Below are 72089 nucleotides of genomic sequence, written 5' to 3' on the forward strand. Positions count from 1 at the left end.
GAGCCCCCCCGCCACCCCTGCTCTGAATAGTCCAGAATGGAATATAAGTCTCAGTTCCCCTATTTGTCCTCAGGTCCCGTATTCTTAGGAAATCCCTGTATGTACACACATAATAAATTTGGTTATTTTCTCCTGTTAATCTGTCTCATGTCAATTTGATCATTAGACCAGCCAAAAGAGCTTAGAAAGGTAGAAGAAAAAAAATTTTTTTCCTCAGCTACTGGTGGCAAATTATGGGCAGGCAAATAATGGTAGAGAAGGGCTAGTTAGGTTTGTTACATAGATTCATTTGATGCCCGATAAAAGTCTAGATTTGTCTCCAGTGATTAATTTCTGTTCTTCTCTTAAGAGAGGGAAGAGGGGACACCTTTATAAATTTATGTCCTGCTTTTAGGCAAATCGGGAGAGCTCAGAGAGTTTTATGGTATCTGCTTCTTTTCAGTTGCCTTCAGCTCAAAATAATCTTTATGCTAAAGTCAAATATTTTGGGGGGACATATTCTGTTACCCTCCAACAGCAACAGATCTAAGCTAATATAGTCTGTAATATGATAGGGGTTAGTAATATTTCCAGTTTACAACCACATGAGTGTGACTCAGAGAAATTAGCTAACATTCAGTAGTACAAAGTGGCCAAGCAAGGATGATTGTGATTCTCAGCCAGGAGATGTCATTTTTTCCTCACAGGATGCTCTTCCACATGAGTGAGACACATATGGACTGTCTCACAATGTCAATCTTTCCTGTCACTTCTCTTTCCTCTTGATTTATTAGTGCTCAGCCTGAGCCAATTTTCACTGAGAATATCTTCCTCTGTCTCACATTATAATCTGTAATTGTGAGGAGTATTAGAAGATTCTGGGATGCTGTATTTAGATCGAGCTCACCTCACTTGGGTTGGTGGTAGCTAAGCATCATACATTTGTGCTGTCAAAAGAGAGTGGGAGGTGGGGGTGGCATCAGGCACCCCAGGCTCAAATCTTAGCTGTGCCATTTAATGATTATTTGAAATATTAACAAATGCCTCTGTACGTCAATTTCCACATCTGAAAAATAGAGATAATGAAAAGTTCTAAGTGCTATAAAGATTAAGTCAGGTAACACATAAAGCTGTAATACACAAATGCTTAAATGTTAGTTAGTCTCCCCCTGCTCCTATTTGTCCTTAATGTAGCCAAAGGTGCCCATATATCTAGTTCTCTGAGATACATGCATATTGCCCAAGTTTGGCATTTTAAAAGTCATATGTTTTTTTAAAAATTTAACTTACATCCATTCTGAGTTCATCTTTTTTCCCCAAATAATAATTTCTCAAAGCCGTTGAAACTAGATAAATAACTAATGGACCAAAATCTCTAATACTCCAGAGTGGTGCAATGGTAAATCCTATGGAAAGTTAAGATCTTGCTTCAAATAAGAGTATAGAACACACTGATTAAGCATGTGGACTCTGAAGTCAGGTTCCTGAAATGAATTCTCTCAGCCAAATTCTAGGTTTGTGACCTTGAGTTTTATCATTTGAAAAATGAATTGAATAAATGTACTTAGTCATAGTGGGGGTGTGGTGAGGATGAAATAAATTCAACCTTGTTATGTGTCGTTAAAAAGCAAAATTCAACTGAGTACATTTTAAAGATCTTATTGGCTTTATTTAATAATTCATGAATCAGGCAGTATCCAATCCCAATGGAGAGAAAACAGCTCTGAGAAGCTGTACAAACTGGAAGACTTCTGTAGGTAGACGGAAGCAGAAACGAGGAAGTTATATTGAGCAAATAAAAAAGCAAGTTATTTATTGCAAGGTTACTTTCCTTTAGGGCATGTACCTAACTAGAGCTCATCCTGATTGATTAGTCTAAGATCCATTTGGGGGACAGCCGAAACTATAATTAAGTTAAATCTCAGTCTGGTGATGTGGGCCTTAGCATAAGCGATTCCATCTTGGGCTGGTTGTCTTGTTTTTAACAGTATTCAGTACAGGATCTTGAGCATAGGAAGCATTTTATAAATATTAGATCTTATCAGTTTCACTAAGGATTTTGAAGGAGGAGATAGACGAGTAATTTCTGACATCATCTAAGGTGGGAGCCCACAAAAACATACATGTGAAGAGTGTAGTTTTCTTTTTAAATGTTTTTTCAACTATAATTGACATGCAATATTATATTAATTTCAGATGTACGACATAGTGATTAGACATTGATATGTATTACCAAGCCATCACCCAGATAAATCCAGTACTGAGAAGTTTCATGTTTACGTGGTGTATTAAGCGTACATTTTGCCATTTTGCATGGAGGTAAATTAATTAATCTAGACAGACTTCAATGGGTCTTGCTCAAAGCTACAGAAGTACAGATGTGACTGAAACAATTACCCTTTAAGTCCTTGATGAGATCATACCTTATTTTGAATAGATTAAGAATTGCAGGTATGCAAAGCCCTGCCAGTGAGCTTCTAATTCCTAGGTAACTAACCCATCTTACCAAAAACAAGTGTTTAAGGTCCAGTTTGCAAAAGATAGCTCTTTTTCAGTTTTCCTTGCTTTCTGAGCGACATGGGAGAGAAGTTCTGATAAAGGCATTTCTTTTATCATGGAAAGGAAATATCGAGTTATTCCTCTCAACCCCCCTGACTATGAGTTCTGTAGCTCTCTCAGGAAGGAATCCTGTAGCTTTCCCTGAGATGCAGGGCCTCTGCGGAAGGGAGAGTAAAATAGGTAAGTCTGTAGTTGTCTCCTTTGTCAATAACCAGCCCCTGGCCTTGGGAACTTTTCTGGCGGCAGTTTGCAAATGTATGTGCTTGGCGGAAGCCTGCTGTTCCTTTTGTCCTTAAACCACAGGGGACCTGCTAGGGAAGCTGGAGTGTGTCATCCCTTACTACTCTCATTTCCATGCAGGGATATGGTGGGTCATTTTTCAGACACTATCCCATGTGAACATTCAGAGTTTAACCTGTTCTTCTACAAATAATAACTAGTTCTACATGCTTTCCTATGAATGTACTGATCCAACAGCCAAGTGCAAACACAGATGTTTGACCAGGTTTGAAGTATGAATTTCTGCAGGGCATGAATAAGAGTTTGTAATCCTCTTTCGTGTCACCTTCCACTTCCCTTATTCTACCGTTCAACTTTTATTCATCCTTACTGGTTTTCTACAAAACCGATGGAAAGGGATCAAATCAAAACTATTATTTTTATTATTATCCTAAATGACTAGAAATTATAGACTTTTCCAGCCAAATTATTTCATATGTGTGTTTCCCTGTGCCCAGGAGCTTAGGAAGTTCACCTACAGAAAAAGTGAAATCTGTCTCCCCTCAGTGGATTCAGTTTAATGCTATAGGATACCATCTTTTACAACATAGATGACCCCTAGCAGAGTCATTTTTGGGGGGTTCACTGAATTATTCCTGTCATTTTGGAGGGCTGATTGGTCTCTGGGTTGAGTAGCATTGGTAGCTTTTCCAGGCTTCTATGGTTTAGAGGATCAAAGTTAGACCTTAATTGTTGGGTGGGACTCAGAGTTTCTGCAAATTGACCCTGGTCCCTGATTCAGTAGAGCTACCTGGCTATGCCAGTGTGTTACAGGCTAATGGCTATAGTCAGCTGGCTCTGGCTGTAAAAGCACATTGGAAGATAGTTCTCTGTGGATCTTTCATATTCCTTGTGACTTGCCAGCTGAGGCACTGACAGCTCTGTGTGTGTGTGTGTGTGTGTGTGTGTGTGTGTGTGTTATTGGGGAACAGTGTACAGTGTGTCTCTCCAGGGTCCATCAGCTCCAAGTAGTTGTCTTTCAATCTAGTTGTGGAGGGCACAGCTCAGCTCCAAGTCCAGTTGTCATTTTCAATCTTTAGTTGCAGGGGGCACAGCCCACCATCCCATGTGGGAATTGAACCAGCAACCCTGCTACTGAGAGCCTGCACTTCAACCAACTGAGCCATTCGGCCGCCCCTCTAGAACCTCAGTGGCAGCTCGTTGTCTTCAATCTAGTTGTGGAGGGCGCAGTGCACTGACTCATGTGGGAATCAAACCAGCAACCCTGTTGTTCAGAGCTTGCGCTCTAACCAACTGAGCCACCCAGCAGCTCTTGTTCTTGATCTGGACTATCTTTTCAAAGATGTTTTTATAGCAAACAGCCATGGAAGATGGCAATAGCGACTGTTTACAGAACAGAGAACAGAATTGTTTGCTGTCCAAATTTGTTTGCTGGGTTTCTTAAGCTCAGGATTTTTCAGCTGTGATGCCAACCCATTCCATGTGCAGCATACAGCAGGCCCACCTTTATCATCTCAGTGATGCTTAGGGGAATAGGGGAATTGATGTGAACATGACAATTCATGCTGCCTGTTGTGTTGGGAAGAATAGTCCTTTGTCTCTAACCCAAAGTCTCATGTCTTTTGCCATCGTCCATGAAACTGTGGCAGGCTAAATTGTTAGCCTGCGTGTAGGGTAAAAATCTCAGACTTTTCATAGTTCTTGACGGGCAGGATATTGGGACAGGGCCCAACCTGCAGCAGGATCATCATAAAGGTGCCTTGACTAACACACCTGGAGTTGGGCATTGTCCGGGCAGAAGGGACTTCATGATTTCCCCACTGCTGGATATATATTGACAAGAAACCTGACAAGTTTATATCACTCAAATCACTCAAGAACTCATTGTCCATGGAAATGCTTACACAGGGGGATTATAATTTTATTTAGAGTATATGAAAGTTGAAAAACAGGAACATCAACTAAAGCTCTAATTATATTCTGTTTGCATTCCTTTGGGACTCTATTTTTCACTCACTTTCATTGAAAGTTTAGATAATCAGATAAAAAATATGGTGATCGTTAAAATATATGTAAATTTGCCATTTTGTTTTTCAGATTATCAGGTGAAAGCACAGATTGAATTGAGTTTGGGCTGCAGATGTGTTAAAAAGCAAATTTCCCTTTAACATTAGTAGTCATTTTAAGTATACCAAGGAGTATATGCCACACTAGAGACTTGGCTTGAGTAGCTACAATTTTCCTTGGGAGAAATTCCAGTCTTATGAGAGAGACTGGAATGAAATAAACATTAGTTAGTTTATTAGAGGGGCAACATCATATTTTGGGTAAGAGAGAGGATAATGGAGATAAGTTGTTTGCTTTTGAATTCTGGCTTTACCACTTACTAGCTGTGTGCTCTTAAGCAAATTACTTAACCTTTCTATGCCTCGGTTTCCTTATTTGTAAAATGGGGATAATAGTGCCTACCACATAGGGTTTTTGTGAGAATTAACTGAGAATACACACACACACACACACACACACACACACACACACAATTGTGCCTAGAACAGTGCCTGGCACATGTACACTGCATAAGTGTTTGGTAGTATTATACATTTATATTATTGGTGCACAACCTAAGACCAGTGATTCCTATCCTAGTACCCGAGACTAAGACCTGAAATAACTATTACTTGATTTACTCCCCCCCTCACTAAAAAATTCTTAACTTGCTTACGCATAAATATCAGTGTGGAATCTCTGGCATATACAGTAGTCATCATTACTCTAATTGTTCCATGTTGGATAAGGTTAGGCCAGGTAGATAAAAATAATAGTTTTCGTTTGCAGAGTTGAGGGTTTTTAACCCTAGTAATCTATCGTTCCATACATTTATTGAGTACCTATGTGAAAAATTACATACTGGACATTTTTAATTCAAAAAGACTATTTCCTATTAATTCTGAATCTAGCAAAAATCTGTAAAACTTTTAGTTAGTCATGAAGGCATAAAGAATGTTGGGTTGATAGTTAAGTAATTATTTCAGGATTCATGGTTACAGGGTTTTTTTTGGTCCAGTTCCCTGTATTTTAAGACTACCTATTGCTTTATCTTTAGCTGGCAGATTAAGAGTCAGCATGTTCTTATTTATTTTTAGGGCTTGAGGAACACTGATTAGAAACCCTGTTTTTTTTTGTTTCATTTTGCAACCTTACTTCCTCTCTGGGTCTTGTGTGTCATAGTGTATTTTCTAACACCGATTTCCTCCTTTTTTGCATTATGCAGTGTCTGACTTTGCAGCACCCTCTTCCATAAACGCTGTTAACTGATTAGTAAGCTATGATTTCAGTTATTTTGCGTCAAACTTAAAACTACCTGCATCTACAGAGCCTCCATGACAGGCCTGACATGAAAGTGTTAATGGCTCTTTTAAAAAAGATACATATTTATTAAGTGCCAGACATTTTGTAAGAAAAATCTCAATTAATAAAGTTAAATTGTACTTAAAGCACCCAATTATTAGGAACTATAGCTGTTAAAGCAGCTCAATTGTTAAACCCAAGAATTAGGAGTATTACATATATGTGTTATGCTGGGCTCGGTCTAAAGTCCTGTGCATATTGCTTACCCTAATATTTCCCCCCAAGGCAAAGTGTAGCAACTCAGGCCAAACTATAAAGTTTATTTCTATTGGCACATGGAGCTAGGATTAAGTCATTAAATATTTGAAATTTATATTCGTAGGGAAAAAAAGCCACAGGAAATCACATTTCTTAACCGTTTTTTGCACACTTTAATGATGTCAAAAATAATTTTAACTAGTTTTTTTTCCTTATAAGAAAGGGAGTATATCTGTGGTTGCAAAATGAAAAAATAAACAAACAAACAAAAAAAACCAACAGGGTTTCTAATCAGTGTTCCTCAAACCCTAAAAATAAATAAGCACATGCTGATTCTTAATCTGCCAGCTAAAGCAATAGGTAGTCTTAAAATACAGGGAACAGGACAAAAACAACCCCTTATAAGAAAGGGAATATATCTGTGGCTCTTTATGTCAATGTCATTATATAAAAGGACATGATATATAGGCACTTTCCCATAATTCCCATAGCACCTTTTATAACCCAGGCTGTGGGTTTATCCTCTTATGTCCTGTAGGACTGGTGTGGTCTAGTTCACTATTTCCAAGCTTTGAGATGTTTTGAAAATCATCTAGCATTTCCTTGTTTTACAGATGGTAAAAGGAAGTCCCAGAGAGATGAAATTATCCCAATCAAAGTCATTGAAAATTAGGAAAAAATAGTGTAAAATCACACTGCTAGAAAAGATCTTCCTTCATAATTAATTTGAAAATTCCATGTCTAATCTGGAACTAAATATATTCTGTTAAAGAAAATTCCTTGAATAGCATGGATAATGCATTCTAATATCTAACAACGTTTCTAGTCAGAAGTGTCATTCTTGAGTGTAATAACCTCTTTTCATGCAAATTAAGCTTATTTCCACTTGTTAGATGCTTAATAGAGATGGATGATAGTCACTTTAATAATTACAATCATGCACATATATTAAAATATTTTTCAATATTAAGTTATTCTTCATTATTCTCTTTGCACACGTTAAAGAATCCAATGTCTTTCATATTTGAACATTTGCTTCTCTTCCCCTGTTTCTAAGCCAGAAATCTGGGTATCATGATTCACTCCTGTATTTTGTTTTCGCTTTCACCTCCATTACTAAGGTCTTTTTAATTTTACTTCCTAAATAGCTATTGACTCTTCCAATCTCAATATCACTATTATAATTTATGCCGTAATTATTCCTTATCTGGATTATCACAACATTTTAACTGACAGTTAGTCAACAATTATTGTAACAATAAGCAATCCCAAAATTTTAGTTATGTAACAAAACATTCATCTCTTGCTCACATGTCATGAGGACTATAGTTTGACCTTGATATTGGCTGGGCTTGGCTGAGCTTTATTGGGCTCCACGTGTCTTCCCGTTCTGGGACCCACATGTAGGAGCTGCCTCTATCTGGGGTTTACTAGTCTCATGGACAATAGCAGCTCAAGGCGGATAGAGCCTTACCACGCCCACTTAAACCTTCCGTTTGGAAGTGGCATATATCATGTCCTCTAAGATTCTGTTGTCCAAAGTGAGTCTCTTGGCCAAGCTCAAAGTCGTTGGGGTAGGAAAATATACATACTATGTCCATAGGTGAATATGGCAAGTTTTAAAGAGGGTGCAAACAACTATGAACACTCAGTAACCTGACTCCAGGTATGTTCCTCTCTAATTCATCCTCCATACTATCTACCGCACAGTCAGGATCACGTAGCCTCAGTAGCCTCAGGATTATTAAGAGCTGGGGTGAGAGAAGCATCAGTAACCTCTTTCCAGAGAAATGAGGTTTGAGAGATAAATGGAATTTTCTAGAAGAGGTGAGGAAATAAATGGTATGAGCATTCCAGAGAACAATAATGAGATCATTCTTCTGAATGACTGGTTTCTTAATTTTTCTAAATCATAGAACTATGCAGATAGCTCTTCATGAGAATCTCTCAATCACAGTCAGTGACTTGTTTTCTTGTCACCTCTACCATGTCTCTGTACAACTGTGAACTTCTTAATGGCAGCAATCATCTCTTTCATCAGCACCTAGCGCAGTGCCTTGAACATAGTAGGCACTCAAAATGCTTGAAGGGCACATGCCTAGGTTCAAAAAAGTCTGATTTAGATAACTGGGTCCTCTCAATCATTCTGCTCATCTGAGACTGATGGGCAGGGAAGGGCAAACAGACGTCATTATCTAAATCCCTTGGTATGCATGGTCTGAGACATTGTTTCTGCTAGCTCTTCTTTAAGTGTCCTTACTTATTTCCTCTCCTCACTTGTCTTTTCTCACTTCTTTTGAAACAATGTTTCTCCAGTCCATCAATGTATACACAATCTTAGCCTGCTTTCCAGACCTGGCAGCATCTGTGAACCTAATGAACTCCTTCTTGAGTCCTTCATATGATACTTAATAACACATCAGAGGTTGGCCTTTAACTTGCACACTAGATATACACGTTCACCCAGCTTTAGAACTTAATCCACACTTTCTGCATTTCTTACAAGATAAAGATTACTAAGATTTTCATTCCAGGTCCCCTTATGCTTGCGGTTCCCTCTCCCTACACCTCCCTTCACAGACCACAAGGCTCAGCCAGTTATGGCTTTTTGCCATTCTCCAAACACATTCTAATCATCTACACCTTTTGTTGATCCCTTTGCTAGGAAGCTCTCCCCCTTTACCTCTTTGAGGAAAACCCTACTCATATTTCAAGGCTCTACTCTGTGAAGAGGTTACTGATTCTGTCTCTACCTCTCCATAATTATCAAATGAGTGAATGAATGGTTTCCTTTGACAGTTCAGATTTATTTCCTATTCATTTTCAACTTCTCTCTTCCATAAGAGTTGTAATTTTATTTTTAAAAATTGTTTTGTTTTGATTTGATTTGGTATGGTAATTTGGATTAATCAATTCTGTTTGTCCTTTTCACAGTCTAACTTGGGAGCAGTAATTCATTAGTCACTTTTTCCAATATCATGGTGAAAATTTAATAATATATTCCTTTGTACATATTCTTCGTCTTCTCCCATATGTGGGCTGTTGATTCAACGGATTTATAAGACCAGTGGTGGCTGAGGCGCTAGTGTTTATTTTTTGTGCACATTTAGGTTTCTGTGCACAAAAAATGGACAGAAACCTGAAATGGATATGATTCTCTCTGACAAATCTTAATATGATAGATATGCCTGTTATAGTGTGGATTAAAAAAAATACAGGATGAATTTTTTTAAAGTACAGATGGATTATTGTTACGGAAAATAAGAGAAAAAATGGAATTATATCTTTGAAGAACAGGAGTTGAGGAAGAAATTGCCATCTGACTTTCAGTTTATCATAGAAGCCTAATGACTCAGTGGAAGAGAGTGTATTGAGAAGTCTGGGTTCTAGGAGAGACATCTTATGTCTGCACTCTGGAACCAAGTGCTTTGGACTGAATCTCAGCTCTATCACTTGGCCAGAACAGGTCACTGAAGCTCCCTGTGCCTCAGTTTCCTCATCTGTAAGATTGGGGTTAATAACAGTGCGCACATCACAGGGTTGTTATGAGGACTAAATGAGTTAATATATGCAAAGCACTTAAAATGGGGCTGGGCACATGATTAAGTGCTGTCAAGTGTTATTTCTGCTTTGGAATTTCTTCAACATTTTTTTAAGTTGGAGAACAAAAATCCTTGCTTTCATACTTTTGGATTTCAGTTGGGAAAATTAGAAAATAGTATGAGGATTTGAAGTTCTAAATAGATGCAGCTAAACACCACAGATTCCATCCTATGCTCCTCTGCCCCCTGCCCCTTGAACTATTTGAGGATGCTGCCCTCTGGTGGTTACTCAGAATTGCTGTGCAGATCAGTCACTCGGAATCTGGCCAGGATTTTCTTTGTCTCTACCTTCCTGTAACCTAAATGTTAATTTATCAGAACTTATGTAAAAGTATTTCCCTCTGGGCATTACTTAAAATATAGCTGGTAAATCACAAAAACATATGCACTCAAAAATCGGAATGTTAACTAAATATCATAATTTTTATTTTGAGGCTTAGAAACTATTAGAAGAAAATGTATGCAATTACAAAATGTGTTGCCTAAATCTTTTCGTTGACATAGTTGAAAATCAGATAAATAATAGGCAAACACCTGACGATCAAGTAGATATCTCTTTGATATTGATTTAGGCATTCCTTTTAAGGAAAAAATTATGAATGCTAGTGTAGGTTTTACATTTCATATTAAACTTTTAATTCTTATATGAAAATTTATTATTTTGGCAAAATGTTTTCCAGAATTGAAGAGAAAAAAACAAAACTGTAGTCATTAAATTGAGAACTTGTGCATGAGTATGAAGTTTATTAATATTATAGGCTTTACGATTTTCATCATCAAATCATCTTTAGTCAATGCTCCAACTGCCTACACCCTTTTTCTTCAGGAATCTCATATACAGACGTTTACTTTCAAGTGAAACTATGAAAAACGATTCTTTGTTAATTCTTTTGAAAACTTGCATAACTCTGAAATGTAGTTGATGCAGTTAGCTTACCTCTGCTGGGCAAACTGTTATGTAATTCCCAGCACCAAAAAAGAAACATCAGAAGATCAGTGACTATTTACACATTTGTTATCGTTTCTTCTTGAGAATAAAGAATGAGTTTGAACTCTAAAAGCTGAGCCTGCAGGAAGCCCCATCAGTCTCTCCACACTTCTGCTGTCACTCCTATTGTAGGGGAAACATTATTCAAACCACAGGCTCCCAACTCCCAGGTAACTGAAGACAGCAGGAAGCTCTGTTTGATATCAAGTATGTTCTTTATCAACCTTTTTTTGTTGTGATGGGAAGAAATGAACTAACTTTACTTTTATCTTGCCCCGTTTTAACATAACCCAGTAGGTGAATGCTTTATTGGTGTGCCTTGGCCAAACACTTTGATTTATACTGACTTGGTGGTCATAAATTTTCCATATAAAAAATAGTGGTTTTTCATCTATTCATACCAACCAGAAAATATTACATGTTCATATGTTTTTCTTAAACGTGTATTTAAAGTGTTGCTTACTGGAGTTGCCACATGGAAAGCACAACTTAATTTTTCTTATTAGATTCTGGGCGATAGAAGCCCCTCTGCCATCAGACAGAGAATCAAACACAACAATGCAATCTTGAACTTTGGGGCCAACACTATAAACTCTACAGAACACTCAGTCTCAATGTTTTTGGTTTTTTTTTGTATTAGAAAGACTCATGTAAAATAAGAAAATAAAGTGTTTTTATTTCTTTCCTCTACAAGTAGTTGGTTTTCAATAAGCAGGCTAATGATGCTTGTATTGTGCAGTTCATTAAGAAATTAACTTCTAATGCTCAGATTGTTTTTGACACATCATTAAATCATACATTAAATCTGCTCTTTGCTCTTTATAGAATTTTGCTTGTGTAATCTTCTTGGATTCAGAATCTGTGTTTTACAGGGAAGGAACAAATTTGAACTAAATATCGAAGCTTTAAGCAGCACACAGATTTAAAATGATCTTAAACTCATATCTTTATCTTTCCTGCATCATTTTCTGTGATGCATGTTCTATTTTGGATGCTGAGATTGTTACCAATCCCTGGAATTGAAATAATCTAAGGCAAAGAATCGAGACTTCTAACAGAATGAAAAATAACATGAGAAAATGTTATGATTTTATTTTAGACTTCATATTACCTTTTGCAACTTAAAACTTATAAATGATTTAAATACCAATTATTTCAGACCTGCCGTCAGTCCGGTATTAGAGACATCACATATATTTAAACACTTAATTTTCTCACCCCAGAACCATTGTAATCTCGCAATTCAGAATTGGTGTACTGAGCAAACCTCCACTTGACGTGACTGCAGAATATTTAAAGACTATTACTGAAAAGGAATTATTACAAGGAAAGAACACTATTTTTCTTATTGGATTTTTAAATTTTAAACTAGAGGGTCTCAACCTCAGTGCTACTGGGGGCAGGATAATTCTTTGTTGTAGAGGAGTGCATATTGTAGAATGTTTAGTAGCATCCCTGGCTCCTGCCCTCAGAAGCCAGTAATGCCTCTTCCTCCAAAAATGTCTCTAGACATTGCCCAGTATCGCCTGAGGGACCATGGTTTTAAACCAATAATCTGTGCACCCTACTGGTTTTCCTCCTACATCTTCAGTCAGGACTTTGCCATTTTGCATGACTTCCAAGACCAGTGGTAAGATATATGGTCACAAGCTATATGTCTCCGTAGGTTTCTATTCTTCTCCATTCCTCACCTCTACCTGTAACATACTTTTCCATGAATTCACACATGTTGTAGCTAAATCTTCATCTTGTTATGGTGGTGCTCTGGGAAGGAACAAGGACTGAATGGGGCAACTTAAAGAGCGTGGCTGGGTAGCCCAACAGACCTACGTTTGATTTCTGGTTACTCTCCCTAAGCCTAAGTTATTTCACCCTTAAAAATATGATCACACCTACTTCACAGACTGTAGAATTGCAAAAGGTACTGAATTAAAAGAAAACTAATTTGTAGGTTACTTTCTTTGTGACAGGCCTCATCAGGTAGGTGCTGTATTTAGATTATCTCACTATACATTGAGATCCCCATTTTATATATAAAGAACATGGGGTTCTGAAAAACTAAATAACTTTTACAAGGGCACACAGTTCACAGGTGTTAAGTAGAGAAGCTGTCTGAGCTTTCAATGTACCTAAAACACTTCGTATAGTTCCTGAAACAAGACAAGTTCTCAAATATTACTTAGCCGCTTGTCATAAGGAGGGCCAACGTATAGTTTGTTGAAGTTTTACTCCATCAAAAGACAAATCTAACAAAGTATTAACCCTGTCCATAATAACCCAAAGTACTCTGATAAATTTAGAATTATTATCAGAGTCCCATTCCTTCCTGGCAAGGTTCAAAGTAACCTTAATTCCATTAGTTGGGGGGTTTATGCTTATGGGAGTTGGTTAAGCATATTTGCTAAAACATGTGAGTATTTCTGTGACTCCTGGCTACTCTTTCTCCCCTTGGTTACTTTTACATTTGCGTTCCGGTTTTAATCCCTAGTAGCATGTAACAAATAGATGCAAAAGTAAATCTGTGAGAGAATCTTTGAGCTGTTGGAAGTGGACTTTTGACATATCTGTTTTTGAAGGAAACAGGTATAAGTAGCTATAAGAGTTGAAAGCAATTTTTTTTTTCGGATTAAAAAATATGTATTTTTTCAGGTAGAAAGGAAGCCTGAGTCTTATTCTTATCTAGAAGAATAAGATAAAACAAACAAACAAACAAAATTTAAAGATGGCTATATTTTACTCAGGGAGATTTTTCATTTTGATCATTTCTGTTGGAATATGATATGGAAATTTCTTGATGTTGGAAGCCAAACCCAGAGCAGAGAGAAAAGCTCTGTGGCCTTTCTTAGAGCAAGATTCCATGTTGGAACAATTTCTTGCTGTGTACATCTTCACTTTCTCATTGGCATTCTTCCTGGGCTGGTACCCTTAGGAGACCTCAGCTTCATATGTCTCTGGCCAGAGGAAGAGGTAGAATGATTTCTTCAGCAGCAAATGACAGAACTCATGGAAGGATGGTAGAGTGGTCCAAAGGACAAGATGGAGGCCAAGTTTTCCACCTGAGGTTTTCCTTCTGCCTATTCCACTTTGTTTCTGCATTCTTTCAGCTTTAAGAATGACAATTTCATTCCTAGACTTATGTCATCCCAGAGCTGGAAGGCTTCTACATCCAGATAAAGGGAAAAAACAAAAACAAAAACAAAAAACTCTTGGAATCCTTTGTCCTGGAGAAAAATCTTATGCAGAAAAGAACAGGAAAAAAAAGTGGATCCACGTGGTAAAAGCTGGGTGTGCAGGGCTGCAACTTGCTGATGTGTCTGCCCCAACATACATCCACTCAGAGGCATACCCTCTTGAGCATCGCAGGGGCTCCTGAGAACACTGCGTCGAAACCTCAGAGGGAAGAAAGCCATCCCTGATGAGGAAGCTGCTGCTGGCACGTCTGAGTAGGATGCTTGGGGTCACACGGGTCTTCTGACCTGCACCCACTCTGCACCGAATCAGGTAGAAGGTCACTGGACACCAAACCACTTCTGCTGGGATTTCAGACCTCCTCATGCTGAGGGAATGAGGGGTCAGGGTTATGAGGTGTGCAGGACTACATTCTGGTGATTTCCATAGTTACAGGGGCTTCTGAAAATGCTTTCCAGAGATTTGGTTACAGTCATAGCAGTTCCCTCTAGGTAACTTTCAGAAGTTTTCCATTTTCCAAATGCTACCTGTAATTTACCCAATTCTTATGATATTGTTTCAGTGTGGCAATATTTGTAATCACATACCCATTACAGAGAAAGAAAGGCCACGATACACAAGGATAAAAGTCACCAGCACACATGGAGGGTGTGTCAGGTTGTGAATCCCTGAGTGGTTTTTCAATATTAGGTTCAAACAACATTTATGAACATTTTTAATTTATAAAAAACAATTATGCTGTCAGTTTACATCAGTAAATGTGGGGACCAAAATTTAATAAGATGAAGAACATACCAAACAAAGGGGAAAATGTATGAAAAATTAAAATAACAAACCGAGATTCGTAGGGTGTTGTAAAGACCGTTTACGTATACTCTGATGGAGCCAAATGAAATATGGGCTCAACTTGCCAGAAAAGAATTTCAGATATTTATAGAAAAACCACTTCATAAACATAAAATTACACTTTTATATTTATATGTGCTGTTTTTTTCTATAAAGTTGAATATTTATTGTCTGTGTTTTTCACTATTTGTTTTATTTGCATTTGATTTTCAGTGGCTATGAATGTGGAATAGTTGTCAGATTTCACAAGTTCTGAATGAGTTGTCTTAACTTCAAATTAAACGTATCACTATATATGGGACTTCTGGCAAGAAGTAAAAGACAGATATTGATTTGTTTTCCAATAAAATATTAATTCATCTAATTTGTTAGCAGAAGCTTAGAGAACAATCGCAATATGAAGCTGTTCAATGCTTATACTATTTATATCGTATCTGAAATCCCTCCTGCTCACACATAAAGTCAGAAGTATATTTCCAATAACAACAGTAACCCTATACTTATAAGGACATTGATGAAATTGAAATGCAGTGTGTGTGTGTGTGTGTGTGCGTGTGTGTGCGTGCGTGCGTGTGTGGGTGTGTGTGTTTTCTTAACTCTAATATCATCCCTAATCTATGATGGAATTTGGAAAGGCTGACAGAGCAAAGCGCCATGACTATCCTGGGGTGATGGTCAGCGTACACTCTGAGAAACTGATTAACAGCTTGACCGGACAGCCCTTTGGCACCCACAGTGAGCGGCTCCGGCCACAGAACTCAGGCATGAGAAGTGGGTTCTTCCAAAAGCAAACAACCTTCGACCCATGGTCTTCATTTGGGCCCATCAGGTCAACAGTTGTTTCACAGAACATCGGCAATTGTCTTTCTCCTAGTGTCAGGAGCCTCTTGAAACATTATACGAGGATAATTAAGTGGTGAATAAGGGTCAATGTGGACAAATAAATCAAACTGATAGTTTGAACACAGACTGATTGAGCAAAAACAAGGAATTCTGCCATGCCTGTTACTGCAGTGCTGGATGTTAACTGACTTTGTTAACATTACATCCAAAGGCAGCAAGTGGGAAAGCTTTGTTTGGAATCAAAAGCTGAGCAAAGAGACATGGGATTTAATTGTTCAGCTTTATTTTTGAAATAAAGACATGCAGCGCATCCATTTAGTTGACTTTAATGGAGCACAAAACCAAACCCATTCTTTAGCATGCTAATTGCGTTAGAAGATGCTTTCCTCTTGTATAACAGAGATGCGAGAAATGCCGGTGGAATCAACAGACTTTTAAAGCAAAAGTTCAGAGTTTAAAAATATGGTAAGTCCCTGTATATCTTGAGATAGAGTAAATATCCTAATAAATGTAAAAAAATCTTATAAATATTTTAAATCATGTGTTACAAATCTGTTAGTGGTAAATGTACAACAACAAACTTTTGAAATCAAATATATTAATGTATGGAAGAGAGTTTGTTAGCGGAAGGGCCGCCTAGAAATCAAGAAAATAAAAAAAGCGAGGAAGGAAAAAAACCGAATCCTTAAAAAGGCTGCTGTGTGTCCACAGGGTTGCTCTAAGGGGAAAAAATTACTAGAAAAAAAACGCAAAGAAATCTATCTATTAGTAAGAATAAAAAGGAGCTGCTTTCTACTACAAACATCAATCTAGACTATTTTATTGGGGATTCAACCTTTCTTAGTGGTCAAAACTTCACTTCACTTCTCTCTGTGATGTTGCAGAAGTAAATATGTAGTTTAAACTATTACTTTGTTATGTTAATTATCTCAGTTGTTCTCTAACACTCTTGTTCTAACTTACCATGTGGAGCTTGTGTCAGAAAGCCTAAGACACTTGGTTTAATAACGTATCAGATACATATTCACACGTGAATAACATTGACTTTATAAAAGGTGACAATTGATAGTCTCATCTATAAAAGGAAAGAAACTAAATTTGAAATATGAGCTTAGTAAAATATATATAATATTTTATTTATTATAATTATCATACACTTATCAAGTAATTAATGAGTTTTCATAAAGAAAACCATTATTTTACAACAGATAACAGAAAAATCTATACTGAGAAGTGAGACATTAACTACTTCTACTCTTCTGTGCATATTCTATTTCATATTTAAGTTGCTTGAAGAAGTTGGCAATGTGGTGAATAGTGACTGCAAACAGTAATTTGTGAATTTAAAGACATTTAAATGACATTTGTTTGGAAGCATTGGTTACCCATCCATTCCTATATCTGGGCATCTTTCTTAATTTTTTATTTTTTTAATTTAAGTACAGTAATAAATGACAATGTGATTACATTAATGAAAATAACACACTATTTGCCATTAATGTTGGTTTTGAATGGTGTTAATATAAAATAACTATCAAAGATAAGTTATATGGGGGAATGTGCCGATGTACGGCTGTGCTCCTGGGTTTTCCCCCCCATAAATAATTTCACATAAAGAATCTAAGAGGAGCTCATCTATGAGCCGCCTACCCTGAGAAAGTGGTCTGAGAAAGGTGTAATGGATTATCGAGGAGATGAAGGCAAACTTACACCATATCCAATCAGGCTTTTTCTTAAAGGTCAGGACATTCTGTCTGGGTCCATTTGTGTTTTTGATTCTGCCGGTTCACTGTTCAGGAACACAATGTAACTGTCAGTCTCCACGACAGTTCCTGGCTCCACTGGCTCCACTGCTCTCGGGGTAACATACAATATTTCACATCCACAAAACAATTCGGCGTCTGCGTGGGCAAACCATATGATGACCACGGGGAGCAATATGGTCACAGCCTACTGAGCACTCTTAAGGAGACTCTGTAAAGAACTACATCTAGAAAAGAATAAGGCCTTGCTCTTCTGGGCTTTTGCATACTTGCCACATAGCATTTTAATGTTTCATTTTTATCAGCAGAAGTCAAATGCAAATGTTCGCCCCTCTGCTCCATCTCAGTGGATAAAGACAGCTTTACTGCTATGCAAAAACATTTGCAGTCATGGAGTTAGGAGGGTGATAGATATTAGAAATAATTTAGCACATTAATGATGGCTTTGTTGGATTTCCCCCATGTGTGTTTTGTTATATTATTTATTTCTCTCCCCAAACAAAACCAGACACCAGCTCAAATTTATAAGGGAAAGGATGGGTCCTGACAGTTAGGGAGAGCAGAGAATCAACACCCTGTCTAACATAATTTTTAACCAGTGGGATCTGAGCAGAGCTCTGGAGAATTAATGCATATTGTACATTTTCCAAGGATTTGGCCTGGAATACTACTTTTTTAACCAGTTGATTGATTTAAGTTACAGTCCAGTCTGTTGCTTCACTCAGAGGAAAATTACATAAAGAAATGATTTGCATAAAAGACATACATAAAATGATTTGCAAAGAAAAGACACAAGAAAAAGCTTATCTTCTTAGGCACACAGATCAGTCTGTTTCTCTCCTATATAATTATTCTTATGGCTACATTTCCAATTTTTATTCTTTTTATCCAAATTTTATCATAGATTCATTTTTCAGTGAATTTGTTTTTCAAGATTTTAAAAACTTCCTTGAATTTTTCTAACAGCAAAAGTATTTTTTAATGTATTTCCAGATGATGGTTGTTGCCTTTACAGCCTTCCCAATATTTCACCTGTGCCTCTGAAGATTTCTTCAGGTTCATAACACAAAATTCACCCGAGACACAATTCATTATTTAAGCATTCCTCTAATAGTGCTAAGTCTGAATTATGCTGGAAACCCTTATTTCCTGTTCTATGTTAACACACATGGTTATTGGCTACGTATATATGCCTCATTAGATGAGAACACGATTATGTGTTTCTTCTTTCTGGGTAATTGCAATCTATGATAATAAGGGCCCCTGAAACTTAAAAACCACAAATGATTTACCTTTGGCTCAAGAGTGCGTTTTTTGCTTAAGTAGTGTTCTATTGTCTGATGTTATGGGAATTTATCATGCAAATTTTATTTTTAATGAATCGATGACCCTGAAATATTAAAAGCTGTCTTAGGAGAAGCTAGAAAACTGCCCAATATCTCTAATTTGTCTCTTATCCTGAAATTTTACTTCATGTTACTCTGCGATGGATACAGCTGTTGTTACCTTTAATATTGATGGAAAGTACCAGTCTCAATGACTCTAGGTTTTTATCTAAATTGATAACTCAGTTATTAGTAGAGATTATGGTAAAGAGCACTTAAACAGCAAAGTATAAATTAGAAAAAGTCAGTGAAAGAGAAATCCACAGCTGGTTGTGCAGAGGTAGTAAGCCTGTAGAAGGATGAGTCCTGTGGAGAGTAACCACTTCCCTACAACACCACTTCTTGCTATCTCAGTTGAAGTGGAACACTAGGTTTGAGTGAATTAGTTACATCTTGTATCACCAAGGGCTCAAATGCTCAAATGTGTGAATGAGCCCGACTGGAGCAGTATGGAGATAAGAAAGGAGGTTGTATTGGAGACTGTGGTGAGCGTAGCGTCTATTCCAGCTGAACGCCAGTCTGTTGCCAGGTGGAAATGCCAGTCTTGCGTTTTTATCAGGATTCTCGTTTGTTTGGTTTTTTTTTTCAAGAAAAGTCGTATGTTGTGGCATACTCATGAACGATATCTGAGAACCTCTTTCAGGCTCTTTCATCTTGCAGGATGCTAGTGTGGGATTTGGGGTGTGGGGACAGAGCTAGGAGTGCAGTTTCCTGGCTCTCACCCTCATGTGGAAAGGTGCGGCTCAGGTAGTAAATGGCCATCAACTGTGATGGGATGGCCATCAGCTGTGGCTAGTTGGCCGTCAGCTGTAACCAGTGAGCTGTTGGCCACTAATATAACTGCAATGGCTATGCTAGCAGCAAATGGTGGCCTAGCAAGAAGATGGTGGCTGAGATACCAAGAGCGGATTGCAGTTAGCATGGCAGATTGCAGCTAGCAAGTGAGGTTGGTTGGCAGAGAAAAAGAGTGGACGGGAGGTTGCAGACAGTGTGGCTCCTGCTTCCTGTGTCTCCAACCCAGCCGTCAGCGAGACTATAGTGGTATGACTCCCCTATCTATGGCTCCGTGGGTGTTCCTTTTGGGCCTCACCATGTCCTGCGTTCTTATGTGGGGAGCCAGACTAGAGACCCCGCGTGACACCCTGCATGACATGGGGTATATGAGATATGACTTTTTGTAGTTCTTAATGATACCATTTATTTATATTAGTAAGTCTTGGGTCAGCTGCAAGTTGGTGAATTATTTTAACATTGGACTTGATCACTTTCTCTAAGTTTAGATGAATTTAACCTCTTCTTTAGGAGGCAATAAGGAAACAAGGCTGTTTAATAGCTTCTTCGAGGTCTTTACCATGGAGCTTCCAAAGTTATTTGAAGAATACACGTTGAATTATGATTTCCTATAATATCAACATGGTGCCGATTGCTGGTTATCTCCTCAATCCCTCTTCTTCTTTTTCCCCTGGGTACTTGACTGCATAACTAAAGACTGCATTTCTCAGTCTCCCTTACAATTAGATGTGACCAAGTTTTCCCCGATAGAATGTGACAGGATGTGACATGTGCCATGTCTGGGCCTGGAGCTTCAGGCTTTGGGTTGTTTCGTCCACAACCTCTTTCCCTTTCCTACTGTGGCTGAATCTAGACATAGTGGTGACTTAGCTTCAATCATGATAACCATGCACTAGGGGACATGAAACAACATGGAAGGTCCTGAGTCTCTGAAACCAATTCGGAGCGTGACCTTGGATGATCTACTGCAGAAATGTTATGAGAGAGAAGTAGCTTCTACCATTTTAGAATCACAGTATTTTGGAATCTCTTTGGTATAGCATCTTTGCATTACTCCAAGGTACACATCCCTTTTACAGAAAATTACAAAAATATAATTGAAAGCCAAAATAGAAATAATTTTGGCTAATCTGTATCACTGTTCTCCATCCGCATATAAAATTAAAAGCTGATTGTTGTTCATCAGGGAGGAGAAAGTACGTGGGAGACTCTCTGTTGCAAAATGCAATGCGTCTAAACTAATATTTGTCAAATATGACTCAGAGTTTTCTTGTAACTTTTATGATGCAATAATATCCGTCTAACCTTTTATTTCCAATAAACACGAGCAATTTACCTAAAATATTTCTCCATAGGCTATATCGAACAGAAACTTAACATAAATTTTCTCAGCTGTTTTTAGTGGCTTTTTTTCCCCCCTCTGGCAAAAGTTGAAGAGATGCTCCACAGTGTTTTTCTGGCCAGAACAGAGCCTGACCTTGTCTGCCATTGAGGAATGTAGGAATTGAGGAGTGGAACCAGTCATTTTAAACAATTTTATCCCTTCTCGTTTGTCTTCTGCCTTTGACTGCCACCAGTTCATTACCTTTTCTAAGATTAATTTCAGGTGGCAAAGAGCAAGGATGGAGGAGTCAGATGGGTATTCACCAACTAAAATGGCAGGGCCTTTACAGGTAATTCACAGTAGAACAAATGGAGACCTAGGGTTGTAATCATAACTGAACATCTCCAAGAATAAAAGTCCTTGAGGTAGTAGGTATCTCATCCATTTCTTCCCCACAGACTCCCTGCCCACACTGTACCCCATGCATGAGCAGTGACTGTGTCTGTTATACTGAAAAGGCAAAACAAGTGATATGGGGGTGGTAATGGATGGGCAAGCAATGACAGCATTTAACCATTATATTGGTTGATTGTATGTGTTTAGGTATGTGTGTCATTCTGAGCAGAAAAAGCACTGCCCAGATTCTAGGCCACAGGCCCTGGCAGCCTGGCAGCGGATGCTTCCCTCTTTTCTAATCCCACTTTCAAATCTGTTTTCTGGGGTAAACAAAATTTTCACACCCATGCTCATCATTGATAGTGTGAGCAGATGGCTTATTTCCACTGACCTTCAGCAAAGACGTCAATGAGGGAAGGTTTTCCCAGGGCGGAATGGCTAACCACAGGAGAGGATGAGCTGGGGTGTTTCGTTTTCAATATTGGAACCTGGAAGTAAGGAAATTGATTCCTGCCAGAATTTCTTGAAACTCCTTTTCAAACTGCTCTCTTTGAGTCCATTGTTCATCTCTGCTACCCTCCTCATTCTATCAGAGCCAGATTTTTTGCTAGATCCTCAATCCTTTTCATTGATACAGAGTTTCCACCTCTACACTTAAAACTATGAAAAAGTACTATAAACTACTATTTTTATACAAGTCATAAGAAATAGATGTTTTCTCTACTTAAAGTGAAACTGAAATGAGTCTATGCAGAGCAACGAATATGTATCAATTAAACAAGTTCTATCAACTTTGGAGTTGAGCTTTGTGACAATTTTACTTTCAGGTTCACAAAGGCTTCTAATGAATCCTCATCAGAGTTGGTTCTAATGAATCCTCACCAGAGTTGTACACACAGTTGCCTTACCTCACCTTGTGCAGGGACAGAAGAGAGGGAGGGGAGGGCCTTGAGAGATGGGTGCCTCTAAATTCAAACCTCTGTCTTGCAACCTACCAGACGGGTGACCTTGAGTTCGATGAACCCCTACTACTCCCAGCTTCCTTATCTGTGAAAGAGTGACAGGAATCCCAGCTCATGAGCTTGCCATGAGGCGTAACCAAGATCCCTGCCCTGTAAGAAACAGGCAATTCATATGAGAGCAACGCATATTGTTTCCCACCTCCTGCCAGATTAAGTCATGATCCTTGCTCAGTAGAATCTTTTTGAGATCAGTTAGCTTTGGCCTCCTCATTTCGTTGTTGGAAGCACTGAGATGTTTCCATTGCTTCTGCTTTACATGGCAGACAATGAAAAGCCAAGGCTCAAATTCAGAGCCCAGCTTTTTCTGATTTCTAACCCATATTACTCAGCCAGCTTGTGGTTGCCCTTTGGAAACCGCAGGTTATCTAAAAACACTGCTAGTCTACCTTCATATAATCTTTCTGATAGGAATGTTTCACTGATGTGAACCCTTTCTTCTCCTCAGCCTGCTTTACTCATTATCTCCACAAGACATTGAGCTTTTATTTTCTTCTTGCCCTTTGTTCATATACCCTGTTTTTCTAGAATGACTTTCCTTCTCTCTCTGCTTAATCTTCCTGATCTATCTGTCAACTTTCAGCTCATAGCTTGCTTCCTTTGTGCAGTTCTCCCCAATACTGCACCTGGAGTGGGTTCAAGTTCATTTATGCTCCCAGAATGCTTATGGCTCTTTATTACTCAGTTGACATTTAACATTTGGTGTCTTCTATTAAACTAGTGGAGTGTGACAGAAAAGCCCAGGCCTAGGTGTCAGCAGACCTGAGTCCTGGACCTGACACAGGATATCACTTGCTCATTGTAACCTTGGTTTCCTTGTCTGTAAAACTGAGGTAATAATACTCAAGTGAATTGCTTTGACAACCAAAAGAAATGTTAAAACATTTTACAAGCAATAAAATGTTATACAAGAGAAGGTATTATTACTATTACAAGCACATATGTTTTAGTGTTTTTCCCCCCAAAATACCCAGCACAGTGCCCTGAATATAATATCAATAAAATGAATGAATGAACCAACTAGGAGTCTAAAAACCTGAGTTCTGGAGCCTGGTTTGCCAGCTGCATGACCTTACGTATGGCATCTGAATTCTGTTCACTCTTTTGTAAAATGAGAGGGTTTGTCTAGAGTCTAGACCAATGGGTCTCAACCCTGGTTGCATATTGGAAACAACCGGGGAGATTTTTAAAAATGCACATGCCTGGGTCTCACCTCAAATTAATCATGATTCTCTGGAGGTGAGGCTCATGCATAGGTATTAAAACCTTTTGTTTTTAATTTTGAAAAATTACAAACTTACAGAAAGGTTAGAGATACATAAGAACTTTTCTTCCCCTTAAATCATTTAGAGTAAGTTGCTGACCTAATGATCCATCCCCTCTGAATACTTTAGTGTGAATTTCCTATAAACAAGGACATTCTCCAACACAAATGCTACATAACCAAGAAAATCAGATGGTTAACATGGATATATTGAAGATCCCATTCAAGTTTTACCCATTACCCCCAAAATGTCTCTTATAAGTTGTACCTGTGTAGAATCACATCTTGCATATGGTTATCACGTCTCTCTAGTCTCCTTTAGACCAGAACAGTTCCTAGTATTTCCTCCACAAAAGTGACCTTGACACTTTTGAAGATTACGGATCACTTATTTTGTAGAATATCCTTCAATTTGGGTTTGTCAGATGCTTCCTCATTAAATTCAGGTTATACACATTTGATAAGGATATCATAAAAGTAATACTGGTTCTTCCTGTTTTGAAGAATAATTTCAATACATATCCCGTCACTGATGAGGTTCACTTTGATGGCTTGATTAAGGTGATGTTAGCCAGTCTTCTAAACTATAATCTTTTTCTCCTTTGTAATGAATAAATATTTTGTGGGGAGATACTTTGAAACAATGTAGTTATCTTGTACCTTCTCAAAATTCATGTTTTCATGACTTTCTATTTTATCCGATGAGTTGTAATACATTGCTATTGTTGTTTGTTTTGATGCTCAAATTGTACCCAATTTGGCCAGTGGGAGTTCCATCAAGTTGGCTCCTGTAGCCTTTTCACATCCTCCCATGATTCTTTGTGTGCTTCCTGCTTTCTGGCGCAAGATGCTCTAGACTCATCTGGTACTTTCCTTGCCCCGGCCCTGGAGTCAGAGAACTCTCCAAGGAGCCCTGGCTTTTTTTAGCAAAGAATGGTAGTGAAGCCAGGATTCTAGGGATGCTCATTGTTATTAAGCCACCATGTGGTTCCTAGGCCCTCTCAATGGATATAATTAGAGAATGTGTGAATGTAGGAATATGTGCATAGACACACTTTTATTGTATATTTATTTCTATGTCTATAAATATATTTTGAAACTGAGCTTACACTAATTCTAATCCTAAACCTACAAGGTTTATCCTAAGTTTTTCCCTTTCCGTATTTGTAGCTCCTTCTCATCTTCAGTTTAAGAATTTGAAACAAACACCAACAAAGAAAATCGTCTTGAGATTATCTGCACTTTCATTGCCTGCCAAACTACAAGATAAAATCACAAAATTATCAAACAAGATATGTCTCTTTTTTGTAGCGCTATCATCTTACATTTCTTTAAAACACACACACACACACACACACACGTACACATACTTGCACACTTGCACACATTTTTATTTTTTAAGTTAAGAAAAGCTCATTCTACCAGACATTTAACTATTGCTTTTATACAAGTTTCTGGATCTATGCCATCCTTTATAGCTCTTTGATTGTGATTAAAGTACAGCCCTCATAGAGTAATTTTTTAAAAAAATAACATAGGAAAAACCTTTCTGCATGTCTAAACCAGAAGAAGGATACATAAATAGATTTGTCTCTTGTCAGGAGCAGTGGTGTGGAAGTCCTTCTTCAAGATGGGAAAAGTTGTGCAGTCAGCAATCCGTGACGAGCACATGTTGAGCCGGACAACACCGTGCTGGAGCTCTGCCTGCCTGATGGACACCCAGAGACGGGATTACTTGTGCTGGGAAAACTTGTATCAGTCACAATGGAAAGGAGGTGGCTACTGTGGCTGGAGATTGTTATTTGGGAATGTTTGTATCATGTTCACTGCACTTTGATTCACATGCATTTTGTTTTCAATATTGCCCTGATTGGAGGACTGTATTTCCATTTAAAGCACTACCTTCTTGATTCACAAATATTCACAATCCATACAGTTATACGGAGGGTCTGGGATGACCTAAATATTGACATTTGCTGTTGAAGTAAGCACATGTCTTTGGGATGTTGAACTGCCAATGAAAATTTTAGTCACGGCTAAAAAGTAGAAGGAAAATTAAAATTCCCTCTCATTGAATTCTTGGAAACTGCTATGATCATATGTATTTTACTGGACTGACAATTTGGGTTCATTCTTCGTTACCTAAATACTCTTTACCCTTTAACAATTTCATACCTGTTATCACTATAATTCCAAGTGTCCAGTGTGGTTCATATTCTTCTTACCACTTGACCCTCATTATAAGTGGTTGAATCTCTAGGGTACATGCCACATGGGTGTGTTCCTGGTGGGTACTATTTTAAGTAAATAATTATTACTTTAGCTAACATGCCTTGGCTGGGCATTCAGTCACGCGTTAATTACTAACCCACCATACCATTAAATTTATCATCCATCAATTACTCAACCAGAGTATTTTTAACCTGTTAGCTTGTCATTAGGTGGAAATCAGAATTCCTCAGAATTTCTTTAACAGTTCTAACCACATTTTTCTTTTTAAAAAGTGAGGTCAAATAGCATAAATACAATTTCAGTCCTAGATTTTAAAGTAGATGATTATTGGATGACAAGGCACTCAAATATCTATAAGTTACACTCTTAAGTTAGCATAACCCAGTTGGTAACTTGTTGTATTGACTCAGTTGCTTAAAATACCTGTGTTTCTCTTGGACATGTAAAAAGGTACAGATAGATGTTGAGAAACTGTTGCAGAAAATGAGTCATCATCAGTGGTACGAGGCTATAAACGAATAACTTCTCGAGAGATGGGGGTCATTGAAGACCAAATAAATTTTCAAGTGAGTAATTGGAAATCGTGAGAAAAACCATTTTACAAAATGAAAGAATGAAAGTAGGGTTTTCTCTAAAGGGAAAATATTTACTAAAAATAAAACTAGAATGTTACTCTTGAAGAATATTTTTCTATAACAAACCATTTCTTGTTTATATCTGAATTAGGTAAAGCAGTTTACTTTTCTATCAAGTGAGTTGAATGATTTAAACTCTGCAAAAATTATACTTTTGTGATGATCTGAATTGTGACACTACAACACAGACAGTCTAAGAGCTTGATGTATTTTAGAAATTTCTAACTATGCATTTGAACTAAACCCAGTCTATCCACAATAAGACATTCCCTTTAAGACTTGAAAAAAGAAAAAAGGATTGTTGTACCAAATTTGAAACTATCCTAGGGATTGTCCTTTTTCTCAGGGTCTTTTCTGACCTGTTTAGAAAACGGGGTGTGGAGAAAGTAACTCTGTTTATAGTAAAACCTCCGTTTTTTGGTATCGAACCCATTAAATAGAGAATGTTGCATCATGCATGAGAGACTCTTCCCCTGGGTGCATCTATAACCAACTACAGAGTACCAACCACAGACTCTAACAGATGCCCAACAGAGGAGTTCCAGGCCTAACCTCACTCTAGTCTCTTGTGTTAATGAGGACTCTTGATGCAGTTTAAGGCACACAAGTGAGCAGCTCTAAATCAGAGCTCGTCCTGTGGAAGGAAACTTTACAATGGTTACCAAGGCCAGTCGCTTAGAATTCCAGATGTGGGGCCTGCACCCTGCCTCTGACCAGCATCCATTTCTGTGCTCCACAGCTGGTCCCTGTAAATGTGCCATATTGCCGCCCATCTGCTCAGAGAGTGCACAGTGGCACATCTCTCTCTGACAGTGGACCGTTTTATTGAATGCTATAAATATTGAAATTCATAGGCATGAAGCAGCAGATTTTTAATGTTACTTAGAGAGACATTTGAGCCACAACCTTTGGCAGAAGCATACACTGTTAGTATCTCAGTACACTGTGCACCATTTGGTTCAGACTCATGAACAACTTTTCCAGGGATTTCATGGCTCTCCAATCCCAGGTAAAATGGAGTACAGACCCTGAGGGATGATATTCAGTGTGAATGTCACCCTGCATACAGTGTGCATTTGGGATCTGGACTTTCCAGCCCTGTGCTGTGTTAAACCATATGTTAATGTTTTTATACTCAGAAAAGATTAGATTGGGGACCAATAAAGTTTCAAAACTACAAATAATAGGCTAACCATTGCAAAACGTGAAGCATTCCTTCAGCTGATTTTTTTCCAAAGACTCTGCAATTATCATTTTTGAAATGGCTGGGCTATATTTTCTTATAGGAAACCAGCTTATCCATATTTTATCAGCTAATATGTGTGCAAATTTTGGACCAGAGAGTAAACATCCCCATTAATTTGAAATTACTGGCATGTGAGCTAGATAAGAAATAGAGGATTGTTTCGTTGTATTCCCTGCCCCTCCGATCAAATAGTCCCAAGCCAACTTTAAGGCAAAAAGGAATTAGATCGAAACACAGAAATGAAAAATGTGCAGGTTACTTTGCATGGTTTTGGCTTCTGGGGTAATGTTCTTTGTCCTTAACGAACTGTGAGCCAAGGCAAAGCTGTTTAAGACCAAAAATGGACACAGTTTTCACATAAAGCCTCCTCTCCTTTTCCCTCAGTTCTTCTTTGAAAATGCGAAAGAAGCAGAAAATGCCCTTTAGCAATTGTGAGGGATTTAAAAACAGAAGCGAGCCATTCAGTTAGAACAGTAAGTAGTTGGAAAAGGACACGATAATGCTCCCGGTTTGGCATTTGTTTACATCAGAGCTGTTTAACAAAGCTAATGTGACAACTATTAAAAAATAAAATACTTTCCCTGCCTAATTGATGTAAAGAATTGAACACGAACTGCATTTCAATTATTCTTCTGGCACGTACATTTCTCAGGACTGATGCTTTTCGACTTTGCTTCATTATCATTTTCCAATTGCTCTACAGTCTTTGCATTTTTTTTTTTTAAGTAGCAACTTGCATTTTTATTACTGAAGTTGTAACATTGTAACAATAAGCTGTGTCATTGTTCAAACATTTCCCTGAGTTCCCAATCAGCAGAGTTATGTAAGGTGGCAGGTTAATAAATGCGACACACTGAAATCATTTGTACCAGATTATCTCTCCTTCCAAACTCTGACAGATGCTAAGTCCAGCTGGTAAAAAAAGTTTATAGGCGAGTTGGATCTGGGGTCTTCACACACTCCACAATGTTGGCTACCAATGCTTGTTTTAATGAGTCACGGATTGCCTGTTTATCTTCTGCTCCCTGCTGTTTCTGCATTTTCTCTTCCAGAACAATCCTAGAAACACATGCTGCTACAGACGCTGGAGCAATGTGTGTAGACATTTGAGCCAAATTATTATAAAGAACTCTTTCTTCTCTGATATTAAAAAAAGGAGGGAGAATTGCACATTGCCTAGCAAATCGTTATCTCAGATGTTCACTGTGACATGCTCAATATGGCCTACCAGAAAAAGTTGGAGACATTTGAAACCTTAACAACTACACAAAATGACACTGTAATTGGCGGGTTTTGTTGTTCATGTTCTGGCTCAGCTAAAACTGCTCTAAACACTTTGTTTAATGATGTTACATTATGACAACACATGGCTTCTATACAGCAACTCATCATGTTTAACATGCAACTACACAGGAAAAGTAGCAAGTGGCCAGAAAACGGTACCAGGAGTCACCCTTCGAAGTTCTTGCCACAAATCAAAAACGATTAAGCATGAAGTTTCCAAATAATGCTGCTTTTCACTATAGGTTCATTTAAGTCAGATTCCCAATCCCACTGGTTTAGGGTGATTTTCCAGGAACAGTGTTGGAGAGAGAGAGAGAGAGAGAGAGAGAGAGAGAGAGAGAGAGAGAGAGAGAGAGAGAGAGTTGGGTGGAGAGGGGGCTGTTGCCATTACAATATTTAATATTTAACTAAGATTTGGAAAAATAGCTTAAAAAAGAAAGAAACAGGTCATCAAGATCATGCTTTAAACAAATTGTTCACTGAAATTCAGACATTTTCCTTTGAATTTAAAAAAAATACTTAATGTGACAAGAAAGTACACATTTTCCTCCAAATAGATTTGTTAGTATTGTATTCTCCATTTTAATAAAGTTATTGATTACTTCTGAACGTCTAGCTTTTTCTATGTTAACAATATATAGTGAAAATAAATGCAGCGTCTATCTGCAGATAGTTTTATTTATAATAGCAGGGGGAGAATACAGACATAAACAAATGTAATAGATATATACAGAAAAAAAATAAAATAGTTTTGATGGAAGAATTCAGTTAAAAATTATGATGGCAGTTTGCTAAATGTTTGACCTGACATTTGAGGAAGAATTTTGTACTGGGATAATTAAATTTAGGAGAGGAAGGGTTGAACAAAGAAATACGAAATTGTACTTGGATGTTTGGGATATTCAAGGAGAAACCAAGTGAGAACAGATGCTGAGTCCGTGCACAAAGCAAGACATTCTGACAAGCAGATTTGAGGGCTCTAGGAAAGGGTTGGAGGTAGTTGTTAAAAATAATCATTTTGTCTAGAAGAAATCAGGAAACTGATGCGTGGCACGAGGCAAGGGTAAATAGTAAACAATTTTGAAGGGGGCAGAAGCAGAAGACTAACTGTGAAGTCAGGTAGAATTTTTATCATGCTTGAACATGATTTCATCCCAGAGGATCTGATGGGAATTATTTTGCATATCACTCACTATACTTTATAGAAGATCCCTTGTGATAAATTACCATTTATTTGAGTTTCAGAAAATATTTCACTTCTTTAAACAAATTTATATTTTTATGTTAAATAATTAAGGATGTAACAGAGTACTCTATTGCCATTTTAGATGTTAAATAACTTAGCACCCAATTATTAAGATTCACTTGCTCGCAGAGGAGTCTGAAATATTCTCTTGCTTCTGTCTCTCTCAGGACACTTCTGCCACGTTTCCTCTTTCAGCCACCTCAGTTACTTTTGGAGGTAGAAAAAGTACAAAGTGGAAAAGTTGCACAGATTTCCTCATACTTCAGGATATTGTGCAATGAAAATGGAGCTTCCTTATTTTTTAAAAAAACAATTTATCTAATTTTCATTACAATGACCTGATGGGTAGAGAGAAAAATAAATTATATTTTAGCAAACTCAGTCTGTTTCGTTCATTTAAACACCTCCTTTAAGTGACTTAGTCTCTTGAGGTAGATATTCACTGTTTCAAAATCTCCTGGTGCTTTTCTCCAACATGGACTCCGTGCATTTAAGGAAGAAGGGCTTACATGATCTCATGTTGGAATGGAAGGAGGTGTCTGCTTATTCTTTGCTTGTCCTCCCCCAGGCCCCCACCCCTCCTCTATGCCTTTATCTTCTCTCCTGTGTGTCCTGGAAGACTGAGCACTGTAGATCCTCTCCCAGGCTTTCTTGCTGCTTGGCTTCTGTTGGCTTGGTGAATAGGAGGCACCAGCAGGAGATGGGTGTTTGCAAGGTGACAAGTGGGGGCATTTCTTCCCTGCTCCCTCTCTGCTTTGGCACCACTTCTCTGGCTCTGTGCCTCATGATTCCAGGCTGGCACAATTCTGGTTGATCTTTTTAGCCCTGTGGGGAGAAAGAACATCCTAGCGTTACTAGGCTCTGGTTGCCTCACTACTCATTGTTGCTCCCTCAACTCTGCACATGTCTCTGGAAGTAAAGTCTTCACCAAGAGCCTCCACTTGCAGCAGGTGGAGTCTTACCTACCAGGGCCTTGGCTGAGTCAACAGTGTCCTTGCATTGACTTTCTTGTTTTCTTCATGAGCACCCTTGTTCCTTGGTGCTGCTTCCCCCCTGCATTTGTTACTGAAACCTGGTGAACACAGAGATTGTTCTCTCCCAACTTACTCAGGACCCACTGGTCCTCCCTGGCTAACAGGGCTATTTGGGCTCTTCATTGCACTTCAGACCCCCACTGAGCTTCTCCCACTTCTTTCACCCTTAGCTTCTGGCTTAGGCTGCAAATGATAGCATCTGTCCCTAACACCCTGACATGCCCAGAATTCGCTGACCTCTGCCTATAAAGTCCTCTCTTCAACCTGTCTGACGGGCTTCTTTTTCTAGAATTCCCACTTCAAGAGGGGAGCTTAGAATACACATATCTCATCATCTACGTTTCCTTTTCTCCCCATAATTCTACTGGGCAAAGGGATGGGTTCCTCTTTCCCCCTACTTTTATTGGAATTCTCTCTGATGTTATATTCCATTTTTCTTTTTCACAGTGGCAATTGTCTTTCCATTTTCCTTGGGCTACAATGACAGAATTCCTACTAGAGATTATGAGAAAGGGGGTAAAACATACATCATTTTAATATCTTCAAAGTATTAGGCTGTCTGAAAGATTTGACAGTAGAGGTAAGAATTTAATTAATGGACAAGAAGCAAAGATTCTAGCATTGTGACTGTGGCAAAAAAAATAGAGGCATTTCTGCTCAAATGCAATGTATGTGTTCCCGAAAAGCCTCGTGTTCTGCAAAATTGCAAGACATATACTAAAAATAACAGGGCTCTTGGGAAAAACAGGGTTGGACAGATTTTTCAAAACTCAGAACTTGTAACTAGACCGTTAGCAACAATAATAGTAATCCCAATAAGAATTCTGTTACAGCTAAATGTCTGTCAGTCGCACCACGTCACAGTTAGCTGGGCCTCTGGAGCCTTAAACTTGGGGCTACTGCTTATTCTTTTGAAATATGTCATCAAAATTAATAGTCTGATCCAAGATAGAGTTCTTCATCAGTCAAAAAAAATTTTTTATTTATTTATTTATTTATTTTTAATCCCAGGTGGAACTTCTTCACAGTTTCACCTGTAATGTCAGCTTCCCAGGTAGTTTTTTTCATGTACACTTGTTTTCTAAGAAGTATTTTAATCATGCATTTTTACTCACCGAAGTCCATAGTTTACACCAGAGGTCACTGTGTGGTACATTCTATGGATTTTGACAAATGTATAAAGACATGTATCCACAATTAGAGTACTATAGAGAAAAATAGTTTCACTTCTCTAAAAATCCTGTGCTTCATTTATTCCTTCCTCCCTTTCTCCCCATGAAGTCCTGACAACCACTTATCTTTTTACTGTCATCATAGTTTTGTCTTTTTCAGAATGTCATATAGTTGGAATCATACAGTAGGTAACCTTTTCAGATTGGCTTCCTTCACTTAGCAATATGGATTTAAGTCTCTTCCATGTTTTTTCATGGCTTGATAGCTCATTTCTTTGTTTTGTTTTTTGTTTTTTTAAGGAGTGCGCAGCCCACAGTGGCCCATGTGGGGATCGAACCGGCAAACTCGGTGTTATCAACACCATACTCTAACCAAGTGAGCTAACCAGCCGCTCCAACTCATTTCTTTTTAACACTTACTAAAACATTCCAGTGTGTGGATGTACCACAGTTTGTTTATCTCTTCACCTACTGAAGGACATTTTGGTTGCTTCGAAGTTTTATCACTTATGAATAAAGCAAATGAAGCTGCTGTAAACTTTCATGTGTAGAGAGTTTAACATAGTGGAAAACACAAGGACTGAACCAGCCATTCTTTGTCTAAAGAAAGTGGCTTCTTTCGTGTTTTCTTATGGCAGAATAGTATTCCATTCTCACAAACACATGCAATAGTTTAGTGGTTACTAGAGGGTAACAGCGAGGAAGGTGGTAGATGAGACTAAAAGGGATCAAATATATGGTGATGGAGGGAGAACTGACTCTGGGTGGTGAACACACAATGTGACATAGATGATGTAATACAGAATTGTACACTTGAAACCTATGTAACTTTACTAACTATTGTCACCCCAATAAACTTTAATTTTTAAAAAAGTGGCTTCTGTCAGAATTAGAGCTTTTTTCTTATGACTTTAAAATATTGATAGAACATGAATTGTGACGAAGTTTGTTTAAAACATCAAAGCTTAGGGAAAATTGCATACGAACCAACGTGTTTTCTGCATTGTACTGATATAATGCTATAAGTTATAATGTGTTTTCTGCATTGTCCTGACATAATGCTATAAGTTAGACTTCAAGTATTCTTGTACATATGGGAACATTGTGTTGGAGTCTTCATCCTCCCTACACCCTCCCAATCTTTCCACAAGCAAGATTTCTCGCACCCAAAATATTATGTCAACTATACTTAAGAGCATTAGCAATCTTTCCATCACTCAGGAGAGTAATTCTTCTTACCTTTTGTCTTCCCTGACTTCACTGACTGAAAACAGACGAACAATCCCTGATTGCTTGAGTGGTTTGATAGCTTCTATGCACGCAAAGCCTTCTGTGTGGAATTTTCTTAAGTCAAAATTTCCTTTGTTTTACTCCTTGACCCAGACATTATTTTTGCAGCTACTTAAAAACAAAACTTCAATACTTCATTTTTCATTTGACCATCTCTACAGAATTGAATTACTTGCCAACTTCAGTGTTAATAAGACATTTTGACCCTAAACTTGGACACAGTCCTGTTCTCCAGAATCAAAGAGGTCCCCATGGTTATCGGAACAGTGGGTGAGAGCAGAGATCTCACACATGCAGCATCTGAAATAGTGTCACAGGCACTCAGAGCATGTTTTCAATGATTACAAATTATTGTTATTGATTATTACCTATGGAGCATTTTCTCTGTCACCAACTCTATGTGAGGTAGTTCATGAACTTTTTTTCTGATCCTCAGAACCACCCTGAATGATAGAAATTATTCCAAGTTTTTTGAGCAGAAAACTGACTCAGATAAGAAAGTCACATGATAGTTAGACAATCACAGAACTGTCCTAGGGAGTTTTGTCCCAGGCCTGCCTGGTTCTCGCCACTGTATTCTTTCCTCTGCCCATTCATCTGAGCAGCCCTTCTGCCATAATAATGCCTGGGTAATGCCTGGGCGGGGACCTCCTTTGTCATGTGCCATTGATTATACAATGTAAGCCCAAGACGGAGGATGGAAAGCTAGAGCCAGGGCATGATGTGTACCAGTGTCGTGCCAGAACAGCCTCCTTCCAGAGTCTGATTTTGTCTCAAACTCCTGGGAAGTGTCAGTAGTTAGTTAAAAGCCACTTGAATTCTTCATTTTCCTGTAGTTCAGGATGGTTCCATAGCAGCTTCTTCACTGGGTTACATCTTTCCACAGATGGCTGTGTAAATATGGCCAAGTCATTTCTTACACATAAAAGATGCTTGTGTTGTACACAGTGATGCATAGTATAATACTGAATATTATATATATATATAGAACTGCTTGATGAAGATAGAATTTGGAGTGTTTATTTTCTACTTTTTCATATTTTCACAATCTAACAGACAAAAAACATCTGTATTGATGCTTGAGAAGCAGCAAGATATGGAATAATACAGATTTTGGGGTCAGGCAACTTGGGTTAAAATCTGTGCTCTGTGACAGTAGAACAGTTTAGTAGAGTCCATGAGCTTTCACTTTCTCAGCCTTACAAAGGAGAGAATAATCTAGTCCTGATAGGATTTCTGGGAAGATCACGAGTAATAATGTATGTAAAGCACTTAGGATAATGCTGGTGCATAGCAATCATAGTTATCAACATTTACAGTGATTCTTATGTGCCAGACACTTAACTCATTTAATGCTCACAGGAGTCCCTGTGGGGCAGGTATATTATCAGCCTCCTCTCTCAGGTTTAAAACTGAGGAACAGAGAGGTTACATAACATGCCGTAGGCCCCACAGTGAGAAGTGGTGGAGAAGAAATACGAACCCAGGCAGTTTGGCTCCCAAAGCTACTCTCTTAATCACGAAGCAACGATGTACTCATTAATACTGTTCTCAGTAACACTCCTCTCAGTTATAGACAAGTGTTGGTGGCCATCTCCCTCTTTCCTTGTTATTAAGAGGCTCTGTTTTCATGAATCACTTATTTTTAGTATAGTTGCTGTTGAAAAGTCAAAGGAAAACTAGGACAACCTTTAAATAAATATTGACTTAAGTGTGACATCGCCTGTGAAGGGGTTATCTGATGATCTATGTTATCATTCCTCTTTCTGTTTTTAACTCTTTTCTTCAGGTCCTTTTGTCACAGGTCTCCTGTCTAAACATGTGGCATCTGACCTACATAGGAAGACACATTTTAACACAGTTTTCGTTGTAATTAGGCCCAGAATCACATGCCCAGAAAACATTAGGTTACTTGGCAAGTAATAATGAATCATTTGCTATTGATGAAAAAAAAATTCGTGTAACACTATCAGAGTTTTAAAAGACCTGTATCCAGCTTCCTGATGGATTCAGTGTGCTAGGATTTAATGTGAGAAATACAAAAGAGAAGCATTTTCATTAATCTTGCAATTATTTATAGAGAATTTAAATTTTGTCTTTTTCCTTCAGCATGGAAAAGTATGTGCCATCTTGACAAATGTCAAAACACCAAATTCATATCCATCCATTTTGACGATGGATGTCATATATTGTTTAAAATATATTTGACCAGGGAGATAGGTTATCATTTTTACTATGTATTTAGGTAAGATAAATTTTGTTCTGGGTATTCCACACATTCTTTTAAAGGAACCATCATTAATCTAGAAGTTGACATTTTTCTCAACTACTTCCCTTACGAAAAAGTCTGTATTACACTAACACAAGAATAATTATTTACAGCAATTCCCAATGGCTGTGTTCTCATTTCATTTAGCTGTTTTAACAGTATGCTAATGACAGGAAGAAAACATACATATAAAATATTGTAAGCATCAGGACTTGGTAGGAGAGAGTAAGTTTAGCTTCTGACCATGAAATCTTATTCTGTGGTTGTCTTCTTAATGGCATCTCTTGAGGCCAGTGGCTTTGAATTCTCCCAATTGTATAGGGTCACTCTGGCAGCACTGACCAAGTAGAAAATATTCAGCCAGAGAAAACAATAGCAGAAGTCACCCTTTAAGTGTCCTGCCTTCTATATCATGCAATTGACTCCAAGGCTCCCTACTAAGATGTCACTGTTTGACCAGTTTGCTTTAAAACAGCTTAATTAGCTGAAAGGAAAGCTATGTCTGAGCATGCTTGTGAGGAAAAAACCCAAAAAGATCCTTCCTTTCAGAAAGCGCATGCTCTATCTTGTCGGAAATCTTTGGTTCTGAAAATAAAACAACATTCTTTGCATATGCAATCAAGTTCCTGACAACAAATTTTCCTGGATTAGGAAATAAGTGGTCTGGAGTTGCTTCCATGTGGGCATTTGAGTTCAGGTCCTACATATCTGGGTCTGCATGGGACCCAGACACAGTCACCTATGGCATTGCTAGAGGAATTCTTGCCAGTAGCATGTGTTTGTTTCTTTTATACAGCAAGATCGAAAATCGACGTTACTGCATAAAGACTGTAGATTTGCCGGTCTGAATCTCCTGAACTTGACTGTAATGTCAATAATACCAAAGTAAGTCATAGTGCTAACATTGAAAACTACCTCATACCACTCGATTTGTTTGCTTTTGGTTAAATTTTTTTTTTTAATGTTCAAAAGAAACAACTCATGTTTCATTTCTCGGAGGACATAGCATGAAAACTTTTGTCATAATACTAGAAAATATTCGTGACTCAGTGTGGGCCTCCTATGAAAGCATGCATACCATCTGCTATTTCTGGACTTGGAGTCCTGCGGTGAACTTGGGAAGGTGTATTTAGAGCCCATCTTAAATTCCTTAATGCAAGAGGAAATTCACTGGCTAAGAGTGAATTACACTTCTTGTCCTTTTTTGGCATGTACTTCTGTGGCTAAACCCATCTGAGAGACACAGGAAAACTGTCTTTTCATTTTTCAAGGCAAATTGACAGCGAATTGCTTCCATTTTGATGGAGCTGGTGGAAACAGTTACAGAAAACTTGAATTCGTGTAAAGCAGTCTCACAGGCAAGGCAGAGAATTGTTCGAGAAAAGGAATAGCCACTTGCCCCTTTACCACCCCCTTCCAGAAAGCTTTGTGGATTTGTTCTGGTCTCCCCTCCCCTCCCGTCCCCTCCCCTCCCGTCCCCTCCCCTCCCCTCCCCTCCTCCCTTTCCCTTCCCTTTTCTTCTCTTCTCTCTTTTCTAAGTGGCAGAAGAAAATCCCCATGGCCCAAACAATATCTAAATGTAAAAATCAAATACTTCCAACAATGAACCACTGCAGTGTGGCCTGGCTACTTATCCAATTTCGCCCATAGTCTGACACCTCAGTAATAATTATCTGATGAACACACAAATTCCCAGGCAGCTCCAGTTTATTTTTACAACTTCTAAGTTATAATGAACACCACACTCCAACCAAAGTACATTTGTTTATTTATTGTGCTGAGCTCCGGAGTTTGATATGACTGTAAATAGCCGTGTGTGTGTGTGTGTGTGTGTGTGTGTGTGTGTGTGTGTGTGTGTGGTGTGTTTTGCCAGTCTAACTCAGGAAAGTCTAAATTGTGGTTTGCAAAGATCTTGACACCCTTCTTAACGTAACATTGGATTTTAATCCGGAATAGAATCTCCACTTTTTTCTAATGAAGAGAAGAATTGCTAAATTAGGGGAAAAAAGTCTATAATTAGCAATATAAATCCTTCCCCGATTTCAGGAGGTCACCAGATGAACTGATGCAGACTTCAGACACATCTGCTCTTTTGGCAACCACTGCCTCTTCGGGGCCTTCTCATTGGCTCACACTAATCATATGCGAAGCCTCCTGCAAGCGATTTGTGCCTCCCCGGGCGGAAGCCTGGCAAAGCCAGGAACGACGCTGCATTGCTCAGCTCTAAGTAATGACACCGGAGCCGGGCACGGAGCTTCGTGCCACCTTCAAAAGGCCAACAGTCTGGGCAGTGCGGCAGGAGGCGGCGTGACCGGGGGTGGGCAGTAGGAATAACCTTCCGAGGCTCCGAGAAGAATGTTTCCCAGGCTCAGGAAGGCTGCTGGCAGGCAGCTCTCTGGAATGAGCCGTTATTTTCAGAAAAGGGTTGGTGCCCACAAGGTGGCATCATTGGCGCCAAGTTCAGAAGGCGGCCCTTAGCTAATCCTTGAAGTTGAGGTTCTGTGTGGGAAGAGACCCGGGAAAGCCGAAAGGCCATTCTCATGAAATCAGACCTTAATGAAGTTGTTTCTTGTAACATGCGTAAACAACAGTGAGGATAATGGTGAAATAGTGTTGCTTGAACTCACTGGCTATTGTGCTAGCAGGCAAGAGGTCAAAGGTCAAGGGCCTTGGACAGAACTGGCCATGAATTAATAATGGACACTAGACACTGTACTGTCTGATGCCCTGTCATAAGTGACTGTGATTGTAAACTATTGGCTTTTTCATTGGCTGACGATGTGATTCAAGTCCTAGGTTCCAGGCTGAGCTTAGACTGTGCATCAGCAAGTTCTTAACTGGGGATGGAATAATAAACTTCCTCTTATTGAAAAAGCTGTGAAATATTGTCTGTATGTAGAGTAACCCAGAGGAACAAGGCACTTGAGTCTTGTTTTGCACCAATGCAGAGTTGAGAGGCAGAATGGCGTATCGTCCACGTTCACGCCAGTTACTTGCTTTTGATATTCTGGTAAATTCCCTTTGCATTAAACAGTGAGTTTCACCTCCTTTGTGAAACTTCCTTCTGATTAGGAGAGATCAGCAGCCTCCCCGTGTGATGCAGGTGCAGGATGTGTGTGGATTCATGTAGTGAACAATCCTCATAAAGTATCTAAAGTTAACAGCGACCTTTGCTCCCTGTTACCTTCATTTTGATAACTGATCATTTTATTCCATCTTGCATCTAAAGATGTGTGTGTCTATTTTATGGGGCTACCGGGTCTGAACGGAAGCTGATCACTTAACATGCTCCCTGGTCCAGCTCTGAGGGCAGAACAGGCAGGGGTCACTCTTGATCGCACACTGCATTTGGGAATGAGACCGGGGAAGGGGTGCTAAGAAGAGGGCAGAGGGGAGTGGGGAAAGTTTGGGGCCCTCCCAGCAGTAACAGGCCTCAGAGCAGGGGTGATCGCTGGCTGAGTGTCCCCTGAGTGAAGCCTGCAGAGCCTTTGTGTCTTGACACCATTCAAGAAGGGAAAACAAGAAAGAGAATAAAAAAGATCTACTATTTTTGAAAGCTCCCTCATATTTTACCATTTTATTTAACTCCTCGCCCACCTACTCTTATTTTCATCTCTCCCAAAACATCAAGTGTTTGAGAAGACAGTACAGCTACAACATGCTTCTAATGTCCATTTATTCCAGTATCTCTTAAGGTCAAGAACATGATAAGACATCTCCGTTAACTAAGCAGTGTGTTTATGTAACATGCTGTCTCGAAGTCTTTCACGTGCCAATAAAATGTTCTTCATGCTACTTTAGAACTGTATGATTACTGCCTAGTAGACTATCTTTTCAGATCCCAAAGTTAAACATTTCTAAAATTAACATTATTTGTTTATATGAAATGTGCCTGATCATATACCCTGATCTCTGAGTTATGACATCTCAAAAAATGATCTTTCAATATTTAGTAAGTTATAACTTCCATACCTTCATGGAGAATAGGTCTTCTGGTTTATCACTTTTACCTGAGTTTCTTGTAGATAATTAAGAGAAAAATTAAAGAAACCATTAAGGAAATTGTGGTGACAGAAGGGGGGGAGGAGAAATATCAGTTATGCACAGAATTTCTTTTATTGGTATTATTTAGATGTGATTTGTATTAATATTTTACTAATATGATTTTGTATGCAGAGAGTTAGAGAGTTATCTATGATCTTAGGCTGTCTACTCTAAAAGAAACTTAGAAAATTCTTTTGTTTCCAATTTTGTTGCGGTATAATTGACATACAGCACTACATAAGTTTAAGGTGTACAGCATAATCATACTGTAAAATGATTAAGAAACTCAATATTGACCCAAGAACACAAATGTGTAAAGGTTTAAAATTAAGTAACTGTGGTGATGGCTGTATTTTTTAAGGCTATTTTAAAAGATAGTTTTAACCAGCTGTTAATGGTGTTAAACTGAGGTGATCGTGAAATCCATTCCCACCTTTTCACTGGTAAAAACTTAGCTATAAGAAATATATAGTAATGTACAGTGGTGGATACATTAGATATTTTTGAAACATCTCTATGCAGATTAATATAATATGACCTTGAATATTATTAACTTGCCAAAGACAAGTAGGAAAATATTTTACACTTTTGGTGCGTCTAACTTGGTAATAATTTGTATAAAATATGTGTGATAGAGTGAATTGAAAAATTAAAAGGCTAAATGCAAAGCTCTAAGCATCGTGAGGATGTAGGGCAACCCCTTTATGTGTGTTTAAATGTATTTTATTACTACCTTATTACCAATAAAATACTTATTTGATTACATATTCATTTAATCTAAATAAAGCAGAACAGATTCTTGTTTTATTTCCTTTGCTACTTATTTTGACTCCAAGTTGAATTCTCCAGATTTTTAGAGATTTCTCAAACCTGTGACAAAGCCCAATCATTTAGGGCTAGAACAGAAACGTCTTTCCTTTGAGCAATAGACACCCAGAACGTGGTTGGGGTTAGCCGAATGAGCAAATCAGGGTTTGGAGTAGCAGGACCCAGCAGTGTGTGGGTTACCTTATATGCAGCACCCAGTTCATCTCTGAGGAGTCCTCAGAACCTGGCAGTCTCCTTCCCAGGGGCACCTAGGGTCGATGGCCCAAGATCGAATGCAGGCAGCGCAGGGTCTAGGGTGAGAGCCCTAATTAATTTTCCTGAGGCACCCCATGCCCCTCTGCCAATGCTCCAGATAGCAGGTTGGCTCTCCCTGCAACTTACAGAAGGAAATCTCACTATCCTGAGACTCTTCTTGTGTTTCAATAGAGGAGGAGATTCGTACCTAAGTTCCCATGCATTCTCTGTGGGATGGGATTACATAGGTGATGGTAACTGGTTTGCCCACCTGAGAACACAATGGGGAATCTAGCAAGTGTCAGGGGACTCCTCTCCATTCTTTTTAAAAAGGGCATGTGCCCTTTCTCTCCTGAATTGCCAGGAATGATGGAAATCCATACTTCGATGATGCCTACACAGAAAACACTTGATAAACTCAAAGTCAAAAGAAAATAGATAACGGAGCCTGTTAGGGGACAAAAGAAAGCCACCAATAGAGCTTCCAAGGTATCACTTTCTTTCCCCTAAGATATGTCACTCTCAGTGTACATAAGGCTTAATACGTAGTGCCTGGCACAAATGAAAAGAGGAAGCGATTCTTCTTTTGTGGAATGGAGATGACACTAACTGTGCTGAAATGACCTTGACAATACCTTCTGTATTTTATATAAAGGAAGAGGAGTGGAAGATGAATCATCCGTGATGTCCCTTGTCTGTGGCAGAAACAGAAGGTAATTTATTATCTTTTGATCTCCATCTATAGAAAAGTAAAAAAAAAAAAAAAAAAAAAATTGAGGAAGAATAACCTGGAGAATGCAAATTCAGCAGGTCCATAATTTCCCAAGCAGATTTCTAACAGATCTTTTTATGAAAATGTTCCTTTCATACCAGTGTGATCTCTCACAATAAGGCCCGATTTCTAGTCAAAACGAATGTCCGCTGTGATGCTGACAGCCGCCCAGTGGGATGGGGTCATACAACAGTACTGCAGGCGTCCAAGGGACATCGGTTCTCGACCCCTGTGTCAACCTCCAGAGTTCCCAGGGTCGGGTCAGCCTCCTAAGGATGACTCTGGCCTCATTCGGGGGCACTTCTGGGGTATCCAACAGAACAGGGGCATTCTTTGCCAAAAGCGTTCCCAGCCCCATTTTGTGGCTTGCTTTGTAGAGTGACACCGTGGAGCATGAAAACAAAAATGCCTGGGGAGTGGAGGTTGCGGCAGAGATTGTTAGATCATGGAGAAGCCTGGAAAAGACAGGCTTCCCCTCTGGTATGGCTTTGATGGGACTTACGGATTCATACTGGAGGAGTTTGAGATAAAGAAACGAAACGAAGCCTTCTTTGTGCGTCCCAGAAAACACGTGAGCCATACATACTGCACCTTCGTATCATGAATTTTTATTTTTCATCCCTTTGGCAAACACTGAATCGTAATCTTTCAGGAATATACAAACTATTACATTCACACTCCACTCTTCTAGGGTCAGATTTAAGGAAACCATGTGCTGCAGGACAGACCAAAATAAGTGAAAAATGCCACTGTCCCCAAAGTCTCAGTCCCAAATCCCTTACCCTAGAGCCACACACTTTCATTCATTAGGAACACACTCCAAGCCTCATGGTCTCTTAGATTGGGTGCATTTTCCTGGTCATAAATAACACTGAAGAAGGGAAAGAGAAAGGTGAGAACTGTTAAAGGGACAGGTGATGCGACAACTGACATTCTGCTCAGAAGAAGGGGAAATTCAGGACAGAATTATACTCCTGCATTAAAAAAAAAAATACACTTATTTCTAGAGAAAACTCCAAATCACTAAGGCAAGTTTAAATGATCTTACTGTGGGCAATACCTTCTATTTTATGAGGCAGAAACAGAAAATATAAATTTAAAGCAAATTTCCATGAAAAATATAGGCGAAAACAGCTCTTTGTGTCAGTGGTGAAGTTCACATTATTGTATAATTTGCTTGTGCAGAACATGTTAATCTTTAAAGATGGCTAATAAAACACTGCACTTGGGTACATATAGTTGGAAATTTTTGATGGCTTATGCTTAAAATTTCTTTACAGAATAAGTTAATATGCGTAGTTAGTAAAGATGACAGTAATCAGCCTAATACGTTGTGTAAGATAACTCTGCCCTTATGAGATTCATTTATAGAAGGTAAAAATGGGTGTGTCCTTTTCTATGACAGTAAATGCTTTTCTTCTGAGGGTGGCAGTGGGTTTTGCTTTCTTATTCATTGGAAGGCCTGTGAAAAGTCATGTACCAATCCTACCTCTAAAAGAAATGCTTCCAGGATGAAAAGCACTCCCCTACCAAAGCTGATTTCAGTGGCTAGTTCTGCAAACTTAGAAAAGACCATTCAAAGTAGCTATTTTAAAAATCAAACGAAAACAAAATCACTATATCGAAAGGTATCTGCACCCCCATGTTCATTGCAGCATTATTTACAATAGCCAAGATATGCAAACAACTTAAGTGTCCACTGATGGATGAATGGCTAAAGAAGATGTGGTACACACACACACACACACACACACACACAACACATCCCTATATATACATGTATACACAATGGAGTGTTATTCAGCCATAAAGAAATCTTGCCATTTGTGACAACATGGATGAAACTTGAGGGCATTACGCTAAGTGAAATAAGTTAGACAGAGAAAGACAAATACTGTATGATCTCACTTATATGTGGAATATAAAAAAGAAAAATAGCCAAACTAATAGATACAGAGAATAGATTGGTGGTTGCCTGAGGTAGGGGTGGGCGAAATAAGTGAAGGTGGTCAAATGATACAAACTTCCAGTTATAAGATAAATAAGCCCTGGGGATACAATGTACAGCATGGTGACTATACCTAACAGTGCTGTATTGTACACTTGAAAGTTGCTAGGAGAGTAGATCTTAAAAGTTCTCATCACAAGAAAAAATAGTTGTAACTATGTACGGTGACGGATGTTAACTACACTTATTCTGACAATCATTTTGCCATAAATTTGTATATCAAATGATTCTGTTACACACCTAAAACTAATGTCAGTTATATCTCTATTTAAAAAATAGAAAGGTTGCAAAGACTCCAAAAAAATTAAATGGTTAGAGAAGTAAATGTTGATATAAATCACTCTTCTATTACTCCATCCTGTCATCAGCACTGATTGACATACGCAAAAGGAAGATGCAACTTCCTCATCAATCTCTTCACCAACTGTGTTTTGCATACGTAGGGTTATGGGATGCAGGGTTCTTGCTATCAAACCACATTGCTTCTGCCATGGAGCATGACATGGAATTTCCCATGTAGAGCTCTTGAACTGCATAAATACTATTGAACTGATACCATGTTGCTCACATACTTATGTTGGCTCATCTAACATACTTTTACTCTTTTAATTCTGATGATTTTCATGGGACTTCGGGAATCCATTTACTAGACTCAGTGTGATGTGCAGATTTATTCATGCAAAATAAAAGCACATTTGTCCTGTTACTGTGTTGTTACATCTGTCAACACCATCCACTGCTTCCAGGTCTGCGCTTGAAATGTGAAGTCTGGTTGTCGTGCATGCTCCTAGGTAATTTATGGGGAAATGGATGCATCCTGATGGGTGTAGGAGTGACCTTTTATTTGAGATGTCAAAAACTTGCACCCCAAAACTCTAAAAGTAATTAGAAAATGTATCGTCTTGAAAATAGTAGAAACATGAAAGTGACAGGCTAGCATATGAATAAACTAAAATACATATCTACATGATATTTAATGCAGAGACTATTCATAGCAGATTCTTAGGTTTGCTTCAAACCCATGTGAGTTACTTATTGGTTTGCATCTTTATCAAGTCTTCCCTCTTTCTCCCCAGCCTCATATCAATCCTCAGAGGCCTGTCCTAAAACTTCCCCAAATGCCTTGGTCAGATATTATCTACACAGCTATAGTCTCATTTCTAAATGGTCTATGAATGCTTCTTTTTAACAGAAGCTTTCTCTGATTTCCAAATAACCAACCCCTGATTAGAGGAAACCAAGTAGGTATGCGCATGCGTTTTAGAAGAGCTCATCTGCTCTGAATATCTGCTTTGGAGAGGTAAGATGTACCCATTTCACAGAGGTAGTTGAAGCTCAGGGTGACAAAAAGGAAAGTGGTCACATACCATATTTTAGACCTTCTCTCTATGTTTGTCAATACTGACATGTTATAGATCTCTTTGTTGTCTTACAGGCATTTTCAAATCTGCCCTTGGGGGTGATTTTTGTAAAATGGAAGTAATAACTATATCTATCTGCCAGGACTTTAGTGAGCCTTGAAAAAAAGGATATATGTAAAGCTCACTACCGATTGTTATTCTAATGTGATCATGAGCCACGCGTGTAGGGCAGAGAGAAACAGTGCCATTTAGCTATTTAAAAAAATACAGAACTTTTGAATTAGAAGAACCTTAAAGATGAACCCCCCCCCTACTTCACTGTTTTATAAATGAACAAACTAAGGTTGAGAGGGTCAAAGTGACTTGCCAAGCTTCCCCAGCTAGTTAGGGACGAAAACGAGACTAGCACTGAAATCCCCTCATTCCTGATTCGAGTCTTCTTTCCACTGTGTTATAATGTGCTTGGTTTGTTTTTTAATCCAGTGTATTCAGCTATGTAGACATACTCTAAAACACCATTAGAGAACAAGTGGTATTTTTCAGAGCAAGCATTGGCTTTCTGGGACCATGAGCATTTGATTTTGCAAGTGCTTCTGTAGGACAGATAAAGGCAGCCACTCTTCTTTTTAATTATTTGACGGAGTGGGCCAGTGTGTCTCAGAAAACCCAGTGTGCACATTCTCTGTGTCAGAGACTGCAGCTCCCAGCCAGACACAGCCACTCTTTCCCTACCCTCCATAGAAAGCCCTTAATCACGAATAATGTGCATTTCATAGTGAAAACTACGATCTTGCTAGCATCAACTAGCAAGTGTATCTCTTCAACACCACACAGTGGATCAAGTATCTGGATTCTAGGAGCAGTGGGATTCTGCTGCATGTAAGCATCATAAGATTAAGGCAAGAGTAGATACACTTGGGAAAGGGAAAACAGGCCAAACAGAAGAGTGTGCGAAAATTAGTTCAGCTGATTTGATGTGAACATCTGCAGAAATTGTTAATAGGCACTGTGTCTAATTAAATCCACCAGATATATGCATGCCAGTTATCTATGGCATGGTGTTCCTCTCCGCGCTGTACCTGTTGCTGGCAGGTGGAGACTTGCATTCTATCACATGCAATGTCCAAAGGGTGCAGGGGAGAGGAATTCAAGGCTCCAGTCTGACTCACTTAGAGAAAAGCACATCACCAGTGGGAGACAATCACACTTGGGACTCAAATGCAGATTGAACGGCAGATGCACTGAGAGCTCGCTGCTCTCCAAACTGCCAGTCTGGAGCGCCTCACAATTCTGACTGAAGGAGTAGACCTCTGCACAGTGTAGATTTGAGAAACAAATTCTTACTGTGAACCGGATTTCAAAGACAGCATTCAACCTGTTCTATCGGAGGGCAAAATATTTAAGTTTATATCAGCCTCCATTTGTATACAAATAGCTATTGTGCAAATAACAAATGATCTTTGTACATCCAGGCTGGCTTGTTTTGGGCAAATGTTTCCTTGGTTTTTCCACATTTGCTCAGGTATTAATTTGTGTCCAGCTATGTCCCAAGCTGTTCCTTTGATAAATGGTCTCCACTGAATCAGACAGACTATGTCCCCAGTGAAGTGGGTGTTGGGGTCCACCCAACCCATTGGGTTACCCATGGGTGCAATTTGCATGGAGAAAGCAGCAGGGCACAGCAATTAATAATACAGGCTCTGGAGTCAGTTCTGGTTCCCCACCTGTTGGCTAGATGATCCCCAAACAAGTTACTTCAGCTCTTAGGCTCAGTTTCTTCATTTGTAAGGTGAAGATAACAATAGCACCCACTCCATATGGTACTTGTGAGGTTTAAATTAAGCAATGCACATCCAAAGCTTAGATACACTGGCACAGTGGAAATGTCCATCAGTGTCAGAGATTTTCATTAGTTATTACTGAATAAGCTAATTGCAGCGGACATCAATTGCAGCTCAATACTCAGGTTTGTCTTACAGAGGAGAGAAATGAAAATTAAAAACTAGGCCTGAGGTTGAATAGAGCTATTTTAAGGCCTATAATATTATTTGAACCCATGCTATGTATCGCAGTTCTATATACCAACCGTCACTTTGCCACAACCATACCCTTCCGCCCCCACCCCCAACACATGGATACATGTTCACGTGCTGATGTGATTTGGTGAAATAAAAATGAGGCTGATAGACAAGAAAGTTGTGTTCTTGGCTAGATTTTCGTCCTAATTCTGTAAAAATGTGTGTAGTCACTATTGCTTAGTTAAGTTTTAAGCTAATGATATAACAAGGGAATATTTTAAATCTAGTATCTCTCACTCATGGTCTAATGAGGAAATTCTAGGAAATGGATTCTTGGGGGGAAGGGAAGGTGTGACGAATGGGCAATAAGTGAGAATGGGATATCCAGTTCCTTTGTATCTAACTACTTACCTGTCCCATCCGCTTTCCTCATGCCTACACATGCCACCCCAGAGTGACATAACCAAGATGAATGAGATCATGATGTGAAGCATTTTGTGGTCTTAGCAGGAGGTTTGGAATATATGTCAAAGGATGCTGTGTGCATGGAGATAACCTTGCAGACCACTTCTGTGGTAACAACACTCTGAGGATGGGGAAATATTCTGTAACAGAAGACACAAGAGATTACTGTAATTGACACTGAACTCTCCACAGGACCTCTTAACAGATACTTTCCCAGTTTTATCTCTTCACTTGCTTTTATTTCAGCTACATTGAGATCTGAATGGTGATTAAAACAACTGCTTAAAACACAATGTGTTATTCCCATCATGACGTATTTGAATTTTTATTTTCAATATGTATTTTCATTTTTTATCCTTTCATTTAATATGATATATTCATTTAGACTTCCAATCACATTCTGTGATGTTTTGAATGAATACTTGTTCTATTTTCATGAGGCATTCAGAACATTTATAAAGTATAACATTATTCATAAAAAAACAGTATGAAATAAAGATTAACATTCACACTCACATCTCCTCCATATCATGTCTGAGAAGTTTCTTCTCAAATTAACCCCTATGGAGCAAAAGTCTGTCTAAGCAGATGGACTTTGCACCTTGCCCTAAAGGTCAGCTGGCTGGAGTGTTGTGAGTTTGGCAGCAAATCCGTTAGTCAAGGACCTTCCCATAAGAAAAGCTTCATCTTTATTTCAATTCAAGTGACATGACAGGGACTCGGCTTCCATCATAGGCACGACATTCAGCTAGGCTTCCAAAGAATTCTGTTAGCAATGATGATGATGGTGACAATGATGGCTGTGAGGGTGAGAAGCACATTATATTTTCTAACGCAATTTCACAATTGAAATTTACAACAGCATAGAATGAGAAATGAATATGCAAAGTATCTTCTTCCAGGTAAAAAAAAGAGACATACAATTCAATCTGAGTTCTTTAATGTCTCACGTCAAAAGAACTTTAAAATGTGTTTGAAAATGTCTTGGAAGAATCCAATTTAAACATTTTTCTATGTACAATCTAGACTAGTAATAATACCAGCAACTCTGGTTTGGGAATCACAGACCTCACAAATCATTTAAATATAACATACTTTGCACCCCTTACTGACTGCCAGAATGGCCAGCCAGAAATATCGTCCTCATAAAGATTGGTAGGCAGTGATACATGCTGCAGCTGCATTATTCTGGGGGAATCTGAGTTTTCCCCATAGGAAAACTCAAGAATGAGGTTATCGCCTGTCCCCCTCTTCACTGAGTCCTTGAAAAGTGCCTATTTTATGTTCTTAAGAGAAAATGCTTGCTTAATTGTGTCTTTGACAGAACACAAAATGTGTTTCTAAACCGAGTGTCTATTGAATCTTCTCTTGACCATAGTAGCACAATTCAAAAAAACTTTGTTCAGAATTTGGCTAATCCTCTCTCTCTCTCTCTCTCTCTCTCTCTCTCTCTCTCTCTCTCTCTCTCTCCAACCATTGTTGGAATGTCAAATGGGCATCTCAGATTGATGGCATCGTCTAGGACTTCCCACATAGACAAGATAAACAAAAGGCTTCCATGGACAGGTATGTAACTGTGGAGACAGCAGCACTGCAGAAAAGGCCTCCTGATCAGAAAGAATGTCTGTCCCACAGTCAACTCTCTGGCTCTGCAGTCACCTTTGACATGACTTGCTGAATAGGAGTTTGTTTTCCAATTTCCATGGTTCAGCCATAGGCCATGCAAAGTAAATACTAGTAAATGAGCAATAGTAGGTTCAAAGGAACATATGACTAGAATCCCTCCTCCTTTGGAAGACAGTTTGGGTAGAATTCACATGTGAATCAATCTGTTTGGGGTCTTTGAAGTGACTTTGATTAAGAGTTGTGGCCCAATAGTAGTGAAATGGGCAGGGCCATCCAAAGAATTGGCAGTTCCAGTGTGGACATTTGGCTATTTATGCACCACATCCAGAGAGAGCCCCAGGTAATGGGGTGCTTTATGTCTTTTCATTCAAGACACCATAAAACTAGCATGTGTCTCATTCATATTTTTCAATTTAACTTCTTAATATTTTCTTCGCTTTCAAATAACCTATTTCTTCACTTTCACTCCCTATTGCTACACACTGTAGAATTCGCTTCTAATTCTCAAACATAGATTAATTTTGGAAGCCAAACAGAAAGGAAATGTTTGAGACCAGAAGCATAGTTGGCATAGTGGAGAGAACATGGGCTTTGAAGTCAGAGAGAAATTAATAACTAAATGACATGGGTCACTTGTCCCACTTTCACAGCCTTCGTTTCATCCTCTGAAAAATGGGAACATAATACCTCTTGCTGTGTTGCTACAAAGATTAGGAATAAAAAATGGGAACCGTAAACTATGCAGTTATTTGACCAAAAGTGTTCATTATTAGTATTAAATTTCTTAGGCCTGTTTTCTGATTTTTATCAGGTCGACTACCAGTTTTCTTTTTAGTTGGTGCTGTTTTGTCTCAGCGCAGCACTATATTTCATGCACATGTTTCCAGTTTTCATGGGATTTGAATCATAAAAATATACACAATTGATTTTTAAATTAATTTATTTTAGGGTTGTCATTTATTCTATTAATAACTATGATGAATGCATTCTAGAACAATAATTTTAAATGGACATGAAAAGTGGAACTACATAATTATTGACTCAAACTATAATGAAAGAAAACACACTCCATTCTGACAATACTATTCAAATTGTTACTCAATTTGATTCAGAAGGAGTATGAAATCTCTAATCTGGGAAAATCGTAGTCTCTTTTTCCATGCTATAGATATCTGAATTTTATTGTTCTCTCAAGTCTTCCTGACTACTCCCCAGGTACCATTTCTGGCTAGACTCTGGTCCTTTTCATCTATGACCAAAAGGAACAAATGCTGCTGTTCTTAGCAAAGTTTATTTTCTAAATAAAACCTGAAAGCTCTGTCCACATTGTAAGAAAACAGATTGACTGATTGTTTAGTAATCTCTGGGAGCTACTGAGGGCCCCAGAGGAATATTACCAAATAGCTGTACGGCTACTGAGCAAGTCTTATTTGTTCATATAGAAAGCCACTTAGAATCTGGATGCCGAAACATTGGTCCTTCTAAGGCTGAGACCGGCAGAATTGGTGGCTAAGTCCTCTTTGCCCAAGCTGTGTAAATGAAACCTGGATCAAAGAGTTCTCCAGATCTACATTGAAATTGTGAAGGATAGATAACTGAGAAAACTTGAGACTTTTGATAGAATAATATGCCAAGTGAAGTCACGATGGCCCTTGTACGGCACAAGTGCTTCTCGAATCACTTCCCCAGGTTTCAGCTCATCAGTGTGCCCTTATTGATCCCAGCCAATGCATGCTATTAAGGATGTGAATGCAGACGGTGTCAAAGGCTGATTACCTTGGGCTCTAATGCCATTCTCCTTCCCAAAATAAGTCTTTCCTCTAAGGAATTAAAAATACCTTCTGTAATTCACAAAACACTCCTGCTAGGAGACATTTGATTCATTAAAGACGGGACTAATTCTCTTATTTTCCTCTATCTTATCTCCATACTTCCACATGTTAAAAAGAGCCTACTTTCTTCTTCTACCCCAACACCTCTTTTTGAAAAAGCAAAATATTCCCAGCTGCCATTAGAAGTTCAGAAAGAAAGAATGAGACAATAAGGAGAAAACATTCTTTACACACTTTACTAAGGAGATAAGAAATTTCAGGAAATTCTACTCTTGATTTGGCAGAGACCAGAGTTAGGGAAAGAGTCACGAAAGCAGGACATTTAGAGATAAAATTTGGTGAAGCAAGGATCAGAAGAACAGTGCCCCCCAAAAGAAATCATTACTCAAGAAGGCAAGAAAGGAGAATAAGAAAAGCGATTTCTTGGAGTGTGTGGCCTGCTGTCATCACCTAAAATCAAGAGAATGGGGAAATTTCCACATAACAGAGAAAAGAGGAGGGAGACTATCTTTGCCAGGTAGGACTGTATCACAGTAACGACCTGCTCCAGCCATCGTCTTTAAAAAAGATAGGGCTGCGCTTTGTTTACTTGTGTTCATCTGCTTTATTAACTTAAAGAATATTTCTATTCGAGTTTTATTTGGCAATTAATTATCATTTATAACTGGAAAACATTCATACTTAGTGGAAACCTAATTAATGCTTGCTGCTAAAGCAAACATCATAAAGTCATCCCTGATTCTAATGATCCTTGATAATTCTGGGTTTTATAGATAATGTTCCAATTTGAAATGTCTGACTATGGCCTACATCCTGTAACATACAGCACTGATGACACAGGATTTGATCTTTGGTTCAGATGTGGCTCCACCTTAATTTGTATAATGCCTTTTTAGCGTTTACAAAATGATTTCATGTGTGTTATTTTAATGAGAGAGAGAACATGCTAATTTTATAGATAAGTAAACTGAGGCACAGAAGAAGTGGCAATAAAAGCAGGACTCAAGCCAGGTCTTCTGGCTCTAAGCCTAATACTCCTTCGACCAACGAGGGTACAAATTAAATGCACTGGATATGATACATGTCTTCCATAAGTCTGCAAAAAGATGTCATGGTGACTGTTACTGGTATTGGGCGGGCAGAACTGCATAGCACTCTCCAAATGTGTTATTACAATTTACCGTAAAAACTACTTCAAGAGTTGGGAGGGCCACCATCCTTCAATGCTTGAATGATGTGACACCACTGATTGACATAAACCCAGCTCAGATCTCAGGAAGAGTGTGGGGAAGACAAGCCAAGTCACAATCCAAATTAGTGCAGCCGCTCCTGCAGCTCGAGGCACACAATGTGGTCTTTGACTAACCTTTCAAAGCTCCGTGTAGCTTGAGCTCTGATGGCGCTTGTTACAGAAGAGCAGGGCGGTGCTGAGCTGACAGCCTGGAACACTGACCAACACACTGCAACTGACGTGTAAATAACCCTCTGACTAGGGGTCCCGAACTTGGAAAAGGAAATGTCATGTCCAGACTTTGCCCATCATGTGTTTATGCAGAAATGGTCCCTCCAGGTGCCTCTCTCCACCTTTGCAGGCAAGTGACATAGTGCTGGTGGACATAATATTTTTGGAGTTTATTCCCAAGACTGGCTGTAGTTTTTAAAAACATTTCTTTTATCTGATATTCCTTGGGTGAAGGGATGAAAAGGTACAAACTTCCAGTTATAAAATTTTAAAAAATCATGGGGATATAATGCATATCATGGTGACTATGGTTAGTAATACTGTATTGTATATTTTAAGAGTTGATAAGAGAGTATATCTTAAAGCTTCTCATCACAAGAAAAAGATCGCAACTCTGCATGGTGGGGATGTTAATTAGGCTTATTGTAGTGAGCATTTTGCATTATATACAAATAGTGAATCGTGTCGCACACCTGAAACTAATATACTGTTACATGTCAATTATATCTCAATAAAAAAGTATGTCTAAAATGGAACATTTTGTCTTCCCTATTTTTATTCCCATTAACATGGCCAATCAAGAGTTGTCTATATCAGTGACTCTTAAATGTAAATGTTAATTTCCTGGGTACTTTTGATTCACTAAGTCTGGAGTGAGGCTTGAGAGTCTGCATTTCTAAGATATCACCCAATGATGCTGATGCTGGTGGTCCATGTACCACACTTAGGGTGTCAGGACCTGTATATTACTTTATAGAGACTAGCAGAGGAAAGAGAGAGAGAGGGTGAGTATGATAAAGGCAATACAGTTCAGATTCTTCTAATAATTTATAAATATCTGGTAAAAAAAAATAGCTTATGCTACTGGAGATCCAATCACATTTTAGGAATGCTTAACAGTTTAAAATCAATAGAGAATCAAAACAAACTAAATTGTGTGTCTTACATGTTTGCTTTCCTTAGTTTGCAAGATACAGGTAAAACTCAATTCTCTTTGTGAACAAACTACTAGGCCATTCTCTTAAAGCTGATTGCTTACGTAACAGAATTCAGAATGGAATTGTGAAAGAGTAAGAGCTATATTGAGACCTATGTCATCAAAAAACTGAGTACAGCTATGGGATTGCCATCACATCCTTGATGGATCTCCCCTGAAATCACTCAGGCCAAATCAGCCTAGCCTCACCCCCCAAGAGCAGAGGAGTTATTCCCTAACAACAGCAAATATTATTTAGAATATTGAGCACATGTAAGATGAGAATTTTCATGGGAAGAAGAATCCCATTGCACTGCAAAAAGTGATGTTTTTGGTTAAATGAAATCATTATAGCATATTGTTTCTTAATATTATATTTGGTTTTCAAAGACATATATAGAATGCTTTGGAATTCAGATTATTCAACAAATGTTTACATGCCAGGCCATTTCACTGGGGCTAGACATATAAGATGAACAAAACAGACAAAATCGTTGCCTTCACTGAGATGTCAATCTGCATTTTTTTTCCTATTAAATATATTTTCTTATAACGCCTTCCCCCAAAACTTCTTTATTTTTTTTAAAGTACAAAATTGAGACTTACACCCGATTTTAAAAATATTTTTTTTTTTTTTAAATATAGGCAATTGGAACATTTAAACATGTTGCTATAGTTGGAAAGATCATGAACTGTGCACCTCTTTTTTGTATATGTTTATCTAAATATACGTTTAGATAATTATAAGCTCTGACTTCTACTCACACAATACCTTGCAGCTATTTCTAATTTTTGTGCATGATATTGTATTGTAATTACTTGTTTGCAAGTCTATCTCCTGAACTAGGCTGAAAACTACTTGATGGAACCACCACTATCCACCTAGTTGCCAAGCCAGAAACTGGGCCCGTCTGGGATCACTAAGTCATGTTGGTTGAATTTTGTTAACACCTTTCAAATCATCCTTTTGCAGGTGCTCAAAAGCTATCCAGGCAAGTACAACAGCCTCTCGACGTGCCTCTGCTTTGGGCCTCCACCCACCTCCAGTCTAATACTTCCAAGCTGACATCTACTGTCCCCAGAGGGAGCTCTCTAAAATGTGTACAATTCATGTCAGTCCTGGCTTTAGTGGATTCTGACTATGGTGAGGATAAATCCAAACCAGTATTCGAGTTCCACGAACAAGTACATGTGACAAATGTTGCATTCTATCTACCTCCTTTGATTCACAATGCATTTTAGTATGTTAAAGCTTCCAAGTAGACCTGCAGTTAAACAGCCTTATTTCGTTTTGTTTATCCTAGAATGTGTCAAACCCATTTAACTGTGGACTTTTCCCCCTAGTAACTCCTTGTCAGTGTCTTCCAAGCCAGCATTCTCTAGCACATTATAATCTATTCTTTATAAACACTGCGTTTCTCTCATTCATTCAATAAATGTTAATGGGGTTTCAAATGCTACCAGCTACTATGTTAGTCCTTTACACGTAAAAACACATCAAACATCATCAAATATGGTCAATGAATGCAACAAGTTTTAAACTATATAAGCTACAGAGATGGGGTAAAGGAAGAGATAACCAATATTGCTTATGTTGTTATCCACTACAGGGTTAGCATAAGGTTTTACATAAAGATGAGTGGAAAGGGAAGATAAAGGAAGGGAAGAAAATGAAATGAAGGGAAAACTAGAGGAATCAGAAGGAAAATAAAGAAAATAAATATAAATAATACACTAAGTTGAGAGACTAGGAAGGAATTCAAAAGGTAAAGGAGAGTGAAATGAAATCTAAGTAATATGTGGAGAAAAACAGGAGAAAGGCCAGTGACATTAGCCACGACTGTTCATATTCTAATATTCTAATATCTGTTTGCTCAGGGTTTCCCCTCTCTGTCCTCCATGGTCTTTCCTAAAGTATCCTCTCTGTGGCTACCTTCAACAATCATTTTTCATTTGTTTTTCCTTTTAGAGTAAGAAGAGTTTATTTTCTGGAAGGATGTTAAGTTGTTCTACACGGGGATTGGAAAGCAGACTGACTGGAGATACAGCGGGGTCAGTAGCTGGACAGCAATCTGTCATGAAGCAAAGCCTGTCATAGACAGCCCCAGAGATGCAGACAAAGACACACGACCATTATTTTCCAAAGGGAGCCTTTAAAGCACCTTGGGGCCGCAGTTCTGCACGGGACCTTGAGCTTCCATGTTGGACCACCTGCCAGGAACTGTGCGTTGGGCTGACCTCTCCCAACCCAATGTGAATAACTTCCGAGAGGTAGCCCCACATAAGGGCAGGGCTGCAAACGGGCAAAGAAAGAGAGGAGATTTATAGCTCTAGAATATCTCTCCCTTTTGAAAATGAAATGGCACATTAGGGGGAAAATGGGGCTTGGCTGAAAGGGCCTGTCCCCAGGCATGACCAGTTCAACGTTCATTACCCAGCGCAAGAGCTTGGGTCAGTCCAGGCAAGTCTGCAGAGAAAAGAAAGGATTGGTGTGTTTAGTAATAGACAAGCAGAGGCTCCCTCAAGACTTCTCTGATCCATTTTTAAAAAGCTTTATTCTCATTGATTTTTCCCCCCTGGAAGGCAGTGTTTGCCGGGAGCCTTGGATCAGTCCTCCACACCACAGGGTGGGACTCAGGCCAACACCTAGAAACATGCTAGGTTGTATGCTAAAGTATATTGAGATCTGGAAAAGAACTCAGTATGCCATTAAAAAGCTCCTCTCAATAAAAAGAAAGCTAGGTTTTGTGTCTTTTGTGGTCATTTGATTTTTCTAACCTCTAAGAAATTGTTTAGATTCTTAAAAACCCTGATGATTCTCTCAGACCCAGATGGCTTTTTTAACCACTTAAAAAGGATAAGTTCTTCCTGAAAAACAAGATGAGGGTAACCTCCCTGACGTCATTCTCTTGAGGACATAGAGTTTCTTAAACCCCCAAGTCATCTCTGCTTTTTGATGACAAGCAAGAAAGTGAGGGAGTTGCACCATCAGAAAATATCACAGTCTTAGAAGACAATGTTTTGTCTGGAGTTTTGAGGGACAAAGAGAAGCTCTGAGCAGAAAGATTGAGGTTCATTTCAGAGTTCCACCACGAACATGTCTGCGGCTGTACCAGAGAAATCCATACACAATGAAAACACAGACAAGGGAGATTTGCACAGCTTTTAACTTAGGTCAAAATAACATGTAATTTGTTAAGTAAGAGGGCACTAACACGTGCCACGTCACGCTGGATTTTCTTGAAAAATAAAAAAAAAATAACAAAGTTAAACTTTCAGTCAACCTGAAAATATTAGCTTTTTATGGGGGCAGGGCGGAACGAATGGAACAGCAGCGCTTGGGGTTTTTTTTGTTTTTTGTTTTTTTTGATTGCCCATTTTCTGAGTCTTCTCAGAGAAGGAATGATAGGTGAGCGAAGAAGACAGAAAATATGAATAGAGGAAAATATGTTTTAAATGATTAAAGATACAGCACAAGTAGAAAAGTTACGCATGTATGACTGGTGGCAAAAACATATGCCAGGGCAAAATGATAAATGTTGTTTCCCTGAGATTTAAATTTGAAATCTTTCAATTGAAGGAAAAAAATCAAATGAGTCAGTAGCATACGGAATGTTGTAAATAATGCAGACTAAAGCAATACTTTATCATTTCTAACTCTGAAGTGACAAATAATTTTTCAGAAGTATAAATTGCATGGGCTTAGATAAGATGATACTTTAATTATAGAAATGTTCCTCTTTAAACCATAAAACAGCATTTTGGAGGAAAGAAAGAGAAAGGCTGGCCCACAAGCATAAGATCAAAGGTCAGTATCAGGGGGCCAGAATTGTTTTTATTAACCAAACCCGGACAGAAAGTAAGGCATATAAAATACTGTGAGAGATTTAATAATGAGTTTCACATCTCGATTTAGACATCCAATATTTATTAAGTGCTTTCATTGAAACTTTTTTCTTTCTTTTATTAAATAAGAACTATACCATCAAACTTTAAAATTTTCCTTATCTGGTTTTTAATTATCCTGACTTTTCCCCTTATCATTGATTGTGAGTATTTTACCCTAATCAGAAAGATCTATCTTCTCTGAGTACCTCAGCTCAGACCTTCAGCCAACAACCCTGGGCTTTCTGAAATCAATTTTTAAATTTAGATGGTGATGAGGATAATCATGCTGAATAGAATTGGCATGATTGTCCTCAATGTCTTCTTTTCTAAGGTCAGTGGACATTAGCTTAAATCTGAAACAAACTCTAATTCTCTAATTAAACTATTTTAATATATTTATCATAATTAATTTATAAATAATTAATTAAATAAATCTCTACTAAAACTTGAATTTCTTCCATTATAATTTCAAGAAGTCTATCTGGCTTTGGACAAGAAAAAGTAGTATCAAAAAAATGCCATGCCATCACTATCCTGGGTTTTATGTTGGGACATAAGTGGTGGGGAAATGGTGGACATATTAATAATTGTACACTTTTGCCCAAACGAAAGTCCAGGGACAGCTTACTGTACTGCCACTCCCGGTCCTTCTGTCTCATGGCATAGGCCTGAATGCGGAGGGAAGGCTGACCCCCAGCAGCCACACAAAGAGCTTTGGACAATAAAGAAGGTCGACTCTTTCTATACAGACCTGCCATTGTGCTCTGTGTGGGGCTTGATCCTTGCGGCCTGAGAGCTCAGTAGATGCCAGGGAGATAGATGTGATGTGCTAGCCTCATCCAGGGCAGCAGCTGAGCCACTTTCACACAGGCAGGCAGGTACAGCCGAGCCTGGTAACAGATGAGAGCCCCTGGGGAGCCCTTGACTATGGAGAATGAAAAATCAAAAGAAACCATATTGGACACAGATACAAAGGGAGTCCCCTGCTCCTTTTCTCTCCTCCCTTGTTCCCTTTCTCCCCTTCCTTAGGAAACATCAATGAATGTGGAAAGCTGTCTTCCCCCTGGAAGCATTTGAGTGCACTGGGACTCCAGATGCTATTCTATGCAAATGATTTCCACACTTTCCTGCCTGGGGAGATGTTCTTAAACCCATCTGCATATCCATTTGCTGTCTTTGATGAGAGGGAAAGCAAACTAGGAGATGAAAATACTTTCCAGACTACTATTTCCTCCAGTTCACTTTGGTTGAATGGAAATGTAATCCCAAAGAAGGGCAGGCAGGTTGCAGTGGTTGCTAACTTTTAGGTATCAATGCCACTGTCTTAGTTGGGAGGAGGACAGGGAGGGAAAGATGTTAGAGAGCAAGGCCCAGAAGGGAGTCAATAAAGGACCAATGAAAAGCTCTCAAAATACTAGGTGTTTTCCTCAAATTGGGAAGTAGGGGCGAAGGTATTGGAAAAGACTTGGTACCAGAATTATGGTAGCACTTTCAATATAATATAATTTAATTTTATATTTCACTGTTAAAGATGACCCACCTCTACTTTCCCTATTTGCTTTCAAAGTACTACAGTATGACTTTGAAAAATTATTTTTAAGTACAAAGAATGACAACCCATTACTACGGTGCTAAGGTAATATATTGAAATTGTGAGGTTAAAACACAGTTAAAAGTTGTATGTCAAAGAGGATTCCAGGAGTTTCAGAGTTTGGCACCTCAGTATTCCTTATCCCTTCAACCCATATTAACATTAGATCAAACTTAGACCTGAAGCTCACGTATTATTCAAGCAAATTTGATACACACTAGAATGTCTAAGGGATATTTTAAAATATTATATGGCTGTTGTACATATTGCTTCTTTATTAACTATGAACCTAACTAACATCCTGAGGAAACGGAATACATTTATATTACATTTTAAAATTTAGTTTCACATAATTATACTTGGTTTTGACACTTCTGGTAGCATTATTATTGGTCTGCTGTTCTAAGCTGATGTTACTTTAAAAGAGTAAATAATTCACCATCAAGAAATACTCCTTTCAAGGGGGTCTGGGCTTCCTTTACCACATTTAACTTCAAGGACACATGCACACTCACACACACACACACACACACACACACACACACTATTCTGACTATGTTGTGAAAACAATATTCTAACAGGGAGTTAAGATATGTAAAAACCCTTTGTGCTAAAGTTGAAATACAAATAATGCTTTTATTATGGACCAGCCTACACTTCCATCCACATGTATATATATTATTCTGATGTTAATAAAGCAGAGTAGTAGCTTTAGTGTGTTTTGTTTTTTTCCTTCTTAGAGAACATATAACTATAGTTAAGAAGAGAGTTCTTAAAATAGTAGTAAAAAAAAAAAATCCAAGATCAGGTCTTGAGTCAAATTAAATAATAATAGACTAAAAATACGAAGTGTGGAAAACATGTTCTCCCTGCCATACTCGTGGCAGACATCAATAATCAATCATGACACTTTACACCCTTCTGCAGCCTCATAATCCTTCTCAGCAATACTGTGAGGAATCACTACTGTTAATCAAGTAGGCATATGGGGCAGGATGATGTCTATTTGCCATCCTTGGACTAACCTCCTAATGTATTTGTGCCTCACTTTCTCTATGAGGGAAGTGATCACAAGGATTAGAGTCCTATTTGGATATACGGTTGTGAATGTCTGGAATAGATTTTCAAGAGATGATATACATCCCTTTTTTCTTTTCTTTTTTTTTGGAAAGTAAAAATAAGGCAGGTAATGTCAATAAAGGAAACTTTGGATTAACTTTATCTAAAAACAAGAAGTTACGTTATGTATAATATCTGAAAACTCATTCAGTTTTGCAATTCTATCATGGCTGCTTTACCTCAAGAAACTTACTCATAATATCACTGGTAATCATAATATATTAATAAACCATAGATTTAATACAAGTAGTTACATAGCCAAAGGATGCTTCTCTAAATACATTTATTGAATAAAGTTACTATTGCAACTCTTATTTAATGTCAATGGCTTTCCAAAATATATTCCTCTGTAAGTTAAAATACAACTATTCTATCTGCCACCTGGGATACTCTTCCTTTTTCCTGCTCGCCTCATTAGCCTTTGTCTGATTTGGTCTTGACTAAAATATCAGCACCCCAGAGAGGCCTTACCTAGTAGCTTAGTAGATTGCCAACATTCCTATTATTTTATTTCATAGCATTTCAGCCATCCATTCATCATCTAGCTGTCATTTTTCTTCCTTCCTTCCTTCCTTCCTTCCTTCCTTCCTTCCTTCCTTCCTTCCTTCCTCCTCTTCCTCCTCCTCCTCCTCCTCCTCCTCCTCCTCCTCCTCCTCCTCCTCCTCCTTCTTCTTCTTCTTCTTCTTCTTCTTCTTCTTCTTCTTCTTCTTCTTCTTCTTCTCTGTCTTTCTCTCTCTCTCTCTCAATCTTTTCCTCTCTATCTATCTATCTATCCATCCATCCATCCATCCATCTATCTCTTTCTTTCTTATCTATCTGTCATCTACTCATATCTATCTATGTATCTATCATATATCTATCTAAAACTTATTTAGCTGTCTTCTCCAATTTTTTTATTTTTTATTTTAATTCACCAGCTAAGACCCTGACATATTCTAGAAACCTTGACTGCACATTAGAATCACCTACATAGCTTTTTAAAAATCCCAATGCTGGGGCAGTTAGCTCAGTTGGTTAGAGCGCAGTGCTCTTAACAACAAGGGTGCTGGTTCGATCCCCACATGGGCCAGTGAGCTGCACAACTAGATTGAAACAACTACTTGACTTGGAGCTGATGGGTCCTGGAAAAACACAAATAAATTTTAAAAAGTTTAAAAATCCCAATGCCTAGCCCAAACCCTGGAAGAATTCCACCAGATGGAGGAAAACACAGGCATCTATGTTTTAAAACTCTATTCCAATGTGTGGCTAAGATTGAGAAATCATTATCATATGGGGAGAACCATCAATGTAAATTGCCACAGCAAACCCAAGTTTTTTCATGTTAATATATGTTACAAAAATTTTAACGGTAAATTACATAGCAACATCATAAGCAGCAGTGAAAAGTCATGGAAAATATTAGGATCTAATCCAGCACCATCCAAAAAGGTTGGGTGGGTGTGGCACAAATACAGTGACTGTCCAAGCAATGTTTTTGCTCTGTGTGCCACATTCTTGTGCTGGTGTATGAATGGACTGAACTCAGAAATGTAACACTCCCTTTTTCAATGAGCCTAGCCGTTTGCCAGTGATGAGTACAAAAGCTGGGGAAAGATTTTATGCTCATTAACAATTGGAGCTAAACTAATGGGATCATGTCTCCTGAAAGTGTGGCTAGAGGCGATGAAAATGAGGACGATTTAAAGCTTGATGACTCCTAGACATTAATTGGTAGTAAGTGGGTGAGTCAATTCAAATGCAGCCACCTAGTAAGACATGTATTTTGAGAAAGTATTTATGCAAAGTGTCTGATTGTCTTGCTGTGGCTACCCGCAGAGTCTCCAAAGCACAGAACTGGTGAACTTTGGGTGAACACCCAGAGCTTGGCCACAGAACTCTGTGCAGGAAGCATCTGTTGGGGGTGAGGGGAACACAGACTTGGGGTCAGACGAGACTGATCTGAGACATCGCTATGTCACTCATGCCCTTGGTAACCATATGCATGTTACACGTCCTCTGGGTTTCAGTCTCTTCGATTTTATGACTGATAATACTTACCCAGAAGGATTGTCATGAGGGTCAGCTGTAAGGCCCTATAGAATGCTGGACATTCTCATTGTTATGTGTCTTACATACATCATCACTCCACACCTCCAGTTTTCCTTTTATACAATGAGGATGAGACCCACCAGCCTTACTGGAATATTATATAGATTACTAGATAATACTATCCTGCTTTTTTGTAAACAAAACAAAACAAAAACAAAACAAAAATCCCTTAGACACACTACATTTTTCAAATTATTCAATAAAGATCATTTGTGATTGCATCAATATCATAAACTAAGCACAAGCTCCAGCCTCCCTTTTCTTCCTGAAAGCTTCAAAATACCAGAATTTTTAAAAACTAACAAATCTGGGAAACAAGAAGGAGTATGTCTCAGGCAGATCAAAAATTCTGAAGATTCCATAAAAATTGGAAAAACAGAAAATAAAATTGGATTCAAGGAGAAAAACAATGGCCAGAAAATGTAATATGTATGATTAGTTCACAATATGAGAGCTGCTTGAGGAGCCTCCAAGCTTGTACCTGGCAGGTTTCGGGATCTGAATGGGGCCCTTGGGTATCACAATGTAAGCAGGTGGGCAAACTGACCCCTTCTTCCCTCCCTGCTTGTTTCAAGAAGGAGGTAGGGGAGACAACTTCCACAAGTGGAATCAATGATTGTGGATGCTTGTGCTAGAAGAATGAAGCGATGGCAGGGCCTAAAGTGGTTGGTAAATCTCATGGGTAAGAAGCCCTCACATCGAGATGACTAACTGCTGGACCAGTCCAAACAGTAGCACATTCACCAAATAGTAGCACCCCTTCATCAAAAGCACTGGAAGCTGGCTGAGATAAATGATACAGTGTTTGTAGATACATCATTCATAGAAGAAGGACTCCCATATACCAAAATTAATATCCAACTAAGACTCACCAAATGATTGAATAAAATCTACACTGAATAAAAAAAGTACAAGGCTTTCAAATAATTAGTAAGCAATAAGGCCAACCAAACAAAATATTGGAATCAGTATGATTGTAATCCCCAAAGTTGATCTAAGAATATTTAGTACACTTAAAAATTAAGCTAGATATTTTGGAAATTAAATACTTGGTTGTTGAAATTAACGGCTGATAGAGGGGCTAAAAAGCAGAATGGAAATAATTGAATCAGCAAGTCAAAATTGAGATGAAGTGCTTTTTCCAAATACTCTGCAAAAGGACAAAGAAATGGATCATGTGAAAGAAATATTGAAAGATGAGTAGAATGGATCCAGCAGTTCAACATATTCCTCATTCTAAATGAGAGGACAGAAAAACTATCCAAGAAATAATAGAACAATTTCTGTAGTTTAAGAAAATGCTGAGTTTTACTAAGAGGACCCATTGAGTGAAGGCTGGTGTTTTTTGAGACACAGGTATATCATTTGTATCTGTAACATATGAAATATATATTATATATTGTATATAATTATATACTATATATAATATATATAAAATACATTTTATATATTATATATATATTCCATGTTACAGATACAAATGATATACCTGTGTCTCCAAATATAAATATATATACATATATGTCTGTCTGTATATATATATGTGTGTGTGTGTGTGTATATATGTAATATATATATATATATATGTAAAAGTAAACATAGAGTAAAAGCTCATTGTAGAAATCTAGATTAAGCAGGAAGAAATGTAAATCATCAGGATTTTCTGGTTTTACATTCTTTGCTAGGAAATGAGGACACCCATGTGTACAGAAGTAACCACTAGTATTATCTTATCCTGGAAAGGGTCACATGCTTTCTAAACCCAAGCACTTTGAACTCCTACTGCCTTATTTCCAATAGAGAAGAACTATTATTTTTGGCTCATGGGGCTCAGTTTTGATTTATCTTTCTAATTTAGTACATAATATGACAATGCGAATCAAGAACCTTATAGTTCATTTCATTTGGCCTATTTATTCTACTCTAATGAATCTACTTTAAGGCAATAATCATAAATTTCAGAAAACATGCATGTACACCACTCAAAAATTAACTCAAAATGATAAAGGACCTGAAATTATAAATCTCCTAGAAGAAAATAGGGAAAAATGTCTGACATTGGTTCTGGCAAATATTTTTAAAAATATAATGCCAAAAGAACAGGTAACAAAAGAAAAAATAAACAATTAGGACTATATTAAACTAAAAAGTTTCTGTACAGCAAAGGAAGCAACAAAACAAAAAGAAACCTATGAAATGGAAAAACATATTTGCAAACAATATATCTGATAAGGAGTTTATATCTAAAATACATAAGGAACTCATGTAATTCAATAGCAAAATAATAATAATAATTATCATCATCATCTGATTTTAAAATAGGTGAGATACCTATATAAAGTTTTCCAAAGGTGTACAAATAGCCACCAGACACATGAAAAGATGATCAACTTTACTAATCATTAGGGAAATGCAAATCAAAAACACAAATGAAACATCACCTCACAATTGTTAAGATGACTATTATCAAAAAGACATGAGATAACAAATGTTGATGTGGAGAAAAGGGAACTCTTGTGCTCTGTTGGTGGGAATGTAAATTTTCCACTATGGAAAATAGTATGGAGGTTTTTCAAAAAATTAAAAATAGAACTATGATAGTTCTAGGTATTTATCCAAAACACTAATTAGAAAGGATTTATGCATCCCTATGTTCATTACAGTATTATTTACAATAGCCAAGATAATGGAATCAACCTAAATGTCCATCAACAGAAGAATGGATAAAGAAAATGTGATATATATATATATATATATATATATATATATATATAATCTTCCATTTTATATTTTATACATATATATAAAATGGAAGATTATTGAGCTGTAAAAAGAAGGAAATCCTGTCATTTGTGACAACATGGATGAAACTGGATGGCATTATGATGTTAAGTGAAATAAGCCAGACAGAGAAATACAAATGTTTTTGTATAAAAAACATTATAAGTACAATCTTAGAAGTCGAATGCATAGAAATAGGCTAGAATGGTGGTTGCCGGGGCTAGGAGAGTAGGGAAAATGGAGAGATGTTGGTCAAAGGATGCAAACTTTCAGTTATAAGATAAATAAGTTCTGGGGATCTAATGTACAGTATCATGACTATAGTTAGTAATACTGTATTGTATACTTGTAATTTGCAAACAGAGTATTTCGTAAGCATTCTCACCACACACACACAAAACGACATAAAAAAAAATGAAAACATGTCTAAGAGGTAGTCATCAAGGTATTATTCATATAGTGAAAAATGAGAACATTTTCATGATTAATTAAATTATGACATATTTGCATAGTGAAATATGCAGCCTGATCCCAATGAAGTAAAAAATAAAAATAAAAATTTAAAAATAATTGTAAAAGCATTGAAAAACAATCAGACTGGAATCCACTTAAATCACCGCCATTTCAAAAAATCTCTAGGTTTTTCTTTTTAAAATTTTATGGCATTAAAAAACTTTTTAAAATTAGCGTTTGTAACATTTATATTTAAAAAATCATCCAAGCACTAGAAACAAAAGAACTATATTATTTTTGGAAGAAAAATAGCACCCTACTCTAGTCATCACAGATCATCTCACCAGAGACTCAATTTCCCTTTTACTGGTTTACTTACGCAACTGATTGACAGTTACACAGCACATGATTTTCTGAGCGTTTCCTCCATGTCTTTGAGGAACGGATCCCTAGGCTCCAAGTGCCTGAAACCCCAATGGGTCAGGTAGAACTTGCCTTCTGCCTGGATTAACTTTGTGGTACCATTTCAAGAATGTTTGGGATGACAAGCAAATGTCTGTCTCAGAGAAAAATGTTTTAATATTTTTACTGCTTTCAGTCAGCTAATTTTATGTGTAACTACAAAATTTCTGAATTTGTTGTTTATTTATTTATTTATTTTCATTTTTATTTTTTGCTTGTATTAGATAGGCCATGGCCCAGGACCTATTTGCCTATAAAATTAGCATCATTTGCAAAACCTGAAATAATGGCTTCCTGCTCCATCACAGTGTTGCCCATTTTTCTCAAGTCTTATAATCAAATAACTCACTGTTTTGTTTTAAGAGTACTGCAAGAGAGAACTGGAGACAATAGAATGCAGTGCAGTTAATCTGAGGGAGAAGTTGTCTACCAAGATGGTTCATGTCTGTCTCACGTAGATTTTAGATGGACTGTCTACGTGGCTGTTGACTTTATCCTGGACAATGAAAGGAGCTAAAGTCCTTGATAAATATGTGAAAATGTCCAGGACATCAGTGGTCCAACCAGATGAGGAGATATGCAGAAGAGAAAGATTTTTTGTATAAAAATAAACCAAGAGTGATGTGGAAATAGCAGAGTTCACAGTCAAGTGCTGGCTCCTGAGGCTGAGCATCAGAGTGCCATTGACCAGCATAGTAGAGGCAGAAATGCAGTCAGTCCAAGTGAGCAGGCATGGGGTCACCTGTGTGCCCCCCGAATTCATATGCAAATGTCCTAACCCCCAGTACTTCAGAATGTAACTACATTTGGATATAGGCCTTTAAAGAGGCAATTCAGTTAAAATGGATTTCTGAGGGTGGGCCTATTCCAGTGTGGTGAGAATATTAGGACACCACTAACACAGACACAGCGACAACCACATGAAGACACAGTGAGAAGTTCACCTGAAAGCCAAGAAGAGAGGCCTAGGAAGAAACCAAACCTGCTATACCTTGATCCTGGACTTGTAGTTTCCAGAATTGTAAGAAACTAAATATCCATTATTCAGACCACCTTGTCTATGGTACTTTGTTTTGGCAGCCCTCACAAACTAACACACATGGGTGGAGTTAACCATGGATGAGGAGTTTGACCAGGGCAGAAGGAACTAAAGACTGTAATAATTATCTCATAGGGGAGCAGGCCTATACCAAAAAAAACATTCCAGCAGACAGTTGGTCCCAGGCCAGGCTTCTATGTGCTCATGTAAAAAGAACATTCTACAGATATGGGAGGAAGAGGCCAAGATGCAATGAGCTGTAGGAACTGGTGGGGACAACAGAAAGGTGGTTCCTTGGGTGGCATTTCTGAGTATTGAAGGAAATATTTTAATTCCCAGGAGACACAGAATTACATAATTAGTAAAACCTCTTGAAGCTTAGAGTAACAGATTGGATTCAAGTGGAAAAGACTAAACTAGTAAGGACAAAAACCTCAGTGAGTCAGGAGACCCAAGAATCTTGCTGGAGCTCTGTTGGTTCCTACAGTTCCGTCTCCCAAGAATCTTGCTGACACCACATCATGACCCAATGATAGACTTCATCTGAGCTCTAAACCATGACCTGAAATGTCCAGATACTCTGTAGTCATGAGCACCCACGCCTACCTGAACTGAAGGATGCCTACCCAAGTCCAGCAGCCTATCCCATGCTGACCCATATTCTAGGAAGGGTGGGTAACACTTCAGGAAACTTCTATAAGGACCTACGCCAGATGGCTTGCATTGGGTCATCACCCTATTTTGTTGTCCCCCTCTCAGCACTCTTAGGAATACATACTATATTGAGCATAAGCTCCTTGGATTTCTCCCCTTACAATCACTCTGATGTAAGAGTACAGAACAGAGCTTAATTAATATAGGAAATATAATTACAAATGATAACCAAGTCATGTAAGTCCCTCTGTCCCTCAGGGTATCTATTATTATAAAATCACAACCACAGGAGAGGAAAGAAAGGGCCATGAGAGATTTTCTGAAGCCAGGACCCTCTAGGTCTCTCTGCCATTCTCTGTTGATTGTGACTTGTTCCAAGCATGTGTTTTAAGTATTTTTCTTTTGACAATTGCCAACTCATTGCCATTCACCTTTGGTTCAATGTTGGAAAACCTCTGTCTTTTTTTTTTCTCCCATTGCCATCTTTTCCTGTTCTTAATTTGGTTAAATTGTTTTAAACTTTCTCCATCAGTATATAACAACTAAGAGTTTATTATGTACTGATTTACATGCTTGCAATCTTTCAAATATTTCTATTCCATTAACTCAATAAATGATCCAAAGGAGGATCAGAGTTGTCTCTATTTAAAGCAAAAAACAAAAACAAAAAAAATGTGTCCCTTTCAGTAAGATCAAAGTTAAACCACAATTCAACTTTTAAAATGTTTAGAGTAAAATAGAGCAATTCTCCCTGGTACTTCACTTCTTCTGCTTCATTGCTGCTGATATCCCTTTATTTTACAGAGCTTTGCAAAGGAATTAGGAGGAAATGTGAACCAGATCTCCTGATTGTGGTCTCACTGCCTTGTTCATCTCCTCAACTTCCTGAGACAGAAGGGAAATTAGAATCAGGCGAGAATTAGGGTGGAGATGACAGGAGAGGTGAAGAGAGAGACAGAAATAGAAAGATAGAGAAGCACAGAGAAAGAGAGAGAGAGAGAGAGAGAGAGAGAGAGAGAGAGAGGATAAATGAAGAGGAAATAAACATATAAGGGAATAACACATGAGAACCAAAAGAGGAAGAAAGCAGGCAATAAAACTTTTATTTCATTTTATATTTACTTGCTAGAATATAAGCATAGAGATTAGGTGCCTTTAATGGTGTGTGTGTGTGTGTGTGTGTGCTATTTTCAGTAGGATAGATAAGTCCTTGGAGCGCTTAGCAGCAGGCTAAACAAATTGTCTTAACTACCTTGAATGCTCTGAGCAAACTTGCCATTTTTATTCATGGGTCTCTGAGCTATGGCTCCCAATGGATCCATGAAGATTAAATAAATTATGTCTCCACTCATTAGTGAGCCCCACTCTCTTTTTCATGGCAAAGGTGGAGCCTGCAGTTATGCTGTGGACAGAATCTCAGCTCGATGTTGGACAAGAAAAGATTTTGTCTTCACCCCTATTTTGATGCAGAGGATTGAAGGTACTGCCTTGGCCCATCTCAGCCCATCCAGCTGGTGGGGCATGGCCGGGGCATAGAAAAGGGGATGAAGGACCATCTTGCCGGCTGAGGCCCTAGAGTTGAAAGGGTGACGTCAAGCAGTAAAGCCAGGCTCTACTTCAACTGCAAAGGGAAGGAGATGTGGAGGGGAGCTCTTTTGTGTCCTCCTGGAACATGCTTTCCTACAAGAGGAGGCGAACAAAAGCCTGCCAAATGTTACCAGGAATGATGTCCATCCTCCTGCAAGGACCCAAAGTGTCTTTCCTTTCAGTGATCTGCAGCTTCATTCTATCACTGCAGACTAAGGCTCTCTGTGCATCTGCCTCATCCCTTCAGTCTGGTGATGACCTCAAGCTTGGAGCAACAATCAGGGTCAGCAAGAAAATGGGAAATCTATTCTGAAAACTGCCATTTTCCTCAGTTCTCTCCCCCCACCTCCATCCTCTTCCCCAAGGTTTGTTCTCCTGTTACATGTCAAGTTGATGATTCTAACTCCCAGATGTGTCATGCTCAGTTAGTGAATAACAGACTGTCAAATAGAGCAATAAATCTTCTTGCTCGGTGACTGCTGTGCAGATCTGCCATGCCACAGCACTCACCCACTAATTCTGTGTGATGAGTGAGGCTGGCGGCAGCCCCGTGTTCTCCAGGGACTGGTATCAAGGTGCAAACATATTGAGATGGGATGATTGCTGGATCAGTCCTGCTTTCCCGGCTCCTCAGTTCATGACTGGAAATCCAAAGGCAATCTGCCATGTGAGCACTGCTGATTATGTTGGCTCAATGCCTCTTTGGAATCTCTCTCCTTCCCAAGACTAGGACAACTTTTTCAGAGAATAGCATGGTCCTGACAAACTGGTGGTTTGGATGCTGTGTGAGGTTGTTTTCTAATGCTGGGATTCTTTCATTTTTCTTTATTAGGTAATAAGAGGTGGAGATTTTGCATAATCTCCTTCCCCAGGGATGCACCATCCAGGATATTGGGGATTTCTCTTCTCTTTTTAGGTTTGCTCCCTTTGCCATTCCTCTGGAGAGAAAGCACTGGGTTAGCTTTCATAACGACCAGGAAATTAAATAGAAAGGACTCATGGGATCCAGCCAAAATATTGGTAGCTTCATAATCCTTCCGTAGTTGTATTTTTTCTTATTCTAGATTCTGGGATTGTCTCCAGGGAAAGAAAACAAGAGTCAGCTATAGCCACATGTGCCATTAACTGAATATGACCCAAAATGGCGACAAGATGAGAATGTTGTGCATATCTGTGCTGTGAGTAGGAAATAGTTAGAGCTCTTACCTGAATGTCCCTAAAAGTATGATATCTTTCTCTCAAAGGCTAAGAGCAGAGATTCTAAACAGGCTGGTGGGGTTTGAATACTGGCTCAGCTGTGTGACTCTGAGCATGTTACTCAAATATTCTGTGCCAAAACTTCCTTAGCATTATGTTAGCACTTACTACCTAAAGCCAGTGATGTACCAAATGATGCAATGCCTGTAAAGTGTTTAGCACCAAGCCTGGTACATAAGAAGTGTTCAGAATGTGATAGGAATTGTTAGTACAATAACATAGTTGATCGGGATTTCAGTATTTAATGTTCATTGTTCCCCTTGGCTTATTATTTTACCTTTGACAATCATTTACTTGTCCATGTGTGTATGTATGTGTATGTTGTACTGTGTTTTTAAAAATCAGCATTCTACCAGAATTGTGAGGTGTAAAACGAGGATGTGACTGTGCTCACCTTTGGAGAAATTCACTGACCTTGACATTCAGCATGTCTAGGCATTGTGTAGCTGGAGGCAAGTATGAAGAAATCCCTTTGTATCATTCTAGACTGTCATTTTGTTTTTCCTCTAACTCCTGGAATAAGAGAATCATGTCATGGGGAGAATGTGGAGTTAGAGATCTTTAGAAATAGCATTAATATTTAATCTCCTCTAGTAAGGTTAAAGTTTCGGTGTAGATAGGGACATTAACACCCAAGTATAGACTTTTCTAATAATTGATTTTATAAATTACTTGGGTCCCATAGAAGCTAGTAAAGATGAAGCAAAATGTATTTTAACCTTTTCAGTTTGACTTCCTGGAAAATCCCTAGTGATTCACTATGTACCTGGGTCCAGAATTTGTCCTATTTAGGTAAAAATCTTCAGTTTTCACTGAAGGAACTATTAGACTGCCAATCTATTCCCATCTCCAGCTCAAGTACCATGGGTTGTTTCTAAAACTATAGATTCTTTGCTTCATGCCAAATTTTATCCCCCCTGAAACTCTTACATAGTTAACCATCCAGAATATGCTTTCTGAAGATTCTATGATGAACTGATTACTGAAAGAAATGGATTAAATGCAAAATCCCAAAGATGTCACCTACTTTGTATTTTGCTTGAAAATCTAGATTCTGTCCTAGCTTTTGATTTTCTATTATGATAAGCCTACGGAAAGCAATTATTCAAATAGATGCATTAGCTCAGGCCCCACTATATCTGCCAAGAGGAATTCAATGCTGGTGCTTGTACATGGGCAGAGAATTAAATAATTCTACCCCAAGAATTAAATTTGAGCAAAGAATTAAATAATTCTATCCCAAGACAGTTATCAGTCTGACTTCTGTTAGAGGAGGCCTGAAGTAGTGACAGAAAAGAGTTCTGACTCTTTCACTTATAGTTGTGTGCTCCTGGGAAG

The 72089-nt window shown here is 38.4% G+C and overlaps 1 long non-coding RNA gene across 3 annotated transcripts; it reads right to left on the bottom strand.

The window, feature by feature from the left end:
• Positions 1 to 13689: 13689 nt before the first annotated feature.
• LOC109447944 (uncharacterized) lies at positions 13690 to 31253 on the bottom strand. 3 transcript variants are annotated; one of them, XR_012496759.1, is made up of 5 exons: positions 30558 to 31253; positions 24064 to 25499; positions 22508 to 22624; positions 17563 to 22000; positions 13690 to 14530 (listed from the first exon to the last, which is right to left on the bottom strand). It is a non-coding gene; the product is annotated as an uncharacterized LOC109447944 (long non-coding RNA). The 3 variants fall into 3 exon arrangements; XR_012496757.1 differs by having other exon boundaries at positions 13690 to 14690; XR_012496758.1 differs by having other exon boundaries at positions 13690 to 14690; positions 17563 to 17753; positions 30558 to 31247.
• Between the last annotated feature and the right edge of the window lie 40836 nt (positions 31254 to 72089).

This window comes from Rhinolophus sinicus, linkage group LG05 (assembly GCF_036562045.2).
Source record: "Rhinolophus sinicus isolate RSC01 linkage group LG05, ASM3656204v1, whole genome shotgun sequence".
Lineage (NCBI taxonomy): Eukaryota > Metazoa > Chordata > Mammalia > Chiroptera > Rhinolophidae > Rhinolophus > Rhinolophus sinicus.